This window comes from Chiloscyllium punctatum, chromosome 36 (assembly GCF_047496795.1).
Source record: "Chiloscyllium punctatum isolate Juve2018m chromosome 36, sChiPun1.3, whole genome shotgun sequence".
Lineage (NCBI taxonomy): Eukaryota > Metazoa > Chordata > Chondrichthyes > Orectolobiformes > Hemiscylliidae > Chiloscyllium > Chiloscyllium punctatum.
In genome coordinates, this window is record NC_092774.1 from 32798510 (window position 1) to 32870598 (window position 72089).

Consider the following 72089-nt stretch of genomic DNA (forward strand, 5'->3'; position numbering starts at 1 on the left):
TTCGACAAAGTAAAAACATGACAATGTAGAGACAAATAAAGAAGTTTGACAGCAATGAGGAGGTCACACGTCAGAGTTCAAGTTAATGGTCGTGACCAAAAGAAAAAGTACTCTGCAGATATTCGATATTGTAATTAAGCAAGTTTCTCGATGCTGTAGTTCGTTGAATACGATAATAAGAGATGAAATAACCAAAACCACTCATGTAATTTGATGTCGGTAACCATAAAGCAAGTGCATACTATTGATTGATATAGGCCAATTGCGTGCAAGTAGGCCATTCAGCCCATCGAGTCAACATTGACTGACCGTCCCACCCAGACCCAGTTCGTTACCCTATCCCTGTAACCCTGCATCTCCCATGGTCAATCTCCCCTCAACTGCACGTCCTTTGGACTGTGGGAGGAGGCCAGAGCACCACAGGAAGCCAACGCAGACAGAAGGGGAGAATGTGCAAACTCCACAATCTTTGAGATTGCTGTGCTGATCAAGACACCTTCATGCACTTTTCCAACCAACCACAGGGTGGTTAAGGATGGGTATAAATGCTGGCATTGCCAGCGATGCCCACACCCCATGCATGAACAAATACTTTCTGTTTAAAAGTTACATTCACGTTCCAAACCCTCTCATGTATGATTACTTACATGGAAAATTCCTGTCTGCTGGAATTCCATTTTAAAACATAGGAATGTGTCAACCATGTAGAAATATAACAAGAACAACAAATGGAGAATTTAACAGGTAATGAGCAGGACCAGAATGCTGAGTCAGCCTGACCCCCAAGGCTGAGAGAGTTCTCCCAGATGTTGAAGTTACACCAGTGCCTTTAACTCTTGCAGCTTCCCCAAAAGTTTGTCCCTGATGTAAGATCATTCAATGACCCCAAGTACGAATTGTTTTTATCTCGATAGCTGGTGCCAGACTTGCTGAGTAATTCCAGCCCTTCTGCTCTACTCTTTTATGGGATTTGAGCTTCCCTAAGTCAGTGTAATGAAGAACTGCAGATGATGGAGTTCTGAAACACAAAAATGCGTCAAATGCTGGAGAAACACAATAGGACTGGCAGCACATGCGGAGATAGAAGCAGAGTTAGCATTTCAAGTGCTGTGACCGTTCTTTACAACTGTTCTGGACTCAAGCCAGGATATTGTCTCTGTTTCTTTCTCTCTCTCTCCACCGGTCTTGCCAGACTGGCTGAGTTTCTCCAGCAATTTCTGTTATGACACGTTCACAAGGTTGATGTTTGTTATCCATCCCTAAGTGAAAGGTGTCTTGCTTGTGCCAATTCAGAGGGCAGTTTAAGAGTCAACCATATTGCTGTGGGTCTGGAGTCACACGTAAGACTGACCATGCAAGGATGGCAGTTTCCCTCCTGAAAGGACATTGGTGAACATGGGTTTTTATGACAATTGACGTAAGTGCCATCGATACCATACTGAGACTTACTTTGTGTTCCCCATTTATGATTTGAATTATTCTTATCTCACCTCTTGCTGTGGTGGGATTTGAACTCATGTTCCCTGGATTACTCATCCTGTGACATTATGACGACACTGTTGTTTCCCATTCTTTGCTATTTTGTGTGTGCTGTTCACGTCTTTGTCCTCTGATGTTTGGGAAATTGAACCTGTTTAAAAGATTGCCCTAAACTTGCCCCTTTGACCAACTATTTGGTCACCTGTCCTAATCTGTGCTCTGCAGTTGTGATTTTTAAAGGAATTCTCATTATGTTCATGTGAAGCACTTTGAAAGAGTTAACTGTACCACAGGTATTATTTGAACGCAGCTTGTGTCCCTATCTTAATATCTGAAAGTACAGGGTCATATTTTAAATGTAGAATACAAAAATGAGGAAGATTTCTTTTCTTCTGAGGGTTGTGTGTCTTCTTCAAAAGGAAGTGGATTCAAAATCTTTAAGGCAGAGGTAGATAGGTTCTTGATAACCAAGTGGATGAAAGATTGTCGGGGATGTGTTGGAATGTAGAGTTGAGGTTGAATTCACATCAGCCATGATCATGTTGAATGTTGCAGCAGGCTCGAAGTGCCGAGTGGCCTACTCACGCCCATTATATTTTTGTATCAAGCAGTCTGTGTCTCCCCTCTTATAGCTATGAACTGGGTAATTCCTTTCCAATATTGTCCCTTGTAGACAGTTAATTGAACACCAGATGGCCCCCTATTGGGACCAGGCACATTGTAGCAATTGCAGTATTTCTTGTGTTAATTTTGTTGCGTCTGACTCAGTGTTGCTGAGAATCTTCGAAATAAAAACCAAAACACTTCTATTATTATCGCACCAATGGAAGTGTTGGTTTGGATGTAACATTGTTGAATTAGCCATTCCCATCTTTTCCAGAATTCTGTGTTTAAAGCCCTCGAGTCTGGTTTCCACCCCTGAAACAGTTCTTATCAAGGTCATGTTTGACATCCTTTGTAACGGTGACAGGGATAAACATTCCCTCGTCGACCTGCGGACAGCCTTGATCAGGGTTAATGACCGTACTGACCCTCTCCAGCATCACTGTATCCCCTAGGAGGGTCTGCTTTTAGCGTCTTCCGTTTTTATTTGTTTTCCCGTAGCTGCTGGTGTTGGCATCTGTACTGATGATATCCATCTGTGCCTGAACACCACTTCTCTCCCGACTCCTCTGTCATTCATAATTTACCAATAATTTCATCTGAATGTCTGCCCAATTTCCAGCATTGGATAACCATAGACGTTCCCTTAGTTAAATATTGTGAAGTGTGAAGCCATTGTTTTAGTCCCCAAGTTCGACGTGTGCCTCCGTCCCCCCACCCCCAACCCCCGCCTCCCTCCCTAGTAACTCTGTTGACAGCCTTCATGTCACATTTAAAAGTCGGATCGATCGATTCGTGAAGAGTTGGGGGATGAACAGTTACAGGAAAAGGGCAGGAAAGTGAATGTGGGGAATGCTAGATCACCCAGAATCCTACTGAATGGAGAAACAGGCTCAAGGGGCTGATTGGCGTATTCCTGTTCCTACTTCTTCTGGTTCCCGAGCCCTTCCCTCTGATACAGGACACTGACTTCAGTGTGTGCCATTACTGAGACTGCTGATGTTCCCTTGTGTAATATCAACAACTTAGCAGCTGCTAAAACCTCCTGCTCCTCTGTTACCTCGAAACACAATATGCCAATGTGCTCAGGGGAGGCGATGGCCGACTTTATTGTCACCAGACTATTCACCCAGGTAATGTTCTGGGGACCTGGGTTCAAAACCTGCCACGGCAGATGGTGGAATCTGAATTCAATATAAATCTGGAATTCAGAGTCTACTGATGAAATCGTTGTCGTTTGTCATAGAAACTTATCTGGTTTCCGGCTATCCGACACTGACCAGATCTACATGTGATTCAGATCCACTGTCAGCTGGTTGAATTTTCACTGCCCTTTCAATCAAAACCTCCATGATAACCTCCCTACTTTTGTACTCCATTTAAAGGCCAATCTCCCTTTTGCCTTCCCTCTTCGCCACTGTGTTCCCAGATGCAGGATTGTGGATCAGTTTAAAGTAGGTCGGATATCTCTGATTACAGAGGTACACAAGGCAGTGAAGAAAGGTTTCAGCACACTGGCCTTCATCAGTTCGGGAATTGAGTATAGATGTTCGCAAGTTATGTTGTAGGTATACAAGACGTTGATGAAGCTGCACCTGGAATATTGTGATCAGGTTTGGTCCCCTTTGTGTTCTGACTTCTGACTTCTTCAACTCTGGGTTTGTGTTGAACTTGATGGGATACTTTGTCCAACTCAGCATGTTTAAACAGTATCGCTCAGAGGGATTCATCTGAAACTTTTCAGGAGGTGAGCTCAACAAGATTGAACTATTCAAAGTTACTTGGACTCTATTTGAAACTTACATAGGGATCAGTAGTCAGAGACACGTACAGCATGGAAACAGACCCTTCGGTCCAACTTGTCCATGCTGACCTGATATCCTAAACTAATCTAGTCCCATTTGACAACTCCTGACCCATATCCTGTGGCAGCTCATTTCATATAAGTACCACCCTCTGCATGAAGAAGTTGTCCCTTTAATATATTTCGCCTCTCACCCTAAACCTATGCCCTCTAGCTCTGGACTCTCCCATCCCTGGGAAAAGACCTTGTCTATTAACCTGTCCATGCCCTTCATGATTTTGTAACCTCTCTTAAGTCACTCCTCTGCCTCTGATGGTCCAGTGAAAATAGTCCCAGCCTATTCAGCCTCTCCCTGGAGCTCAAACCCTCCAACCCACAGCAACATTCCTGTAAATCGTTTCTCACAGAGAAGTCAACGTTTCAGTCATGAAGAAGGGTTAATACCCAAAACGCTGACTACTCCACATCCTGGTGCTGCCTGGCTTGCTGTATTCTCCCAACCTCCTGCTGGCCTACTTTGGGTTGCAACATGTAGTGGCTCAGTGTTTACCACTGCAGCCTCACCGTGCCGGGGACCCAGGTTTGATTCCAGCCTTGGGTGGCTGTCTGTGGGGAGTTTTCATATTCTCCCAGTGTCTGCGTGGGTTTTCTCTGGGTGATCCTGTTTCCTTCCATAGTCCAAAGATGTTCAGGTCATGTAGATGGGCAATGCTTGATTGCCCATAGAGTTAGGTACATTAGTCAGAGGGAAATGGGTCTGGATGGGTTACTCTTCGGAGGGTCGGTGTGGACTTGTTGGGACAAATGACCTGTTTCTACACTGTAGCTAATCTCATCTGAACTACTTTTGTCACTAACGATGGCTGAGTAGACACGATGGGCCGAATGGCCTAACTTCTGCTCCGATGGTCTTGCGGTCTTACGTTTCTCTGGATCATTTCACTTGGCAATGTGCAGTCAATGGCTCAATGAGCAGCAGTTTCCAATGAAAGCAAAGCTCACATGATGGTTGAACACCTTCAGCGTGGAAACAGGTCCTTCAGCCCAATACATCTGCACAGATTCTCCGAAGAGTAACCCACTCAGATCCATTTTCCTACCCTCCATAAATTGCACACAGACCCCCAAGGGTGGAAGTTTTCCTGGGTTCCTGGTGCCATGAGGCAGCAGTGCTAACCGTGAGCCACCATGAAGTTGTGGTTGTGGGGGGTGGGGGAGGCAATTGCCGTCTAGCAGAAAACACAAACAGCCCACCTACTCCCCCACTGCACCCACTGTCAGAACTGGCAGGATGTTCAGTCCTTGGGGGTGACTGAAGGCAGCGTCACTGGTGGGATCTGATTTCTGGGAGCGCTGATGCCCTCGGTGGTGCTTCCGCACGTTGCAGGAAAACATGAACCTCTTCCCACACTCGGGCCAGCAGAAGGGCCTCTCCCTGGTGTGGGCACACTGGTGCTTCAACAGTGTGGAGGAGCGGGTAAAACCCTTCCCACATTCGGGGAGGAGAATGGCATCTCCCCGGTGTGGACGGACTGGTGCATCAGCAGGGCTGAGGAATTGATGAAAGACTTCCTGCACTTAGGGCAACTGAACGACCTCTCCCCCATGTGGACCCACCAATGGGCCAGCAGGTCGGAAGAAAGAGCAAAGCCCTTCCTGCAATCGGGGCAGAAGAACGGCTTCTCCTCAATATGGACCCACTGGTGTCTCAGCAGGTGGGAAGAACTGCTGAAGGCCATCTCGCACTTGGGGCCGGAGAACATCCTTCCCCGGTGTGGACCAACTGGTGCATCAGCAGGGCAGAGGAATCACTGAAGGCCTTCCCACACTCAGGGCAGCAGAAGGGCCTCTTCCCCTCTATGGACCCATTGGTGCTTCAGAACCCTTTCAAATCTCACAATATCCGTCTGATAGGAGGGAGACCGGAATTGTACACAATATTCCAAAAGTGGACTAAAAAATGTCCTGTACAACCACAACATAACCTCCCAAATCCATTACTCAGTCGGAGGATTGCGAAAGCTTTCAAAACCCAAACAAAACAAACAGGAAAGAATGGAGGGTCAAACTGAATTTTTGAGAGTCACCTTGAAAGCATCAATGAGAAATCGGCGGAGGGGGTTTATTGGGGACGCGTTCTCCTTAAATACAGTATATACGTATTTCTCTTGTGCTCTTAGTAGTTTGTCTGTGCTGCAGTGTGTAGTGACTCGTTGAAATAATGTCCTGATGCAGCTTCGTTTGTTGGTGTTGGGATGATTGCTTCTGTGGTTAAGTATTTGGTTTGTGTGTGTTGTTTTTCTGTAGATGCCAGTTTGAAGTTCCCCATTGACTGTTCGCTCTACTGTGACATCAAAGAATGGCACTTTGTTGTTTTTCTCCTCCCCTTCAAACCAGGAGCCCCCCTTAGACCATAGTCTCACTACTTGGAACACCAATATACAGACTATTCAAAGGCCTCCAGTGAATGCTAAAACACAGAGTCGAAGATTCACTCCACTCCATTTACTCCATGCAAGAATTCCTGAACACCAAACACACTGAGATAGAAGAGAATGGAATAATGTTGTCCTTTGACATAACAGCCCTGATCACATCCATTCACATCAACGTGGCCAAAGAAAACTGAAGACACTACTCGAAGAACCAAAGACACAAACACAGCACCAACTTCATCAGCAAAGATAGCACTGTCAAGCTCGTGGAACTGTGCCTTATCACCCACTTCATATTCAGTAACAAGCCCTACAAACAAATCAACGAAATACGCGTGAAACCACCAGTATCAGGATTCCTAGCAGAAGCAATAATGCAGAGACTCGAACAAACAGCCCTTCCAACGATTCAACCCAAACTTTGAGTCCGCTACAGAGATGACACTTTTGTCATCAAAAAATGAAACAAATTGGAGGAAACATATCACACCATCAACAATATCCTTTCTGGCATAAAATTCACAAAAGAGGAGAACAACAACAAAGTGCCATTTCTAGATGTCACAGTGGAGCGAACAGTCAATGGTAAATTCAAAACAGCGTCTACAGGAAAACAATGCACGCGAACCAAGAACTTAACTACAGAAGCAATCATTACTACACATACAAACAAATCTGAATCAGGCCACGATTTCAACGAGCCACGAGCCACCGCAGCACCCAGAAACTACGAAGATCAATAAGCAACTGTACCGAGCATTGAAGAAGAACGGGTAGCCTACAAACACCTTGAAAACGGCTTCCCTGACCGGGAATCGAACCCAGGCCGCGGCGGTGAAAGCGCCGAATCCTAACCACTACACCACCAGGGAGATGCAAGCGCATTCTGATAACTCTACTGAAAATTTCTTCCCTGACCGGAATTCGAATCCGGGCCGTGGTCAATCGAAGGCTTTCACCAGTGTATCCAACAATGTCATTTCTTGTATCCATTGCTCCTGATGCGGTCTCCTCTACATTGGGGAGACTGGAGAGTCCTCGCAGAGTCAAGTCACAGCGCTTGAGGGAACATCTACAGGACACCCGCACCAATCAACCCCATCGCCCTATGGCCCAACATTTCAAACCCCCTCCCACACTGCCGAGGACATGCAGGTCCTGGGCCTCCTCCATCGCCGCTCCCTCCCCACTCGATGCCTGGACGATGAACGTCTCATCTTCCGCTTGGGGTCAATTCAACCCCAGGCCATCAATGTGGACTTCATCAGATTCCTCATTTTCCCTCCCTCCACCTGACCTCAATTCCAACCTTCCAGCTCAGCGCTGTCCTCATGACCTCGCCTACCTGCCAATCTCCCTTCCCACCTAGCCGCTCCATCCTCCTCTCTGACCTGTCACCTTCATCCCCAAATCCCATTCACCTATTGTACTTTTTGCTACCTTCGGTCCAGCACACCCCACCCCCAATTTATCTCTCCACCCTGGAAGGGTCCTGCCTCTATTCCTGATGAAGGGCTTTTGTCCGAAACGTCGATTTTCCTGCTCCTCGGAAGCTGTCTGTTCTGCTGTGGTTTTCCAGCACCATTCTGATCTAAACTCTCGTTTCCAGCATCTGCAGTCCTCATTTTTGCCTCCCAATAAACGCAGTGTGCCAATTTTACATCAACAAACTGACACAAGCAGACACAACGTCTGCAGAAACCCTAGCCACATTACTTTACATTAAAGACATCTGGGAAATGATGTCCGGACAACTCAACCCTCTCAGCATCATGGTCGCCCAGAAACCTACCAACACAACTTCAACAGCGGCTAATGAAACTGAAATACCTGATACAAACAACGAGAAAACGAATGTTATTTACAAAATACCATACAAGGAAATATATACATGAACACTGCCACACAGTTCTCTGTGGAAAGAAATGCTTGGATGAGATAAGGAAGATTTTTTTCAGCCAAAACGAATCGACACTGACTGCACAGCCATTTAAAATCAACGCTGTCAGCCCAGGATGGAAGATCCGAAAGGATGTACAGTTTTCTTATTTCTTGAAGAGTTACAAAGATGAGACTGGGTTTTGGTGCTTGTTCCCTTTCCACTCCCAAGAGCCACAGTGGTTGGGGCGGTGTGTGGGGGAAAGTGAAATGTGGCCATGAGCAGCGTGTGGGGCTATTTCAGCTTCCCCTCCTCTGACAGCGCTGTGACGGGACTCTGATGTTCTCAGGGACATTTACTGACGCGAGACAGTGAAAAGATTCTCATTCCTGCAGATTAGGAATTGTACCCATACGCCGGTTTCAGGACAATGCGAAAGATTAATTGGGATGTGTGAAGAAGCTGTGAGCTGCAGTTGAAACAAGTAGGTGGAGTCAGATGCGTCATCCATTGCCCCCATGGTCCTGAAGAAATGTTTGCTTTTGTCTGCTTGAGAGACTTTGGACACTGGTGTGGCAGGGAGAATACTGAGATACCGAGTGAGGGAGATTCAGTGCGCTGACTGTGAAAAGTGCTTCAAACCATTTTCTCAGATTGGGGAATTAAAATCACACCCCTCGCGGTGGGAAAGACTATGTCCCCGCTCTGTTTGTAATTTCAAACCCAGAGCAACACAAGGAAAGCTCCACCCAATGGGGAAACCGTGGAAATGTGGGGACTGTGGGAAAGGATTCCCTTCCCCATCCGTGCTGGCAACCCACAGACACATTCACAACGGGGTGAGGCCGTTCACCTGCTCAGTGTACAGGAAGGGGTTCAGTCAGAGAGAAGCCATTCACGTGCCTCATGTGCAGGGGAGAGTTCACTCAGTCAGCTGCACTGCTGACCCACCAGTGGGTCCACACTGGAGAGAGGCCATTTACCTGCTGTAAGTTCCAAAAGGGCTTCACCTGCTCCAACCACCTGAAGAGTCACCATCTAGTCCACGTGCCAGCACAAGGGGATTGAAGGAGCGACGGCCAAGTGCTCCCATCAACCCAGCACTGGGGCGTCCCAGGTTCGAATCCCACTGCGGTGGATGGCAGAATTGGAGTTCGGTCAGTAATCTGGACTTCATAATCTAAGGATGAAACCACTTTTAGGGGGAAAAAACACCATCTGATTCACTCATGCCCTCTTCAGTGAAGGAAACTGCCGTTGCGGGAAAGGGTTCACTCAGTCATCCCAGCTGCATGTTTTAACCGGCTGTCCCAGGGACCCAGTTACAAACGGACAACTCAGCTGACCAACAAAGAAAGTGGGGTGGGGAGAGTGGGTGCCTTTTGAGCTGGAGGTGTTTTCTTTAAAAACTACTTTCTGTATGCCTTTTTCCTGGGGAAATCTGAAGCTGTAACAAAATAGGGTCGTAGTAAAGGTTACCTGAACTTACCGCCCGGCTGAGACTCTGTGAGATCCAACAGGTTTTTGTTTTAAAGCTGCTCATTTCTTTCAGCCTCCAGCACTAAAGTCATGTCTCAGAAGGACCAGTGAATGAGTAGCTAATATTGTTAGACATTGCATATTTTTTCAGGACTTCAGGTTCATTGTTTCATTGGAATTGCAAAGTTTAATGGCAACAGTGGGAGCTGTGGGCTGTATTCACTGGAAACAAAGTTTTAAAATCTCACAAACACCAGGGTATATTCTAACAGGTTTATTTGGAAGCACGAGGTTTCGAAGTGCTGCTCCTTCTTCAGGTAGCTGTGGAGTAGGATCATAAGACACAGAATATATCGCAAAACGATTATAGTTTCATGCAACATAAGTGATGTATTGAAGAAACCTAGATTGCTGTTAAATCTTTCATCTTTTAAAATGGGCTGCAGATTTCGGTTCATTAATATGTACATTCCAGAACTTCTTTTAAGTCACGTTCTCCAGGAAACTTGAGGTTAAATAAAAGGAGGTAACACCTCACATCAAACAACGCATGAAAGCTGTGAGGTGAGAGTCTGTCTGTATCCCAATCTTGAGTCAGACTGTTTCTATTTCCAAATATATAATCCTGCAAATGCAAATTCACCCCAAATGTGTGAGTGCATGCATGAGAGAGAGAGTGTGTATGTGCGTGTGCATGCTGGGTAATGTGTGTCTGTGTGATGGAGTATAATCATGTGCGAAGATGTATGCGTGGGTGTGAGTGGAAGGGGGCGCATTAGTGTGTGTCTGAGAGAGAGCATGTCTATCGGAAAGGCTCTGCACGAGCGTGTGAGTGTGTAAGAGTGTGTGTGAGAGTGAGAGAGTGAGAGAGAGAGAGCGTAACAGTGAAGTGGGGTTACCTGTCATGTGACATGAACCCAAGTTCGCGGTTGAGGCCATCCTCCTGGTTTCCGAACTTGGCTATTAGCCTGTGCTGGGCCTCTAAAAGTGATTAAGCAGTTACACAACACACATTGGAGAGGGCAGGGTGGGACTTGTCTTTCGATTTGCAGAAGGTGGGTCGTTCTGATTGCTGGAAACGAAGGAATACACATACTGGAGGACACAGAGAGATGGAGCTGGAAGCCAGGCTGCAGACACGTTGGGGGATTCACTGTGGAAACAGGCCGTTTGGCCCACCAAGTCCACACTGACCCTCCGAAGAACATACCGCCACCCCCCGACCCACCCAATAACCCCACAGCGAATCCCTGAATGTAGAACGCCGAATCCACTCGAGCCTGCACATCTTTGGAAAATGTGAGAAAACCCGAGCACCCAGAGGAAACCGACGCGGACAGGGGGTGGGGGAGGGGTAGGAAAGTGCAAAATCCACACAGTCACTGTGAGGGTGGGATTGAACCCAGGTCCCTGGCGCTGTGAGGAATCCCCTCTCCAGCTCTCGGCAATCGATTGGCTTCTCCCCAATCCTGGTGACACGCCAATCAGTTTGAGGAATTCAATTTGCTTCCATAGAGTTTCCATGGGGCAGGGTTCGTTGTTACTCGGCAGATTCAACGATCCAATGAAGGCCTCGTCTATAGCGAGAACACTGGTCCACATTTCGCTGAAAAATTAAAGTGCTCTCCGCAATTTGAACCCTTGAGTACTCCCACGCAGGCTGCGTGTATTCACGGGGATTCTCAATGCATGTTGATATTTGAAATCATTTCCTGCAGACAAACATTTCCCCTCCTGGATTTAAACACTGCTGATATTCAGGCCCTGACTAAATTTCTTGTCCATGCCTGAAAGCCAAATCCTCCTCTGCGAATAACTTGAGAAAACAGATCACTGCTGTCGGTGCAGGGCAGAAAATAGGATGAGAGAATTTTGGTTTGCATAGAACAGCCTTTTCTTTCTTCTACCCGAAATCTCTGTCCCTCAATTCCTAAACCTTTCAATGTATTCCAACCCAAATTCATCCTTCATCCTCCTGCCTTTGCCCAGCTCCCCTCTCCTGAAAGTGCTGACCCTCTGTTCAGTTCCTCAGCCACATCTCGCCATCCTTAGTGGATAGCCCACATCTTTATTTAGTTTTTAAAATAGAAAGGCAGTGGTTTGCTGATGCCAGGATGTGAGGGTGACTGCACTCACACAGTGTTCCAGACTCGTCTCTCGTGTAATTCAGAAAAGTCTGCACTGCACATGTGCAGAGAAGGGGATGCTGGGAGTGGGTGGGATGCATTCTCACCTCCCCATCCAATCATCCCCATAGCGTCCCATGTCCATTCCCTCACCGCCACCCATAGCATCCCCTGTCCATTCTCTCTCTCTACCCTAACCTACCAGTCCCTTCTCTCTCTCTCCCACACATGCCACTCTCCCCACCCCGTCCATTCTATCTCTGCACCCTCTGCCCTCTGTCCAGTCCCTCGTCCACCCTCTGTCCCCATCCATTCCCTTTATTGCTCCACCCTCTGCCTTCCCCAATCCAGTCCCTTCCCTTACACTCATTTTCTCTCACCTCCCACACTCTGCCCTCATCCATTCCTTCTCTCCACCACCTTCTCCAGCCATTCATTGTTGCTCTCTTTCTCCACCCTCTACCCCGTCCATTCTCAGCTCAACCTTTGCCCCGTCCATTCTCTTCCCACCCACTGCTCCCCGTCCAATCTCTCCCCACCCATTGACCCCATCCATTCTCTCCCCACCTACTGCCCCGTCCATTCTCTCCCCACCCACTGCCCCGTCCATTCTCTCCCCACCCACTATCCCCGTCCATTATCTCCCCACCCATTGACCCCTGTCCATTCTATTCGCACCGACTGCCCCGTGTCCATTCTGTCCTGACCCACTGCTCCCCGTCCAATCTCTCCCCATCCACTGCCCCATGAATTCTCTCCCCACCCATTGCCCCCGTCCATTCTCTCCCCACCACAGGCCCCCATCCATTCTCTCCCCACCCACCGCCCCGTCCATTCTCTCTCCCCACCCTCTGCAACCAATTTCTTTCACTTCACACTTTCCAACTCCCCATTCTCTCTCTCCTCCCCAATCCTCTTCACCACATTCTCTCTCTCTGCTCCCACCCTGTGTACCCCCATGCATTCTCTACCCCCGATGCTCTGCTCTCCTGCCCATTTTCTCTCTTTCTCTTCCCACAGTCTCTGCGCCCCCGGTCAAATCTCACTCTGAGTACCCTCCCCCGTCCTTTCTCGTGCCTCGAGCCCTCTTTGATCGCTGTATCAAACCCTTCTAATGATAGAGAGAGAATGGATGGTGATGGCGACCTGGGGTGAGGGTGGGGAAAGGAAGTGTGAGAAATGGTTGACCTTTAACATTGAGAATAGCGAAAATGATATATTCAGAAACATCAGTAATGTCTGAAAGCACATTCAAATGTTTAAAAAAAGCTGCAGACATCTTTCTGAAACTTGCATTGAAATCTGCGCAATTAGGCCACAATTGAGGACAGCCGGTAAACTTGGAATGGCCTATTCCTTGTCTTGTGAAATTGGTTCAGAATATGTAGAAATGCAGTCAAAGAGTTGCAGAGAAGACAAACAAACCTTTCGGTCCACGCAGACAACATTTCCTAAATTAACCTCGTGATGCATTTGCCAGCATTTGGCCCATATCACTCTCAGACCTTCCTATTCATACCTCCATCCAGATGCCTTTTAAATGTTGTAATTCTACCAGCCTCGACCACTGCCTCTGGCAGCTTATTCCAAACGCATGCCACGCTCTGCGTGAAAAAGTTACCCCGTTTGGTCTCTTTTAAACCTTTTCCCTCTCAGCCTAAACACCTCTAGGTTTGGAATTCCTCCACCCTGGGGAATAGATATACAAAGGTTGAGCTGCCAGACAAAATCATAGAGTCACAGAGATGTCCAGCATGGAAACAGACCCTTTAGTCCAACCCATCCATGCCGACCAGATATCACAATCCAATCTAGTCCCACCTGCCGGCACCCAGCCCATATCCTTCCAAACCCTTCCTATTCATATAGCCATCCAAAAGCCTCTTAAATGTGGCAATTGTACCAGCCTCCACCGTTTCCTCTGGCAGCTCATTCCATACACGTACCACCCTCTGCGTGATTCAGTTGCTCCTTCGGTCTCATTTCTATCTTTCCCCTCTCACCCTAAACCTATGACCTCTCGTTCTGGACTCCCCGATCCCAAAGAAAAGCCTTTGCCTATTTAATCTATCCATGCCCCTCATAATTTTGTAAACCTCTGTAAGGTCACCCCTCAGCCTCTGATGCACCAGGGAAAACAGCCCCAGCCTGTTCAGCCTCTCCCTCTAACTCAGATCCTGCAACCTTCACAACATCCTTGTAAATCTTTTCTGAGCCCGTTCAAGTTTCACAACATCTTTCCGATAGGAAGGAGACCAGAATTGCATGCAATATTCCAACAGTGGCCTAACCAATGTCCTATACAGCCGCAACATGACCGCCCAAATGGGGTACTCAATACACTGACCAATAAAGGAAAGCATACCAAACGCATTCTTCACTATCCTATCTACCTGCGACTCCAATTTTAAGGAGCTATGAACCTGCACTCCAAGGTCTCTTTGTTCAGCAACACTCCCTAGGACCTTACTATTAATTGTATAAGTCCTGCTAAGATTTGCTTTCCCAAAATGCAGCACCTCACATTTATCTGAATTAAACTCCATCTGCCACTTCTTAGCCCCTTGGCCCATCTGTTCCAGATCCTGTTGTAATCTGAGGTAACCCTCTTTGCAGTCCACGACACCTCCAAATTTGGTGTCATCTGAAAACTGACGAACAGTCCCTTTTATGCTCGCATCCAAATCATTTATGTAAATGACAAAAAGTAGAGGGCCGAGCACTGATCCTTGTGGCACTCGACTGGTCACAGGCCTCCAGCCGGAAAAACAGCCCTCCACCACCACCCTCTGCCTTCTACCTTTGATCCAGTTCTGTATCCAAATGGCTAATTCTCCCTGAGATCTAATCTTGCTAATCAATCTCCCATGGGGAACCTTGTCAAACGCCTTACTGAAGTCCATATAGATCACACCTACTGCTCTGCCCTCATCAATCTTCTTTGTTACTTCTTCAAAAAACTCAATCAAGTTTCTGAGACATGAATTCCTATGCATAAAGCCATGTTGTCTATCCCGAATCAGTCCTTGCCCTTCCAAATACATGTACATCCTGCCCCTCAGGATTCCCTCCAACAACTTGGCCACCACCGTGGTCAGGCTCACCGGTCTATAGTTCCTGGACTGTCTTTACAGCCCTGCTTAAACAGTGGCACCACATTTGCCAACCTCCAGTCTTCCGGCACCTCACCTGTGACTATCGATGATACAAATAACTCAGCACGAGGCCCAGCAATCACTTCTCTAGATTCCCACAGAGTTCTTGGTTACACCTGATCAGGTCCTGGGGATTTATCCACCTTTAACCGTTTCAAGACATCCAGCACTTCTTCCTCTGTAATCTGGACATTTTGCAAGGTGTCACCATCTATTTCCCTTCAGTCTATATCTTCGAAATCCTTTTCCACAGTAAATACTGATGCAAAATATTCATTTAGTATCTCCCCCATTTTCTGTGGCTCCACACAAAGGCCGCCTTTCTGATCTTTGAGGGGCCCTATTCTCTGAGGAGAAAGTGAGGACTGCAGATGCTGGAGATCAGAGTTGAAAATGTGTTGCTGGAAAAGCGTAGCAGGTCAGGAAGCATCCAAGGAACAGAAAAATCGATGATTCGGGCATAAGCCCTTCTTCAGGATGCACAGTTGGGCCACAACCAAGGATAGGCTGTAAGAGTGAATGAGTGAATAAAAGACAAATCCCACCTCGCCCATGAGGTGAAAGTGAGAACTGCAGATGCTGGAGATCAGAGTCGAGAGTGTGGTGTTGAAAAAGCACAGCAGGTCAGGCAGCATCCAAGGAGCAGGAGAATCAACGTTTCAGACCTAAGCCCTTCACCTTGCCCTCTCCAGTGTGTGTTGTGAAACTGCTTAACTGCTTAATCATTTCTAGTGGCCGGGCTGATAACAAGTTTGGAACACACGAGAATGACTTCAGCTGAAACCTTGGATTCATGTCTCACTACAGGAGACCCAGCTACACAATACACACAAACCCTATCTCTCTCTCTGCCTCACACACACAAACATGCACACACACACACACACACACACACACACACACACACACACGGTCGTGCAAACCCTCTCTGATCGACAGGCTCTCTCTTAAAAACACATTGATAAACCCCTCACACTCACATCCATGCACACACCTTCTCACACAATTATACTCCATCACAAGCACACTTTACCCAGCATGCACACACACACACACACACACACAGACGTTCTGTCTCATGAATTCACTCACACATAGAAGTCTTTGGGGTGAATTGCATTTGCAGGATTATATGTTTGGAAATAGAAAAAGCCTGACTCAAGACTGGGATACAGACAGACTCTAATCTCACAGCTCTCATGCATTATCTGAACTCAGGTGTCACTCCCCTTTATAAAACATTAAGTTACCTGGAGAATGTTACTAAAAAGAAGTTCTGAGATATACAGATTAATGAACCGAAATCTGCAACCCATTTTAAAAGATGAAAAACTTAACAGGTGTCTTCAATATATCATTTATGTTGCACGACACTGTAATCTTTTGCTATATATTCTGTGTCTTACCATCCGACTCAACAGCTACCTGATGAAGGAACAGCGCTCCAAAACCGAGTGCTTCCAAATAAACCTGTTGGACTATACCCTGGTGATTGTGTCATTTTAAAACTGTTTCCAGTGAATACAGCCCACACCTCCCACTGTTGCCAGTAACCTTTGCAATGCCAATGAAACAATAAACCTGCAGTCCTAAAAAAATTACAATTTCGAACAATACCATCTACTCATTCACTGCTCCTTCTGAGACACGACATTGGAAACTCGGTGCTGGTGGCTGAAAGAAATGAGAAGCTGTTGGATCTCCCAGCTTTCAATGAGAGTTTAAGCCTGACGGTAAGTTCAGGTAACCATTACTGCGACCCAACTTTGTTGCAGCTTCAGATCTCCACATCACAAGGCGTACAAAAAGTTGCTTTTCTTAAAAAAAAACACCTCAAGCTCAAAGTGCACACACTCACCCCCACTCCTCCCACCACACTTTCTTTATTATTGGTCAGTTGAGTTGTTGTCCCTTTGTAACTGGATCCTTCGTACATCCGGGTAAAGCATGCAGCTGGGACGACTGAGTGAATCTTTTCCCGCAACAGCAGTTTCCATCACTGAAAAGGACATGAGTGAATCAGATTGGTTTTTGTCCTCTTAAAACAGTTTCATCCTTAGATTCTGAATTCCAGATTACTGACCGAATCCCAAATCTGCCATCTGCCGCGACGGGATTCGAACTTGGGACTCCCCAGAGCTGGGTTGTTAGTGGCGCTCGGCCATCGCTCCTTCCATCCCCCCTGCGATGGCACGTGAACGCGCTGGTGCTTCCACAGGTGGGAGGAGCAGGTGAAGTCCTTCCGGCACTGACAGCAGGTGAACGGCCTCTCTCCAGTGTGGACCCACTGGTGGGTCAACAGTGCAGCTGACTGAGTGAACCCCCTTCCGTACATGGGGCACGTGAATGGCTTCTCTCACTTGTGGATCCACTCGTGCCTCTCCAGATGACTGATCCGACTGAAGCCCTTCCTGCACACCGAGCAGGTGAATGGCCTCTCCCCGCTGTGAATACGTCTGTGGGTTTCCAACACGGATGGGAAAGCGAATCCTTTCCCTCAGTCCCCATATTTCCACAGTTTCCCCATTGGGGGAGCTTTCCATGTGTTGGTCTGGGTTTGAAACTACAATCAGAACGAGGACATAGTCTATCCCCACCGTGAGGGGTGAGACTTTGATTCTCCCAAGCTGAGTAAATGGTGTGAAGCACTTTTCACAGTCAGCGCACTGAATCTCCCTCACTCGGTGTCTCAGTATTCTTCCTGTCTCACCAGTGTCCAAAATCTCTCAAGCAAACAAAAGCAACCATGTCTTCTTGATTGGAATGGCTGCTGATATTCAAGTCCCAATGAATCAAGTGGCTCTGTCAGAAGTTGATGTATCATTTGTTTTCAGATTTCTTTCCGCACGTCTTCCTGCAAAAAAAGTCACAAAATAAGTGATCATTGTCAGTACACTAAAATGAACATAACATAGGTGGCAGTTCCTGTAGTTTTCCAGATGCCTGCTGATCACATGATACCTCGCACACAGAAACCTGAAATCCCTCATGCAGCCAGATAGGCTGAGGTGTGTTTAGAGGAAAACTTAATTCAAATCTAATCTAATCTTAAACTAAATACGTGTACATATATATATATCAATATGACAATCCTTTCAATGCGGCTCAGTTCCATGAGAAACTACACTTTTAATTGTGAACATGAGGGAAAAAGCAATCCTTTTCCAGGGTGCAAACTGCATAGCGCCAAACTGAGGGAATACACAAGGAAAAGACCTAAAAGGGAGATAGAAAGTATTTGAGCACCTTTGCAGAATCTGCTCCATCTCTGGATTCTCTCCAGTTGCTACAAGTAAACCTCCCTGGGGGTCAAGCAGCCCTGCATCGGGAAGCACTGGGATGGTCAACTACGACCAGTTTACATGGAGAACACATCTCCACATTAAACAGCCTCGAGGCAAACTTCCCTTCCTTCCACTTAAAGTTCAAGACCCCTCAAAGCGAAATTCCCCAGGTTCGTTTGGAAGAATTTCTTCCAGGTGTTCACTAATCATTTCTATGAGCACTTTGTTAAAGTTTGAATATTGTGAGTTTTGAAAATTAGTGATTCCGAGCGAAATCACAGTTCGAAAATCAGAATGTGGGAATTTAGACAGAGTTTATTTTTGCACATCGACGATATGTCTGCACAATAGCATATGACACGACAGCAGAGAAGATCTTTTGACGTCATTCTCAAACGTGCCTGCCACACGCCAGATGAAAAGCTGAATACTTCTCTGGAAAAACTGCTGAGCAATGCAGGAGAATGGCACAACGGGTGCGTGTTGGGACCATAACCCAAAAGGGAGACCATTCTCTCCTATTCATTCAAGGTCGTCTTTAGCAGCTTTCCCGGATAACGGCGCTCTGTTCTGCACCTTGCCTTCTCATCTGCTTCCCAAAAAAGCTTCGACATAAATATTTCACAATGATATACTGGCCCAATGTGCACAGTTGAGGTGACAACCTCTGAGGGGTCTCCTGTTCTCTGTATCCTATGTTGAGGAGGGCAATGCTTGTCACTGGTCACTCCGGTGTCAGAGAAAACTTTAGAAAGAAAACAGTTTAATTTGGTTGACGCGAGTGGTGCTGTGATTGAGGGATTTCAGCGATGAGGGTGGATTGGAAATTTGGGACAGCTCTCTTCGAAGAACAGAAGTTTGAAATCTGGCCCGATTGAAGCTTTTCAAGTCATGTGAAGTCTAGACAGAGAAAGTAATGTCGTCAAAATGTTCCCACGCCTGAAAGGATCGGCAACGATTCGGCAGAGTTTTAAAGTCATGAGGAAAAGAACCAAAAGTGACATTAGGAAGAATGCTTTCGTACAGGGAGTGGTTGGGGTCAGTGAATCCCTAACTGACACTGACAAAGAGGCAAATTCATTAGACGCAAACGGGAATTCGGTGGTCCTGTTTAAAGTAACAATGTGCAGAATTACATGGAGAAGGCAAGAGAATGATACGAATAGAGACCCACGTTTACTTACTGTGTCGACCCAGCAGAGCGAAGGTGGGCCGCATGGCGTCTATTCAGAGTGAAATCACAAGAGAATGTGCGAAGTTAGAAAAAGTTTATATTTACACAGCCTCCATACGTCTGTGCAACACCATATAAGATGACAGCAGTGAAGATCTTTGACATCAGTCTCGAACGTGCATGCCACGCGACAGACGAAAGGCTGACGGGACCTGTGGAAAACCAGACGGCGCGTTGGTGCCGATTGGCGCAGCGGGAGCGTGCTGGGCCGATAACCCCGCGGTCAATGGATCGAAACCATCCTTTGCTATTGCTCAGTGCCTCCTCGAGCGACTTTCACTTGTGAAGGTACTCTGCTCAGCATCTTGCCTTTCAAACGACTTCCTCAGTGTCTGAATGCCCCCTATCAGGCTGATACTGTCGCGAAACTCACACCGTTCAAGTTGCGTGCTTTTGGAGGTTTGAGTGGTCTTCTCCTGTTCTTCGTCGGTTTCCTATGAACTGAATCGCAAAACCACTTCTCTGAGATGCCAATGAGTTGATAAAATTGAAACGCATACCTTGTGGTTTCGTGCCTTCCCTGCAGTAGTTCGCCACGCCGGTTCCGACGTGAATGACAAGACGATCCGCATGTCAGAAACCGCATCCCGGGGACAGAATGACAAGCAGATGTTCTGGAAACTCTTTGCTGCTTGCAATTCTTGGAGCAAAGTGGAATGTATTTCACACTGAGCAAGTATAAGCTGGCTCAGAGTCTCCAGTGTACATTGCTCTCTTTCCCGCCAGCTCAGAGAGAGAACAATAGGAGGGACAAAGGAGTGAATAACGATCCGTGTGGGAGGGTGAATAATGTTAATGGAGACCGTTAGTGGCTAACAATAAGTAGTGTGTCATAGCAGACTATGTGATAACAAGGGCTCGTATGTGTGTGGTAGGGGTCAAGGACATGGGGGATTTCAGGCCCTAAAGTCATGGAACTCGATCTTGAAGACCGGAGGGCTGTAGGGTTTTGAAGTGGAATATGAGGCGTTGTTCTTCCATCTGGAGCTGAGCTTTGCTAGAACAATGCTGCAAGCCTGAGACAGAGATGTTGGCCAGGGAACATGGTGGCGTGTTAAAGTGGCAGGAAAGCAGAAGCTCAGGGCCTTTTTTGCGGGCAGAACCGAGATGTTCTGCGAAGCAGACACCCAGTTTATACTTCATGCTCCGTTGGGGAAACGCCACTGAGTTGATATTTGCTTGTCGGCGATATGTCTGCCGGTGCGTGATGGGAGCATAACCCAGAAGGGAAACCATCTTCCCTATTCACTCAATGTCGTCTTTAGCAGCTTTCCAGTAGAACGGCGCACTGTTGTGCACCTCGCCTTCTGATCTGCTTCCCAAAAAACCTCGACGTAAATATTTCACATTGATATACAGGCCCAGTATGCAGAGTTGAGATGACACACTCGTGGAGGTCTACGGGGTCTTCTTCTGTTCTCTGTACCCTATGTTGAGGAGGCCAATGCTTGTCACTGGTCACTCCGGTGTCAGACAAAAGTTGAGAAAGAAAACGGTTTAATTTTCTGCCAGTAGAGAGGGCCCGGTTCCTGGGGACGGGCAAACGGCAGCAGAGAGACAGAATGAGAAGCAGCTGTTCATACAGTCATAGAGATGTACAGCATGGAAACAGACCCTTTGGTCCAACCCGTCCATGCCGACCAGATATCCCACCCCAATCTAGTCCCACCTGCCAACACCCAGCCCATATATCTCCAAACCCTTCCTATTCATATATCCATCCAAACGCCTCTTAAATATTGCAATTGTACCAGTCTCTGCCACTTTCTCTGGCAGCTCATTCCATACACGCACCACCCCCTGCGTGAAAAAGTTGCCCCTTAGGTCTCTTTTATATCTTTCCCGTCTCACCCTAAACCTATGCCCTCGAGGTCTTGACTCCCCGACCCCAGGGAAAAGACTTTGCCTATTTATCCTATCCATGCCCCTCATACTTTTGTAAACCTCCATAAAGTCACCCTTCAACCTCCGACGTTCCAGAGAAAACAGCCCCAGCCTGTTCAATATCAACTGGTTCAAGAGGTAGGGCGGGGGCAGGGGCGCCAGCGCGCCAACCGGGGGGCTCGTTGGTCGAGCAGCATGATTCTCGCTTTGGGTCTTCGTCGACGCAGACGTGCGAGAGATCCTTGGTTCCACTCGCGGACGAGCCCGCTTTTCATGACTTGTGCGAAAGTGCCTATTTAATTTTCTCAAAAAGCACCTTCGCAAAACGAGGTTGGGCTCCCTGGTTGGGCATCCCTCTGGTCCCAATGTCGAAATCAATAATTCTAGGGCCTGAAATCCATAGTATCCTCGTCCCTTCCACACACACCAAGCCTTGTTATCACGTAGTCTGTCATGGCACACTACCTATTCTTAGCCACAAACAGTCTCCATTCACCCTCCCACGCACATCGTTGTCAACTCCCTTTCCTGTCCAACAGTTCTTCCCTCGCTTTGGGCTCTATCCTGATCTATCATTTACTGCATCCGCCTTCCTCCCACAATATCTCCTGCAGATAAACCAAAGTTTTCCCGATCACCATCAGTTCTGTGGAAGGGGCACCGGCAACTCCTGTTTTTTTTGTTTCTGATATACAGCATCCGCAATTCTTTCACCTTTTTATTGAGGTAGAGTTGGAAATTGTTTCGACAGACAGGAGGAGAGAGGGGAGAGACAGAACAGACATAAACTGTTGATCTCCGCTGTTACTCATAACGTAAAATCATTGTAGTGCGATCACTTTCCTTAAGCATGAACAGAAGCCCTGGGTCATCCGTGAGCTTGTGGCGCAAGGGTAGCGCGTCTGACTCCACATCAGAAGGTTACGTATTCCAATCACATCAGGTTCACTGACGTCGACTTCTTACATTTCAAATCAAGAAAGGAGCACGTTCATTCCGGATATCTGTTGAGGCAAATCTTCTTTATGCAAACTTTCAAACACATGTGAAGCTTTGCTGTCAGTTAGATTTGTGAACACTGTGTCAGGGAGGTGGTGTGCCCATTGTTTGGGTAAATGCTCAGCTCCCCCAGTTCATCACGGGATTTAAACACAGCCGTCTCCCTTTGGGCAGCCGCTTCGTTCAGTTGGTGACAGCGCGGTGTGAACAACATAATACCAATATTTTTACAACATAATCCAGAGACGCCAGCTTTATGTTTCAATCTATCAGGAGAGTGACAGCGAGTTCAGATAGAAATGTTTCCCACCAACAGCAAGTCCTTTCCTCTCACTGGACACAATTAAAATTATCTTTATTCAACAGAAGGAGCGGAAACTACAGTCTGACGGCCTCTCTCCACATTAACGGTGAGCCTGAATTTTATAAACAGTGTCAGTAAAATCCAGTGGCGGACACAAATTTGGCTCAATCGTTTTTTTTGCCAAGTGAAACTCACCGGGAGGATGCTGCTGTGTGAAACAGCGTGGGGAATTACTGCAGGGCCTCCTGCGCATGGAACACACCGCAACTGATGTGTTTCACCTTCACCAATTTATTCCTATCTCGGAGAAGAGAGGTTTGATGATTCGGATCATAGCAGCCAGACAGAGAACAGGAGAAGAGCACTCAGCCCTTCACAAGCTTATCACCAGAGCTGGGTCATCGTGGCCCGTGTATCAGTATGGGACAGTAATCTGCATCTACTAACTGGAAGCACAGCAAATTGGAGTGCTGGTGGGACTATCACACAGGAGAAAACGGCTTCGACCTATCAACTGGAGTGGCTCCCAATGCGTAACTCCGCTCACCTCAACTGCATAACTAAACAAATTACTCAGTGATTCAAAGGATTGCTCGGTTTTGAATCTGCATTGTGTCATGTACCTTCAATAATGTTGTCAAAACACCTTCATTGCTGTGATGGAGTATCCTGTTGGGCAGAATATATCCATTGTCAAATTTTCCACGTTCTGTTGGTCCAACTCTGATTTCACTCAGACTCACAAAATGTGTGACAGCGCAGACTGAGGCCATGTACCCCCCTGGGCTCTGCTGGCTCAACACAATATGTAAATAAGTATCTCATTCTGTCGCCTTCTCCCTGTAAATCTGCACATTGTTACATTGAACATGCCCACCGAATTCCCTTTTGTGTCCATTGAATCTAACTCTTGATCACTGTCATACAGGAACTTACTGACCCCACTCCCTGTGCTTAAACGGTCTTCCTAATGTCACTTTTGCTGATTTTCCTGATGACTTTCAATCTCTGCCAAATCGTTCTCGATCCTTTTCGGCCTGGGAGCATTTTCATTGCATTATTTCCTCTGTCTAAAACCCTCATAGAACATAGAACATAGAACAATACAGCACAGAACAGGCCCTTCGGCCCACGATGTTGTGCCGAACTTCTATCCTAGATTAAGCACCCATCCATGTACCTATCCAAATGCCGCTTAAAGGTCGCCAATGAATCTGACTCTACCACTCCCACGGGCAGCGCATTCCATGCCCCCACCACTCTCTGGGTAAAGAACCCACCCCTGACATCTCCCCTATACCTTCCACCCTTCACCTTAAATTTATGTCCCATTGTAACACTCTGTTGTACCCGGGGAAAAAGTTTCTGACTGTCTACTCTATCTATTCCTCTGATCATCTTATAAACCTCTATCAAGTCACCCCTCATTCTTCGCCGTTCCAACGAGAAAAGGCCGAGAACTCTCAACCTATCCTCGTACGACCTACTCTCCATTCCAGGCAACATCCTGGTAAATCTTCTCTGCACCCTCTCCAAAGCTTCCACATCTTTCCTGAAGTGAGGCGACCAGAACTGCACACAGTACTCCAAATGTGGCCTAACCAAAGTCCTGTACAGCTGCAACATCACTTCACGACTCTTGAATTCAATCCCTCTGCTAATGAACGATAATACTCCATAGGCCTTCTTACAAACTCTATCCACCTGAGTGGCAACCTTCAAAGATCTATGTATATAGACCCCAAGATCCCTCTGTTCTTCCACCTGACCAAGAACCCTACCATTAACCCTGTATTCCGCATTCTTATTTGTTCTTCGAAAATGGACAACCTCACACTTGGCAGGGTTGAACTCCATCTGCCACTCCTCAGCCCAGCTCTGCATCATATCTAAGTCCCTCTGCAGCCGACAACAGCCCTCCTCACTGTCCACAACTCCACCTATCTTTGTATCATCTGCAAATTTACTGACCCACCCTTCGACTCCCTCATCTAAGTCATTAATAAAAATTACAAACAGCAGTGGACCCAGAACTGATCCCTGCGGAACTCCACTTGTAACTGGACTCCATGCTGAATATTTACCATCTACCACCACTCTCTGACTTCGACCGGTTAGCCAGTTTTCTATCCAATTGGCCAAATTTCCCTCTATCCCATGCCTCCTGACTTTCCGCATAAGCCTACTATGGGGAACCTTATCAAATGCCTTACTAAAATCCATGTACACTACATTCACTGCTCTACCCTCATCCACATGCTTGGTCACCTCCTCGAAGAATTCGACTCATGACGTGGAAAATTCAATCAGACCAGCTTTCAGCCCTCTGTTCACCAAAGAGAGCTGCCCCAACTTTCCAATCTACCTTCATGACTGACATTCCTCATGCACGGCATCATTCATTTCAACCAATTCAGTGCTGTCTGCAATGACTTCACTTCCCCGCTTCCTGAAGTAACACCCTGAGGATTGAGCGTAATACAGGTAGAGGATTCATTCGAATTGCGCGGGCAAAAACTCTGCAATACTTGTTTTCACTTTGAGCAAGTGTTTCCCTTCGCCATGTTCACTGCAATGGTACCTCTGTCCCATTCCTCATTCAGGCAGTCCGATCTGATTTAACGAAGCGGCTTTTTGAGAAAACTGACCCGGCATTTTTGCTCAGGTCAATTTAAGAAATTAAGGTTCTCCTGGGATTGGAGCCCGGCACCTCCCACACTTCTGTATAAGCGAGAAAACCCAAAGCTCGCATCATACCCCGAGACCAACGAGCCAAATACCATGTGAGTGCTCGCCTCCAAAAGCAACTGGGAGTTGCTCAGTACGAAATACATTGTACATTGCTCCCAGAATTACAAGCAGCAAAGAGTTTCAAGACCATCCGCTTCTCTTTCTGTCTGTCTGTTTTCAGGAAGCTGCTGTTTGTCCCGTCCCAAGGAGCCAGGCTGTCTCCACTGGTGGATAATTGAACCATTTCGTTTCTACTTACAAGCTGTGCTGGTGGAAGGCAGAGCCCATTCACTCTTCTGCTCTCTCTCACTATTACGTGAATCAGGAGAAGTCAGTTATAGTCATGTGTAGGAAATGGCCAACTTTGAACTTGTTCCAAAGGTCCTGTTAACGGAGAGATAGAAAGATTCTGCGCTGTCGGGACAGAGAGAAATGGACACCGGAGACTCTTCCCTCAGGTAAATTGATATGAGTGCATTTTTGTGCAGCCTGTTTGGTGTTCAGAATTTGTCTTGACACAGCAATCCTGCAGAAAGTCTTTTGTTACACGGCTGTTGGTTTCTTTACTGCAGGAAATGGACAAAAACAGCAAGTCATGTGTTTCAACTTCACCGGTTCATTGCCATCTGAGAAGCTGCTCAAGGAGACACGTTCGAGACTGGTGTCAAAGACCTCCACTGCTGTCGTGTAATATGTTGTTTCACAGACGTATGGAGACGGTGTAAATATAAACTTTTTTCTCACTTCCCACATTCTGTTGGTCGAACTGTGATTTCACTCTGAATCACAGCATGTGTCACAGCGCAGACGGACGCCATGCGGCCCACCTTCACTCTGCTGGTTCGACAAAGTAAGTAAACGTGTGTCTCTATTCGTATCATTCACTTACCTTCTCTGTGTATTTCTGCATATTGTTACTTGAAATATGATCAGGCACCTCCACTAATTCTGCCCCCACATCGGCACGCCTTCCGATTTTGTAAAGTTGATCCTGCAACCCAAAACACTGCCAAATAAATTAACTGTTTGAATCAATCGAGGAACGGACTCCTCCAGATTGGCCAAGAACAAAAGGACGTCATCAGCATGATGTTAAAGATCAGCCATTTCAGAAAGTTATTTAAATGTAGAGCTTTTCTAAAAAGAGTTGTGAATTCTGTCTGTGTCCCAATATCGAGTCAGACTGGCATTGTTGTTCAAAAAGCTCTGCGTTTAAATGAAGTTCTTGAAGGTAATTTAAAACAAGTTCTGGGATTAATGTACCAAAGGACAGAAGCCCATTCTAAAATATGAAAGATTTAATCTAAAATTGTTTAGTGAAGGACAGCTCCATGACCGTGGACTCCTTTGGCTATAAATTCTGTGATCATGATCTTATTGTCCATGACCACCTGATGAAAGAGCAGTACTCTGAAATGGAGTGATCAGTAAAAATGTCTCATTTGGATTCCCTAAGGTTAGAAATGGAAGCATATCTCTCCAAGGTTACAGTTTGATTTGCCCTTTCAACACTCTTGAAATTTAAGGTGTTCCATTGTAGTGTTCAATTTTGATCCATTAAAATCAGTATCCAGTCTCATCTGAGTGCAGAACCCACTCAACTGACGGAACAAACAAAAACTTTTCGGTTTGCTTTTTAGATGTGACATCTTCTCTCCCTCCCTCTCTGGTGACCCAGCAGGACTACCAGAGCTGGAAGTACCACTCTCGAAATACGATTGCTGACCGACAGTTTTCTTGTGCTGCTGAACATAAGGATTTAAAAACTGCGATTTCCCCACGCAGGTGTGAAGCCTGCCGACTACAAAATGAGAAATGTCGTCAAAAAGAAAGGGAGACTGTTCCCCGGTTTCTTCTTTCAGATTCAAGTCAGTGGAGGGTGAAAGATATTTCACTCATGTTAGGACTGGTCGGGAATCTGCAACCCACTGCCTCTCAGGGTGGTACAAGCAGATATCCACAGAGCTGCTTTTGAGGCAGTGAGTCAAGTATTTGGAAATGAGACGAGAACAATGAGGGGCGTGAAGTCGTGATCGAAATGAAGCAGGCACCTGAGGACAAAGGTGTTTTTTTGCCAGTGAAAGATACTGCTTCACAAAGTTGTACTGTGGAAGGGAAGCAGTGACGGTGATTATCTTTGGCTGTTCACCTTGTGAATGTTCCCATTGCTGCGCATGTCCGTGTTAACATCAGAACTCTGCAGCATGGCGGTGTCAGGTCCGCACAGTGCCGGGGCCTCAATGGATGACGCATCTGACTCCAGCTACCTGTTTGAAATGCAGCTAACAGCTTCTTCACACACCCCAAATAATCTTTCTCATTGTCGTGAAGCGGGCATAAGGTTTGAATTCCCGATCTGCGGGAATGAGACTCTTTTCACTGTGTCGCGTCAGTGACTGTTCCTGAGAACATCAAAGTCAAGTCATAGCGTTGTCAGAGGAGGGGAAGCTGAAAGAGACCCACACGCTGCTCACGGGCACATTTCACTTTCCCCAACTCACCGCGCCAACCACTGCGGCTCCTGGGGGTGGAAAGCCAACAAACACCAAAACCCAGTCTCAGCCTTGTAAATCTTCAGGAAATAAGAAAAATGTTCATTCCTTCGGGTCTTCCATCCTGGGCTGACAGGGGTGATTTTAAATGGCTGTCCAGTCAGTGTCAATTCTTTTTGGCTGAAAATATCTTCCTTATCTCATCCCAGCATTTCTTGCCACAGAGACCCGTGCAGAAGAGTTCATGTATATATTTCCTTGCATGGTATTTTGTAATTAACATTCGTTTGCTGGTTGTTTGTATCGGGTATTTCAGGTTCATTAGCCGCTGTTCGAGTGTGTTGGTAGGTTTGTGGGCGACCATGATGCTGAGGGGTTTGAGTTGTCTGGACATCATTTAACAGATGTATTTAATGTAAGGTATTGCGGCTCGGGATTCTGCACACGTTGTGTCTGCTTGTGTCAATTTGTTGATGAGAAATCGGCATTCTGGGTTTATTGGGAAGGCAAAACTGAGGATTGGAGATGCTGGAAGCCAGAGTTTAGATCAGAGTGGTGCTGGAAAAGCACAACAGGTCAAGCAGCTTCCGAGGAGCAGGAAAATCGAAGTTTCGGGCAAAGGCCCTTCATCAGGAGTAGAGGTAGGACGCCTCCAGGTTGGGGAGATAAATTGGGGATGGGGGGTGTGCTGGGGCGAAGGTAGCAAAGAGTAAAATAGGTGAATGGTGGTGGGTATGGAGGTGATAGGTCAGAGAGGAGAGTGGAGCGGATAGGTGGGACGGGTGCTTGGCAAGCAGAACAGGTCATGATGTCAGTGTTGAGCTGGAAGTTTAAAACTGAAGTAAGGTGCGGGGAGAGGAAATGAGGAAACTGGTGAAGTCCACATTGATGCCCTGGGGTTGAAGTGTTCTGAGGCGGAAGATGAGGTGTACTTCCTCCAGGCGTCGGGTGGGGAGGGGGTGGCGGTGAAGCAGGCCCAGGACGTGTATGTCCTTGGCAGAGTGGGAGGGGGGGTTTGAAATGTTGGGCACAGGACGATGGGGTTGATTGGTGCCGGTGTCCCGGAGATGTGACTTGACTCTCCAGTCTCCCCAAAGTTGTAGAGATCGCATTGGGAGCAATGGATGCAAAAAATTACATTGGTGGATGTTCAGGTGAAAGACTTCTTACCATCGCGGCACGGGTTCGATTCCCGGGCAGAGAAGCAATTCTCAGTAGAGCTAGCGCAGAGCATGCATATATCCCTGGTGGTCTAGTGGTTAGGATTCGGCGCTCTCACCGCTGCGACCCGGGTTCGATTCCCGGTCAGGGAACCAATTTTTTGCGTGTCTGTTGGCTACTAATTCTTCTTAAATGCGCTGTACAGTTATTTATTGATCTTCATAGTTCCTGGGTGCTGCAGTGTGTAGTGGATCGTTGAAATAGCATCCTGATGCAGATTTGTTTGTATGTGTAGGGATGTTTGCTTCTGTAGTTAAGTTCTTGGTTCGCGTGCGTTGTTTTCCTGTAGAGGCTGTTTTGAATTTACCATTGACTGTTCGCTCTACTGTGACATCTAGAAATAGCACTTTCTTGTTGTTCTCCGCTTTTGTGAATTTTATGACAGTCAGGATATTATTGATGGTGTTGTACGTTTCCTCTAATTTGTTTCATTTTATGATGACAAAAGTATCATCGCTGGAGCGGACCCAAAGTTTGGATTGGATCGTTGGAAGGGCTGTTTGTTCGAGTCTCTGCATTATTGCTTCTGCTAGGAATCCTGATTCTGGTGGTTTCATGGGTGTTTCGTTGATTTGTTTGTAGGATTTGTTACTGAATATGAAGTGGATTGTAAGGCACAGCTCCACGAGCTTGATAATGTTATCTTTGCTGATGAAGTTGGTGCTGTTTGGTGTTTGTGTCTTTGGTTCTTCGAGTAGTGTCTTCATTTTTCTTTGGCCACGTTTATGTTAATGGATGTGAACATGGCTGTATGTCAAAGGACAACATTATTCCATCCTCTTCTACCTTGGTGTCTTTGGTGTTCAAGCGTTCTTGGATAGAGTAACTGGAATGGTGCGAATCTTCGACTTGGTGTGTTAGTCTTCAGTGGGGGTCTTTGATTAGTCTGTATATTGGTGTTCCAAGTGGCCTGAGGGGGGCTCCTGGTTTGAAGAGGAGGAGAACAGCAACAAAGTGCCATTCCTAGATGTTACAGTAGAGCGAACAGTCAATGGGGAACTTCAAACTAGCGTGGACAGAAAAATAACACACACAAACCAAGTCCTTAATCACAGAAGCAATCATCCCAACACCCACAAACGAACCTGCAGCAGGACATTATTTCAACGAGCCAGTACACACTGCAGGACAGAGAAACTACGAAGAGCAGAAGAGAAAGACGTATATAGTGTATTTAAGGAGAAAGGGTACCCAATAAACACATTCCGCCAATTTCTCATTGATGCTTCCAAGCTGACTCTCAAAAATTCGGTTTGTCCTTCCATTCTTTCCTATTTTATTTTGTGCGTTTTGAAAACTTTCCCAATCCTCTAACTGAGTGTTGGAGTTGGGAAGCTATGTTGTGGCTGTACAGGGCGTTGGAATATTGTGGAATAATTTTGGAATATTGTGTGCAATTCTCGTCTCCCTCCTATCAGAAGGATAATGTGAAATTTCAAAGGGTTCTGAAGCACCTATGGGTCAACAGAGGGGAGAGGCCCTTCTGCTGTCCTGAGTGCGGGAAGGCCTTTAGTGATTCCTCTGCAATGCTGACGGACCAGTTGGCCCACGCCAGGACGTAAGTTCTCTGGCCCCAAATGCAAGATGGCCTTCTGCAGTTCTTCCCACCTGCTGAGACACCAGTGGGTCCACACCGAGGAGGGGCCGTCCTTCTGCCCCGAGTGCAGGAAGGGTTTTGCTCTTTCCTCTGACCTGCTGGCCCACGAGTGGATCCACATGGGGGAGAGGTCGTTCAGTTGCCCTAAGTGAAGGAAGGCCTTCAGCAATTCCTCAGCCCTGCTTAACCACCAATCCGTCCACACTGGAGAGAAGCCATTTTCCTGCCCCGAGTGCGGGAAGGGCTTTACCCGCCCCTCCGCCCTGTTGAAGCACCAGTGTGTCCACAGCGGGGAGAGACCCTTCAGCTGGCACGAGTGTGGGAAGTGATTCATGTTCTCCTGCAACTTGTGGAAGCACCAGCGGGGGCACCAACGCTCTCAGCAATCAGATCCCACCGGTGTTCTGCCTTGGGTCACCCCATGGACTAAACCTCCTGCCACTTCTGACAGTGGGTGCAGTGGGAGTGTTGGTGAGCTGTTTTTGTTTTCTGCTGGACTGCAATTGCCTCCACCACCCCCCACAACCATAACCTCACTGTGACTCAGTGGCGTCACGGTGACTCAGTGCTTAGCACTGTTGCCTCATGGCACCAGGAACTCAGGATGAATTCCACCCTTGGGGGTCTGTGTGCAATTTGTGGAGGATAGGAAAATGGATCTGACTGGGTTACTCTTCGGAGGATCAGTGCAGATGTGTTGGGCTGAAGGACCTGTTTCCACACTGTAGGATTTCTACGATCCTTTGAGCTTTGCTTTGAGAGGACACTGCTGCTCATTGAGCTCGGGACTGCACATTGGCAATGAAATGATCCAGAGAAACCTAAGACCACAAGATCATCGGAGCAGAAGTTAGGCCATTCGGCCCTTCAACTCTACTCTGCCATTTGTTAGAGTAAAAAATTCAGATGAGATTCGCTACAGTGTGGAAACAGGCCATTTGTCCCGATAAGTCCAGAAGCGACCCTCTGAAGAGTAACGCACCCAGACCCATTTCTCTTTAACTAATGCACCTAACTCTATGGGCAATACAGCATGGCCAGTCCACATGACCTGCACATCTTTGGACAGGACCCCCTGAGAAAACCCACGCAGACACTGGGAGAATGTGCAAACTCCTCACAGACAGCCACCCAAGGCTGGAATCAAACCTGGGTCCCTTGTGCTGTGAGGCTGAGCCAGTACATGTTGCAACCCGAAGTAGGCAAGCAGGAGGTTGGGAGAATACAGCAAGCCAGGCAGCACCAGGATATGGAGTAGTCAGCGTTTTGGGTATTAACCATTCTTCAGGACTGAAACGTTGACTTTTCTATGAGAATCGATTTATGGAATGTTGCTGGGGGTTAGAGGGTTTGAGCTACAGGGAGAGTCTGAATAGGCTGGGGCTGTTTTCACTGGAGCATCGGAGGCAGAGGAGTGACCTAATAGAGGTAACAAAATCATGAGAGGCATGGACAGGGTAATAGACAAGGTATTTTCCCTGGGATGGGGGAGTCCAGAAATAGAGGGCATAGGTTTAGGGTGAGAGGCGAAATATATTAAAGGGACAACTTCTTCATGCAGAGGGTGGTACTTATATGAAATGACCTGCCACAGGATATGGGTCAGGAGCTGTCAAATGTGACCAGATAACTTTAGGATTTCAGGTCAGCATGGAAAAGTTGGACCAAAGGGTCTGTTTCCACGCTGTATGTGTCTCTGACTACTGGTCCTGATGTAAGTTTAAAATAAAGTCGAAGTAACTTTGAATAGTTCAATCTTGTGGCGCTCACCTCCTGAAAAGTTTCAGATGAATCCCTCTGAGAGATACTGTTTAAACATGCTGAGTTGGACAAAGTATCCCATCAAGTTCAACACAAACCCAGAGTTGGAGAAGTCAGAAGTCAGAACACCAAGGGGACCAAAACTGATCACAATATTCCAGGTGCATCCTCATGAATGTCCTGTATAACTACAATATAACTTCCCAACATCTATCGCAATTCCCTAACTGATGAAGATTAGTGTGCCTAAACCTTTCTTCACTGCCTTGTGCAGCGATGTTATCAGAGATATAGGACCTACTTTAAACTGATCCACAATCCAGCTGCTGGGTGCACCGAAGCAGAGTAGTACAGCATGAGTGTGCTGGGTAGATAACGAAGAAGTCGATAGGTCAAAACCATATGATGCTATTGCTCAATGTCTCCTTAAGCTGCTTTCCTTGGCAAAGGTGCTCTGTTCTGTATCTTGCCTTTGCATCTGCTTCCCAAAGCTTCTTAAGTAGAGGAGTGGTAGTGGCAGCTGGAGCCCAGGAGCTCAACAACCCCCTGGAGCTGGAGGAAGGTCCGAGCTCCAAAAAGCGGGGTGTAAGGCTGGAGGTTGGATTTGCTCAAGGCTTGTATCATATTAACTAATTTAAATGGTATCTATTGTAAGGGGCTATGGTTTACATTAAAACCAGAGGATCATGTCAGAGGGTTTGTTTATATTTAGCAGTTGTAGGTCGTAAAATACACTTCCTGGAGGAGCACCTTCTATGATGCTGCATTTCTTGCCTTCTGCTCTTCCCCCATTTCTTAACTCCCATCTTGATTTTATAGTTTTTTGGTAAAATTTGATTTCATATTTATCAGACTTGGTATTCAATGTGTGCTATTAATTTGTTTGTTCGAATATTGTAAGTCCAAGTGAATGGTGTAATTTCATTTCTGATATCAGAGTTTGACATTGAATGTGCAGGTGTGAATACCAGTAAGTTGTGAAAATAAATCAATAACATGTGATTTAAGAGCAAAAAGAGCAGTTCACCGCAATCAATGGCATTGTCTCATTTGAAGGTGATGTGTTGAGCCTGACCAACAAACCGTTTCATGCAGTCACCCAATTTAATTAAAATTTTCTTTAACTTAATTGAAGATAATGACTCTGGCATGCTAAAATTTATAGAATTTGTGTATAAGATTTATTTATATATCAATTGCTCTGCCACATTGGGGAGACTGGATGCCAACTTGCAGAACATTTCAGGGAACAGCTCTAGGTCTCCACAACTGAACGACCCCACCGCCCTGTGGCTGAACACTTTAACTCCCCCTCCCAATCCGTCAAGGGTATGCAAGTACTTGGCCGCATCCCCCTCCAAGCTCTAGCAACCTGACGCTTGTAGGAAGAACACTTCATCTTCCGCCTTGGAACCCACCAACTACATGGGATCAATGTCGATTTCACCAGCTTCCAAATTTCCCCTCACCCTCACTCCCACACCACGCGCCTTGTCCCAGATCCAACCTTCCAGCTCGGCATTGGCCTCTTGAGCTGTCCTATCTTTTCATCTTGCTTCCCACCTATTCGCTCCACCATCCTGTCTTACCTCTCATGATCTCTCCCCACCTCCATCGACCTATTTCACTCACAGCTACCTCCCCTCCATCCCCATCTCCTTCCCAATTATCTCTCGGCCTCCTTGGACCAACCTTCATTCCTGATGAAGAACTTATGCTCTAAACAAAGACTGTGGTGAAGGAACATCCTGAATAAGAAAGAGCTCCCAATTCAGATGTGTTCTCCATTTGTTTCCCCATTCTTCTCGAAATAAGAAATGTCTTTTTCTTCCACGAGAAAGTGGTCTTATACTTTGCGGTGTCTGAAGTGTTATACCACTCCACGTCTTTGCCCAGCTTTTAAGAATCCTTTCAACCTGTCTTTCAGACAATGGTGGCGGTGACCAAAAGCAATGCCCCATTTCTCCTCCTATGAACCACTTTGAGATGTTGTCTGAGTGTACTTGGTTTTCAAAATGTAATTTAGCCATTGAAGTGAACTGGGAAAATCTTTATTGATCACGAGCTTTGTTTGCACTAACTGTAATTATCCACCAATTTGCTGTTTTTTGTTCCACCAAAGCTGGAAACAATGATCTGTATTTATGTTGCACTCAGGTGTGAACAATCAACCCAAGAATTGTCATATTATTATAGTTGACTCAAGCTATAAAAGGAGGCATTCTGTGGCAGTTTAAGACTAAAAATGTGGCTGGAAAGAATTTAGATTGATGAGGAAAGTCAAAAAGCAGAATCTTTGGCTACAATCTATCAGTCTGGCTTGATAAAGTGGTGGGTCTTCAAAAGCGCCTTCCAAGCCATCACCTCAACCACCAAGAGCAGGTAAGTGTGAACACAGCATTCCAACTGTGAAATACATCGCATTGCTTCTTTGTTATTGATCAAAAGCCTGGAATTCGCTCCTGAACATTATTGCACACCAAATCATAATTGTGAAGCAATTTAAGAGGCAGCTCAGCACCATGTTGTCAAGGACAGTTTGGGAAGGGTTGTTGGCAGAGCCAATGATAGTCACATCTCATGAAATAATAAGCAAAGAGGCATGGACAGAGGATTGGCTAACCGATGATACAATTGGGATAAGGGGCATGTTCACGATAGCAAATTGTAACTAGTAGTGTGCCACAGGGATCAGCGCCGGGGCCAAAATTATTTACAAAATCTATCTGAATTCCTTGGATAAGTAAAGTGAATGCACTATTGCCAAGACTGCGGAAGAGACGGTTGATGGGAAGGCAGGTGGTAAGAATGACATGAAATATCTGGAGAGGGATATAGACAGGTTAATCAAATGAGCAAACCTTTGGCAGACGGAATAGAATGTGGGGAAATGATGTTGTGCACTTTGCCAGGAGGAAAAGTGTTGAATGTCAAATGGAGAAAGCTGTTGCATAGAGGGATTTGGAAGCCCATATCCATGCATCTCTTCAGCCAAATTCAGTGAGTAATAGGGAAGGCAAATGGGAGGTTGGCCTTTAAATAGAGTATAAAAGTAGGGAGGTTATAGTGAACCTATGTCAGGCATCAGTCAAGTCAGAACTGAACACTGGGAGGGTCCTTTACCTAAGGAAAAATATACTGGCATTGGAGGCAGCCCAGAGAAGGTTGACCAGGATGATATCAGGGATGGAAAGAATATCATATGAAGAGAAGTGAATAGGTTGGGCCTGTACTTATTCGAAGTTAGAAGATTTAGAGGTAACCTTATTTTCACATAAAAGATTCTAAGGATACTTGACGGGCTTGATGTGGAAAAGTTTAGCTTTGTGGGTGAGTCTAGCACCAGAGGGAATAACCTGCAAATGAGGGATTGCATGTTGAAGACAGATAGGAATTGTTACTGAAGGCAGTAAATCTGTGGAACATGTTACGAAAGAGTGTTGTTGAGCCTGGGTCGTTTAGTACATTCAAGGCTGTCAGATTTTTTTTTAACCAGTGAGGGAATTGAGGATTATGGGGAAATGGCAGGAAAGTGGAGTTGATGTTTACCAGAACAAACGTGATCTGAATAAACGGCAGAATTTATTCAATGCGCTGAATTGAATAGTAAGTAATAAAGGGGAAAAGGATACAACTGGCAACTACAGGCCGGTCAGTGTTGGAAAATTAGAGATTGCACGGAGTTGGTGGCATTTTGCCATTGTTACTGGATTTAACATCCGGAGTTTCAAATTGATGCTGCTATGTCTCCGGTGAGCTTTGAAATCAATTAATATATCTGGAATATAAAACTTATCGCTGCTTTGGTGATCTTAGCAATTGATCTAAGGGCCTATCTTGTTCGGGAAGAAATCTTTAGTCCATACCCAGCTAGGCGATTGTGTCACTCTTGATCCACGGTAACGTGATTTACTCGTAACTGCCCTCTGAAATGGCACTTGGTTTTTCTGGGAGATCAAGTGCCACATGCCATGAATGAATAAAGGAAAATATTCAGCAGAAAATTGTCACTGAAGTGACGATTGTGATATCGTGATAATGGTTGAGTAACCCAGAGATCTATGTCTTCTGAGAACAAAAATTCAAATCCCATCATGGCAGCCAGTGGAATTTATGTTCAACTAATAAAAAGATCTGGAAGTGAGAGTTTGTCTCAGTACTGGCCACCAGGAAACCATTATTGATGAAAACAATGAACTGCAGATGTTGGAGATCGGAAACAAAGGGCACCATTGCTGGGGCATCGCAGCAGGTCTGGCAGCATCTGTGGAGAGAAAACAGTTAGTGTTTTGAATCCAGTCACTTTTGAAGGGCCACTGGACAAGAAACATTAACACTAATCTCTTTATAGAAGCTGCCAGAACTGTTCGGGGTCTCCAACCATTATTGTTTGATTGTTGTGAAATGATTCCTTTGTGGAGGAAAATCTACCATTCATCAATCCTGTGTGTTCACAGCGACCATGTGATTCCAGATCTACTACAGTGTGGGGTTGACTCTCAGCTACCTTCCAGCATGCAGTGAATTACTCGGTCCAAGGGACATGAGGGACGGTGAGAAAATGTTGCACATGCTTGCAACAATCACATGCCACAATTTTTTTTTTACAAGAAAAGCATCGGTTAATGAAGGACAACCAAGACAAATTGCTATGGGAATGTCATGCCCAACTGATTTGATTTCCTTGTAGTAATACCATAAAATTTTAAGTATTTTTCAAAATTGTCTTCAGAGGTTACATCACTGTAGGAATACTGCATGCAATTCTGACTATTTGCTCGGCGAAGGATGTTGTGAAATTAGAAAAGGTTCAGAAAAGATTTACAAGGACGCTGCCAGGGTTGGAGAGTTTGAGCGCGATGAAAAGGCTGAACAGACTGGGGGGGGGGGGGTATTTTCCCTGGAGCTTTGGAGGCTGAGGGGTGACTTTATAGAACTTCACAAAATTATGAGGGGCATGGAAAAGGAGAAATAGGAAAGGTCTTTTCCCCGGGGTGGTGGTGGGGAGTCAAAAACTAGAGTGCATAGATTTAAGTTTTTTAGCAAATGGAGTTTAATCGAGATAACCATAAGGCCTCACAGTTTGGATAGTCAAATCAAGGTAGGAGTTTCATGGTGAATGGTTGGACCTGAAGTGGAACAGAGGGATCTCGGAGTAGGTTCACAGTTCACTGAAAGTGGAATCATAGGTAATAGTATTTCGGCACACTAGTCTTCATCAGTTAGAGCTTTCAGTATAGAAGCTGGGAATTTATGTTTCAGTTATACAGAATGTTGGTGAGGCTGCACTTGGAGTATAAAATAGATTCAGTGCTATATTGAAGTCAGGAAAGAATAACAAACATATACTGATTAGAGAGACATAAATAATGTATCTAAATAAGATAGTGAATTAGAGTATGGATAAGTGCCAAATGATAATGTTCTTCCGACAAGCACCGAATTTGTATCATTTGCAGTATTTCGAACCAAGAAATCTCGGGGTGCATGTTCATAGTTCCAACAAAGTCGAGTTACATGTTGACAGGGTGGTGAAGAAGCCTTTCAGCCTGCTTCCAATCATCAGTCTAAGTATTGAGCATAGGAGTTGGGACGTCTTGTTGCAGCTGTCACACATGCCACACAACACAAGGTATGACCCTGCCCTTCTCTGACTGACCATCCCTTTGAATATCAGGGGGAAGACACCCCTTTAATTGTGATGTTCAGGAAACATGCCTTACTTCAACAAAAATGTGCTGTCCTCACAGATGTTTGGACAGAGAAAGGAAGTTGCAGTCAGGGGTGAAGCTCAATCTTCATTCAGAAAGAGAGGAACGGCAGTAGCTTCAGAAGCTCATGGTCCAACTTGGACATTCAGAAAATAGAGGGGCTTTGATTGGCAAGAGGACCCAGTTAATTCTGGTCCTTCAGGGCTCCCCATTGGTCAATCTCCAATCACAGCACTGCCTGGACTGGGTGACGTGAGCGATGGGAGACAGTCAGCCTGGAAATGCAGGAATGTCACTATCAACCACCGCAAATCTAATTGGCTACCTACGGTTTGCGCGCGCGCATACACACACAAACACACACACACACACACACACACACACACACACACACACACACACAATTAATATTTCCCCCTTTCCATTCCTCATCCTGGGAGGGCGAGAGAGGGGGGAGGCGCAGTTCACTTGCAGCAACTAGAGGCAGAGAGGATGAAGCCAAACGGGGAGCAGACTCTGCAAATGTCGGTTTCAGTCGGCTTCTTCTGGAATATTGTGTGCAATTCTGGTCTCCCTCCAGTAGGAAGAATATTGTGAAACTTGAAAGAATTCAGAAAAGATTCATAAGGATGTCACCAGGGTAAGAGGGTTTGAACCACAGGGAGAGGGTTTGAATCACAGGGCGAGGTTGAATAGGATCGGGCTGTTTTCCCTGGAGCATCGCAGGCTGAGTGATTTTTTTAATGAAAGAGGTTTATAAAAGCTTGGGGGCGTGGATGGGGTGAATATACAAGGTCTTGTCCCTGGGATAGGGGGAGTGCAGAACTAGAGGGCATAGGTTGAGGGTGAGAGGGGAAAAATTAAAAGGGACCTTGCAGTCAACCTTTTCATGCAGAGGGTTATGCATGCATGGAATGAGCTGCCAGAGGAAGTGGTGGAGGCTGGTGGAGGCATCTGGATGGGTATATGAATAGAAAGGATTTAGAGGTATATGGGCCAAGTGCTGGCAAATGGGACAAGATTAATTTTGGATATCTTGTCGGCTTGGACAATTTAGATTGAAGAGTCTGTTTCTGTGCTTTACATCTCTGACTCTGAATGGTAAAAAGTATTGGCATTCGTTGAAACATTTATGCAACAGGAAATTGCAAGAGGGTAAACATAAGCCTCATGTCATTGATCCATGAATCCTGGTGCAGTATGGATGGATTTCCCGTAATAGAGTCAGTATGACATGGAAGGAGTCCAAAACGATGGCTTCTTTTCCAAAATTTCCCACATAAATCCGAGTCTTCTGGGAATCTAAGATAACCGTGCCTTAATATAAGATAGATAAGTCTGGGGTATCTGGTACATATTCGATGGAATGTTTGTGGCTCTAAAAGCCTGGTTTGCAGTTGTTTCTGGGCTCATAATATTGTACTGCAGCATATTGTATATCTTCAATAAGAACGTCAATACCGAAATAGATGTCCATTCAGCAACTTGAGTCCATGTGAACTCTTCATGGAGCATGCAATCCACCACATGACCCAGCTGGTATACATTTACATATAGATCAGCACAAAGATCTTGGGTATGAAGAGAGGAAAGAATGTTTAGGGTGGAGGTTTGCTCGCTGAGCTGTAGGTTTGATATCCAGGTAAGAATTTTCCACAAAAACTAGAATTATTTGTTCTGATTATCTAATGTGGACTGACAGCGATGACCTTTGCAATCTCTTTTTACAGGAATATTATAAGAGAAGAATTTGAAGGTAGAAATCTCAGACCAAACATCACATCAAAGTCTGACAGTCACTTGACTCACCAGGACTTGGATATTAATGGCCATGAAACAAGGATGAGGCGGTATGTCTGCTTAGTAAGGTTGGAAACGTCAGGGTGACTGGAAACTCAGAGTCTCACATACCCACACACCAGAGTAGTGACTGGAACATGCTTTACAGACTGAATGAGTGTTCCAATTATCAGAGTGTTCATCAGTAACATCATACACATGGCGTAAGTGTGAGCGAGTTTTCACCTGATCGTTGAACCTGGAGAAAAACGAGGACACCTGCACCATGGAGAAAACGTGGAAATGCAGGGAGTGTAAGGACAGTTTCCCTTCCCCGCCTGCACTGAACATTCATCAGCATTTGCACACTGGGCAGCGGCCGTGCACCTGCCCTCAGCGCGGGATAGGATTCACTCAGTCGCATCACCTCCTGGTCCACACCGGGGAGAAACCGTTCATTTGCCCCATATGCTGAAGCAGATGAAGGACATTTTTTGAAAAATCCTGGATGGAGCATACTGCAGGTATACCTGAAATAGATACATTTGTCTCTGTCCCACTGAGTCTCCAGCACAGGCCCAGGCCGGGCAGCTCAATTGGTCTCTGTCAGTGTTTATTCTCCACCTGAGCCTCCATCCACACACCCCTCTTCATTGACTCTCATCTCCCCTCCATCAGCATAAAGGTATCCCCCACCTTTCGAAAATTAACTTTACACTACTTGACCTTTACGAAAGACCTACATTAATAATTGTTTTCACAAACCAAAAGAAATCCGAAGAGGATTTTCGCTTTTACAAAGAAAGGCATAATCTAAATTTGTTCATGGTAATTGCTTCTTCGCTTTACTCCATGTCAGCTTACGAAAGGATTCATAGGAATGCTCTACTTTCAGATAGTGGGGGGAACCTGTAGTGGGGCGGCACGGTGGCTGAGTGGTGAGCACTGCTGCCTCACAGCACCAGGGATCCAGGTTCGATTTCTGTGGAGTTTGCGCATTCTCCCCGTGTTTACGTGGGGTCCCTCCCACAATCCAAAGATGTGCAGATTAGATGAATTGGTCATGCTAAATTGCCCATAGTATTAGGTGCATTAGTCAGGGGTAAATATAGAATAGGGGAATGGGTCTGGCTGGGTTACTCTTTCGAGGGTTGGTGTAGATTTGCCTGGCCGAAGAGCTTGTTTCCATACTGTAGGGAATCTAATACACTGAACCTGCTCTTTATTGCCCAGGTATGGTCTCTGTTCTTCTGTTCACCTCCCGTTCATGTGTCTATCAAGATATACCTTAAACGTTGTTAAGGAGCCTGCCTCCACTAACTGCACTGACAGGGCGTTCCAGGAACCCCGCCCCCCACCACCCCTCTGTGTGAATCCCCACCACCACAACCTCTCCCCAGACAGTCCCCTCTCGTCTCGAACCTGTGCCCTCTTTTATGTGACCTTTCCAGCCTGGAGGGAAAAATGCCTCTGACTATCATAGAATCCCTCCAGGGTGGAAAAAGACGATTCAGCCAAACAGGTCAACAGCGACCCTCCAAAGATTAACCTACATGGACTCATTCCCCTACCCCATTACTCTATATTTACCCCTGACTAATGCACCTGACATACACATCCCTGAACACTGAGGCAATTTACACACAGACAATCCAACTTAACCTGCCTATCAGTGGACACTATGGGTAATTTAGCATGGCTCATCCACCCTAACCGACACATTTTTGGAATGTAGGAGGAAGCCCATGCAGACATGAGGTGCAGGGAGAATGTGCAAACTGCACACAGACAGTCAGCTAAGACTGAAATCGAACTCGGGTCTCTGGCACTGTGAGGCATCAATGCAAACCAGTGAGCTACCCTGCCACCCCTGTCCAGCCAATCTGTGTCTCATCATTTTGTTGAGGTCTCCCCTCAGCCTCTGTCTTTCCAGAGAAACAATCCAGGTTTATGCCACATCTCCTCATAATAAGAGCCCTTCAGACCTGACAATGTCCTGGTGAACCTTGTCTGCACCCTCTGCCAGATCATCCACACCCTTCCGGTAGTTTGGCGACCAGAACTGCACGTAGTCTTCCGAATGTGACCAGAATAAATAGCTGTAACATAACTCGCCAACTCTTACACTTAAGGAAGCGTGCTGTGTTTCTTCTTGACCACCGTACCCACCTGCATTACCACTTCCACGGATCTATATGCCCAAATCCTTCTGTATGCTAGTGCTGCTATGAGTTCTGCCATTTATCATACAAATCTTATATTTCCTTCGTCTCTATCCAGCTTCACCCTATTTTTTTTCTCTTCATCTCCCCCCACCCCTATCCCCAAACCCTCCACACATCAGCATATCATAAGATCATAGGATGTTCTTCATATGTTTGATCTTTCATTCCTGGGCCATTCTCAAGAACCTTCTCTGAACATGTTCAAGGGCTATCCTTCCTGAAATATTTACGGCAAAACTGCATTCAGTACTCCAATTGTGGCCTGACCGGAGCCTTACAGAGCCTCAGAAGTACATCCCTGCTTCTATATTCAAGTCTAATCAAAATAAATGTCATCATTGCATTTGCCTCCCCAACTAGTGACTCCACCTGCAAGTTTACCTTGAGAGAATCCTGGAGTAGAACTCCATAGTTCCTTTGCACATCAGATTTCTGAATTTTCTCCCCATAATCCTTCTGTTCCAGAGCAGCAGCAGAGATTTCCAGACACATTGATTGTTTTCAGGGATACCAAGGGATCTTGGGAATTACCAATATCCCAGGAGGAGGCAGAGAGAAATGTGGTGCGGTCCTGTAAACTCCAGAACTTTCCAAACTGCCTGAGTCAGCAATAACTCTTTCTGGACCAAGAAACAAAAGGGCCACTGAGAAACTGTTACATCATAAGACCTCAGAAACAGAAATTAGGCCATTCAGCCCATTGAGTCTGGTCCACCATACAATCATTCAAAAGTATCAAGGGTTACGGGGAGTTTGGGTTAATAAACTTATCAGCCATGATTGAATAATGGAGCAGACTCAATGGGCTAAATGACCTAATTTCTGCTAGTTAACCATCCCGGGGAAGAAGGACGCAAAACAACGAGCTGCGATAAGTATTTAATAACCTCATGAAAAAGGACAATTAAGAAGACCCTAACATAATGGAGTTTACTGCAGGACAGGCTGTTTCAAACAAACCGCTAAACCTCGAGGATAAGACCTGAGATCTCCAGAAGTGTGGGGAGGTGGTATTAGAATCTGAAGAATTGTCACACCACAGATTTGAAAGTGAGGAATCTCCACCAGAATTTAACTCCAGAAAGATGCAGCAGCAGTACTTGGAAGAACAACACTGCAGTGAATCCCTGGACACTTCCAGAGACAGATGTGTCGGTGGAAACTCAGTAAAATTCTGCCATCGATTGGGTGATAGTCAAGTTGAGGGTGAGGTTGAACTTGGTTACTTGAGAGGTTTTATTTTTGTTTGCTACATACAATAAAGTGTAAATCATTGTTTCAGCAGTTGATTCTATGTGCAGTTTCTGAGTCAGGAGCCAAATTAAGGCAATTCACCCACAACCACAGCTAGAGGCTGGGATTAATATTGACTCCATTGCATTCAGCAGGACATCACGTCAATACTCTTATAAAGCAAAGGCTGACACCACTATCCTAGATCTCAAACCGAAACACCCAGAGGAGCGCATCGCCCTATAATCTGTAAAATTAGCATGATAAGTAATATCGCCTGCTCTAGTGATAAAAATAAATCCCCAACACGTTAAAATCAACAATCAGCAATTTATTTATCCAAGTCTCAGGGTGAACAAATGAACAAAACTATTGACAAACTGGATACAGGCCAGGAGCAGATGGGTGGCACTAGTTTAGTTGGGGATCATGGACTGGTTGGTCTGAAGGGTCTGTTTCCAGGCTGCATGACTCCATAGCAGTGAATGAATGGGGATCCTTCCCAAAGATGATAAAGGTTTCAAGCACCACCTGAGGCAAATGTGTGGACTCCCTCCAGATAACTGAGGGCAGTGGGTCCCTGTGAGGCTCGGTCGATCAGACAGTCAGTCAGCAAGTTCTCTCTGGGAGACTTGTCTCAAGAAAGTAAGTGGTTTCCTGTCCTCCCAGCCAGATTATCCAGTTTGGATTAGGTCCTATATTTCCAACAAAACAGGGAGACAGGGCAGTGAAGCAGGCTATAAGCACACTGGCCTTCATCAGTCAGGGCATTGAGGAGAGACGTTGGCAAGTTATGTTGCAGTTGATCCGGATTTTGATGAGGCTGCATTTGGAGTATTGTCATCAATTTTGATCACCTTGTTATGACAAAAATGTTACTAAACTTGGAATAGTGCTGAAGACATATACAAAGATACATACTCAGGACTCAAGGGTCTGAGTAAAAGGGAGAGGTTGGACAAGCTAAGACGTTTTTATTTCGAGCATTAGAGATTGAGGGGGGATGGGGCCTTATCGAAGTGAAGAGATCATGAGAGACATGGAGAGGGTGAATGCACTCAATCTCCCAGGGGTTGGGCAATTGAGGGCTCGAGGGCTTCAGTTTAAGGTGAGAGGAGAAAGAATAAAAGGGAATGTGAGGGGCAACTTTTTAACGCAGATGGTGGTACACATATGGAATGAACTGCCAGCAGAAGTGGTTGAGGTGGGTACATTAACAACATTTAAAAGGCTTTTGGACAAATACGTGGATAGGAAAGGTATGGAAGGAAATGGGCCAAGTGCAGGGAAATGGGCTTAGTGTTGATGGACAGTTTGGTCAGCGTGGACCATGTTGGGACGAAGGGCCTGTCTCCTGCTGTAGGACTCTATGATTCACGTCTCTTTGTCGGTCCAACACTTAGAGTTTCCAAATGAACATCTCACTAAATCAGGCCGAATAAAATCCAATCTCATTCGTCAACTCTAATGCAGAGGTGCTGGTGTTGAATTGGGGTGGATAAGGTCAGAAGTCACATGGCACCAGATGAAGTGATGAAGGAGCAGCACTCATGAAAGAGCAATGCTCCTAAAGCTTGTGATTTCAAGTAAATTTGTTGCACTGTAACATGGTGTCGTGTGACTTCCGACTTCTTCAACTCTGGTTTTCTCTCAAATTTGATGGGATACTTTGTCCAACTCGGCATATTTAAACTGTATCGCTACGAGGATTTTTTTTTCTCGATTAGATTAGATTCCCTACAGCATGGAAACAGGTCCTTTGGTCTAACAAGTCCACACTGGCCCTCCGCAGAGTAACCCAGCCAGACCCATTTCCCTATCCCTATTCCTCTACATTTAAACCCTGACTAATGCACCATACCTACACACCCCTCAACACTATGGGACAATTTCGATGAGCCAATCCATCCTAAACTGCACATCTTTAGACTGTGGGAGGAAACCAGAGCACTCGGAGGTAACCCATACAGACGTGGGGGTGTATCGTGCAAGCTACACACAGACTGTCAATCACAGGGTAGAAATGAACCAGGTCAGCACAGTGGGGTAGTGGTGCTAACCACTGAATCACCGTGCCATCGCTGAGCCACCATAGGGTGGGCTGGGGTTGGGGTGGGTGTGGGTGGTTGAATCCAGCACAAAATAAAAAACGACCACTGACTCTCAGTCAGAATGGGCAGGAGGTTCAGCCCTGGGGGTGACCCACTGCAGCGTCACTGGTGGAATATGATTGATGGGTGCGCTGGTGCCCCTGTTGATGCCTCCACAAATTGCAGGACAATGTGAACCTCCACCCGCAGGCGGGGCAGGCAAACGGCCTCTCCCGGTGTGGACCCATTGGTGGGCCAGCAGTTTGGAGAAGCGACTGTACCCCTTCCCGCACTCGGGGCAGTTGAATGGCCTTTCCCTGGTGTGGACCCGCCGGTTGGACAACAGATCAGAAGAATTGCTGTAAGCTTTCCCGCATTATGGGCAGCTGAAGGGCTTCTTCCCCTTTGTGGAACTGCTGATGGGCCAGCAGCCTGGAGGAATCGCTGAAGACCTTCCCACACTCTGGGCGGCTGAATGGCCTCTCCCCCATGTGGACTCGCTGGTGATTCAGCAGCTCTGAGGAATTGCTGAAAGCCTTCCCGCACTCATGGCAACTGAAGAACCTCTCTCCTGTGTAGAATCGTTGGTGGGTCGGGAAGTTGTTCACCCAAGTGAACACTTTCCCACATACGGAGCAGTAAAACGTCCTCTCACCAGTGTGTATATGCTGGTGGGCCAGCAGGACACAGGAGCAAGTAAAGCCCTTCGCCCGCCCGGGACTGGAGAACGGCCTCTTCCCAGTGTGATTGCACTGATGAGCCGCCAGGACAGATGGGACATGGAAACCCTTCCCGCAGTCGCCACATTTCCATGGTTTCTCAGCGGGGCGGGATTCCTCGGGTTTCTCCATGGCCGAAGCTTCAGCTGCACACAAACGTGTGTACAGCCCCTCCCCGCTGTGAATTCCTCTTTCCAGTCCGTAGCACTTTTTCAGGCTCCACACTCTGTGCTCTGCAACAGTCGGGTCTCTCAATCAGTCCCACTGATGCTGAAACTCATATTCAAACAGGAACCAAAAAGAAAGCTTTGCTCCTTCCATAGAATCATAGTTGAAAGTTGTGTGGAATCTTCTTGAGTTGAAGGAGCAGAAATTGCGCCCCACTGAGCTTGATGAGATTTGAACGCACAACGTTGTAAGTAGTAGATAGACGCGCTCCCGTTGCGTCACAAGCCCACACTACGCAGGTTTGAGGGAAGTGATCGTACTGCAATGATTTTATGTTATGATTGAGAACGGAGGCCAACGGTTCATGGCTGTTCTGTCTCACTCACTCTCTCACTCTGTCTCTCAAACAAATTTGCAACTCTTTCTGAATAAAAACTGCGGATGCTGTATATCAGAAACAAAAAGAGTAGTTGCTGGAAAAGCTCAGCATGTCTGGCAGCTTCTGTGAAGCAGAATCCGGTGACCCTTCCACAGAGCTGGTGATGATTAGGAAAATGTCGGTTAATATGCAGATGGAAGGGTGGGAGGAAGGCGGGCGGAGTAAATGATAGATAGGGATAGAGCCCAAAGTGAGACAAGATTGGTTGGACAGACAAAGGAGTTGTTAGCGATCTGTCTGGGAGCTGTTAAAGAAAACTGTTAGTGGCTAATAATCGGTGGTGTGCAATGGCAGACTACGTGATAACAAGGCCTTGTGTGCGTGGTCGGGGCTAAGATGTGGGGAAGTTCAGGCTCTAAAATTATTGAATTCAATATTGAGGACGACTGTAGTGCCCCAAGTGTAAAATTGTTCTGCTGGAACACTGCAACAAGCCTGAGACAGAGATGCTGGACAGGGAAAAGGGTGGTGTGCTGAAGTGGCAGGCAACTGGAAGCTCAGGGCCTTTTTGCGGGCAGAACCGAGATGTTCTGCGAAGCAGTCATCCAGTTTCCGCTTCGTTTCTCCAGTGTTGACGAGACCACATTGTGAGCAGCGAATGCAGTAGTCTTGGCTGTAGAATGTGCAGGTAAACTGTTGCTTCACGTCGAAGGTATGTTCGGGCCCTTGAATACTGAGGAGGGTGGGGGAAACAGGCAGGTGTTCCGATTTCGGCCGTTGCAGGACAAAGTAAAATGGGGCGATGGGCGGGTGATGGGAGTGAAGGAAGAGTGAACCCCAGGTGTAACTCTTGCCCATTTACCTCATCCCTCAAATAAATCCCTGGACACGGAATAACATCCGTTTGAATGATTCACTACCACGTGACCCACGGCTAATTCATATTCATGTTCCATGGGCCTGCATCATTATTGTGTCACAATAGCTGCAGGCCGTCATCGTGCATGCCAAATGACATGCGGCTGGAATGCTTGGACACAGTTTATCAAAGAAACCTCCTTGAGGGTCAGGCAGCCCTGCATTGGGAAACATTGAGATGGCTAATTCTTTCTGTGGGCACTGTGTTTACGTTTGAAATTGGTGATTTTTGAAAGTGTGTAGTTCTGAGAGAAATCACAGTTCGAAAAGCAGAATGTTATAATTTAGACAACGTTAATATTTGCACAACAGCGATACATCTTCGCAACAGCATATTTCATGAGAGTAGTGAAGATCTTTTGGCATCAATCTCGAACGTGCATGTCATACGCCAGATGAAAAGCTGAAAACTTGTCTGAAAGGCTGTAGTGTAGCATAGCAGAGTGCTGCAGCGGGACCGTGTTGGGCCCAGAACCGGAGGTTGATGGGTAGAAGCCATCCTCTGCTATCCGCTCAGTATCATCTTTTGCAGCTTTCCCTCCTCACCCGCTACCCCAACAAATGTTTGAAGATGTGAACTAAATATCATCACAATGATACACTGGCCCAACGTGGAAAGTTGAGGTTACACACTTGTGGAGTTTAGGGTGGTGTTCTTCTGATCTCTGTCCCCTTTGTTGAGGAAGGTAATGCTTGTCCCTGGCCACTCGGGTGTTCGAGCCAAACTTAAAAACAGAATGGTGTAATTATCCGCCAGTGGAGACCCGCCCGGGTCCTGGGAGACAGAATGAGAAGCAGATGTTCTGAAAACTATTTTTTGGATTCAGCACCACGTGACCCATGCCGAATACATATTCATGTTCCTGGGGCCAGCATCATTATTGCGTCACAATAGCTGCAGGCCATCACTGCGCATGTCCGATGACGTCGTGTTGCGGGTGGAATTTCTGGTGAGAGTTTTTTAAAGAGGGTCAGGCAGCCCCTGCATCGGGGCTTCCCTTCCTTCCACTTAAGTTCAAGGCCTATCAAACCGAAATTCCTCAGGTATGTCTGGAAGCACTTTTTCCCGATGTTGGCTAATGATTTCTGCAGACATTTGGTAAAGTTTGAACACGGTGAGAGCCATCGGCTTCCAAACCACGTTCCCGAATTACTCGACCAATAATTAAAGAGGTGATAGTGCTATAAAACCATCGTATGATTACGGCTGAGAAAGACTGCATTCCGCTCAGTCAGTTCGTGTTTCTAAAGAGAGACAAAAGTGACAATGCAAGTGAAACGAACGAAATTGCAGACAGGCTGCCATACCACTCTGTTTGTATCCCCACACAGGGGTGGTTTCTGTGACATGGGTGTGTCTGCAGTGTCTGTGGTCAGACCGTTTACAATGAATGTCCCAGCCTTTATTTTGTTAAAGTCACACTTGTAAAGGACAATTGCTATTTCTGTAATTGTAGTCTGAAGCTGGAATTCGCTAACACTCGGGTTTCGTGATCTTACTGATTTTTTACATCTCAGACTCTTTGGTGCATTTAGTCAGCAAGTCCGGCTGTTCACCAAAATAGTTGTAAGTCGAAATGGAGCAAAATTGTAGAATTAGGGCCAGACTTTTCAGGGTACATGTTCAGAAGCACTTCTACACATTGAGTTTGTCAGATGTTTGGAAATATCCTACATAAATGGCAGTGGGTACAGGATCATTTGTCAGCTTTAAATCCGACACAGATTTTTTTTGTTCAGGAAAGGTATTAAGGGACATGGGCCAAAGACAGATAAATGGAGTCAGGCCTCTGATCAGCCATGATTTCTTTGAACGTTGGAACACACTTGAGGGGCTAAATGGCCTACTCATATTCCTATGTTCCTATAATCTTAACTGTTTCCTTGTTGCACATTTCCGGCCTGTTATCGGGGGCACAATCTGCAAGAAAATATTCTCCAATTATTTGTTCTTGAAATATCGAACACAGACACACCCAGGAATCTTATACCAATATTCGGACAAACACAGTCACAGAACAGTTAACTGATTGAATTCCTGCACTTGAATCTTTAGAAACGTAATGTTCTTGGTTTCCCGATAATGATTCTCTTTCCTCAGTCCCAGATGGAACGACACAAGAAAAAATAGAAAAGCAGCAATGTTCTGGTCCTATAATCTCCAATCTTCTGCTGCCAGTGAAAAACAACAACGCAACTTAAGTCGGGGTCGACTGCAACCCGGGCCTAATCTCCCAATGAACCAAGCACAGGCTCAGCAAAACTGAGGGAGATTATGTCCTGATCACGAAACCTGCGAGCAGCGTTGGCAAAGGCCCAAGCGAGTCACCCATAAAAGTCAGTCATCTACTTTCTAAACGTACTCAACTGCTTAGTTCCTTTATTTTATTGACCTTTGCAAATCTGAAAGTGAGAATTGGGGATATGTGGTAGCGAATGGCTGTTTGTGTGTCAGATTTGCCTGTCAGTTTTGTTGATATTGAAGCGAATTTGCTTTCAAAAAAAGGCAAAAAAAAAGACAAACAACTTTACATTCAAGAAGAGAAACTGAAGAAACTGGATGTTAGCGTTGAGAAAGAAGCAAAAAGGAAGTGGAATCTTAATGATTTTCCTGAGTTTTGAGCAGAAAGCATTGGAGCTGTGGACTTCTGCTGATCAATATATTTGTTTTCGTAAAGTTTAAGAAGTTATTTTGCCTTGATAAAAGAACTGGTCACACCCTGACTATATGTTCGAATACCTCAGGAGGAGAACAAAAGATTTTTATTCTGAGGTCGTGAGTTTGACATCCATATTGTGCAATGTTCCCGTTAAACTTTGTTTTTTGTGCGGAAAATTCGCTCTTTCTTCAACTGGCAATCGAATCATATTCAAACTGAGTTTTACTCCCGTTCGTTTTCTTCCTGTCCCCGTTGGTCGGTTATGAGGGAAAGCTGAGAGTGAACGGGAGACAAGTTTGTAGTTGTGGCTTAACGGTGGCACTTGAAAATTGACAGGTTCTACTCATGTCTCGAGGCCAATAAATGGCTCAATCACAGAATTAGAACGGTCAAGTGCTATGGGAATTAATACCTTTCCATATTAACGTACACTGACATGAGTAAGATGGGATTCATTTCGAGGAAAGTAATTAGGAAACTTTGTCACCCAGATTATCTCAGAGCAATCGTTGCCATGGTACGTTTTGTGTTACTTTCAAAGCTCATGGAACCACTGGATTGTGACTTGATCTGGTACTCAGGATTTACTAAGTAATTTTTACGCATTTTGTTACAGAGTTGCGACATAGGCTGGGGAGCAATTCCTGTACATGGAGATGAGGAGGGTCGAATCAATTAAACAAGAGGGCGATGCGATAACGAGGACTGTTACCAAATACATTTACCAATCTACGTTCATCCTATCGATTGTATTAGCATCATCAACACTTCTCATCAAAATAACTCGAGAGACTTTCATCACAATTTTCTGTGAACAGTTCTACATTAGCTTTGCTGAATGAACCCCAAATTTCTTGAAGTGGCTCCTTATTTTCGGCCCTGATTATTAATCTCTCTCCGCATGGGAATGGATCCTTCCCACCCGCTCTATCTCTCATCAATGTGTGTAGTTCAATTCGATCTCACATCAGCCTCCTCTGTCCTGATCAAATCCAGGGGAACAGGAAACGTTGGGGCTATGGCGCGGACAGGACAATCCCAATACTCACCTTTCCTGTTAGAAGAATTACATGAGAAAGTTTAGAGCACAACTTTGGGCGTGTAGTTGTGGCCGAAAACTTAAGGTGTTGGCGTAGAGATCCTTTGGGGCTCCCCCGCCCAGGGTGGTAACCTGTTGGCTGTGCATTCTTGGCTGGTGATTTTAAATGACTTCCGTATGGTTGCATTATCGCTCAAACTTCACAAAACCCGTCTCAATAAAGACCCGTTTTCTCATGTCTGGGAATTGATTGCCATGCAGGAAACTCGGGTTCTGAACAAACAACGTACCAGACTCACAACGTCAGCTCTGTTCCCCTTTCCACAGATGCTGCTCGACCTGTTGGCTTTCTGCAGTATTCTCTGTCTTTATTAGGCACAAGTGCTGCTTTTCATTCAAGAACTTCAATCCCTGTCCTCTGGTAACTGACTCTGGTCAGTGGCAATTGGTTCTTCTGATCATTAAACTGCCCATTCCCACCGCTTCTTCTCCCATCATGACCAACAGCCCCAGGAAATCTCCAGTTATCCTTCTTTGCTCCAAAGCGAACATTCTCCACCTGGGGAATGTCTCCCCAGAATGGAAATTCCTCATCCCTGGACATGAGGCAAGGGAAGAGAATTTGGCAAAATATTGTCAGTTAGGAAATGGAAAAAATGTGCAAATGTTCATGAAGCAAAACAGAAATCCCAGTATCCAGCTTTGTGATCCTTTAGAAACGATTTGGGAAGCGGATTTAGAGGAGAATGAAAGATGACCGGTCCGATTGAGCAGAGACAGTCCAGACACCGTCCCCTTGTTGAAGAGGCCGGGAGGTTGACTCTGATGTTCTCGGCACATGAACTGATCTGAGACATTGAAAGAATTGTCGTTCCTGCACATCAGGAATTCAAACCCCTTCTCCCCTGCGAGCCAAGGAGAGAACTCGGGAACAGGCAAAACACTGAAAGGCTGGAAGGGCGGCGGCCCCGGTGTAAGAGAGCTAGTTCCTCGTGACATGGATGTGTCTGCAGACTGTCCCCGGTATCTCCACAAGAGATCTCCCAGGCTTGATTATGGAAAAGCAAAACAGATCGACCACAATTGTAATTCCTGGCGGGGAGGCTGAATTATAAAATCACTAAACGATGGTGCCGCCCGAGTCTGCGACTGTCTCTGTGGCGCAATTGGTCAGCGCGTTCGGCTGTTAACCGAAAGGTTGCTGGTTCGAGCCCACCCAGGGGCGGGGTGTTCGCAGCCCTTCTTTGGCTTCGAAGCTGTGCGCTTTTGATGGGGTCAGGAAAATGTTCCCCAAACGGAAATCTTCTCCACAAAGGGGTTTCTGAATTGAATTGAATTAATGTCTAACGGAAGGGATTGCGTCTGCTGAGAAGACGAGACCAAAAGAGAAACACGGCAGGTTTGACAGTACCTGTCGGAGAAAACAGAATTTTGAAATGTTGCCTCTGATTCTCTTTCCACAGATGTTGCCTGACCTGCTGAGTTCCTCCTGCAATTTCTAACTGAATGTTCATTTCATCTTTTGGGGTGAAACACCTAAATATCTGCAAACACCATGTGCCGATATTTAACCCTTTCGAATCACTGTGAAGTGATTGGATTCAAACAAACTCTGCGATGATTCACTCTTTCTCAGCTCCACAGGCAGACAGACCTGGGAAGTCAAGCTGTCAGTGTGGTTATGTATTCGTGGGCCGAGTGGTTAATGCGATGGACTTGAAATCCATTGCGGGTTCCCCACGCAGGTGTGAACCCTGCCGAGTACAAAATGAGAAATGTCGTCGAAAAGAAAGGGAGTTTCCTCCCCGGCTTCTTTTTTAAATTCATTTCGGTGGAGAGGGAAAAATATTTCACTCAAATTGGGACTGGTGGGAATCTGCAACCCACTGCCTGTTCGGGTGGAACAAGCAGATGCCCGCAGAGCTTCTTTTGAGGCTATGAGCAAAGTGTTTGGAAATGAGACTAGAACAGTGAGGTGCTTGAAATCGTGATCGAAATGAAGCAGGCACCTGAGGACAAGGGTGTTTCCTTTGCCAGTGAAAGATACTGCTTCACAAAGTTGGGCCTGTGGAAGGGAATCAGTGACGGTGATTATCTTTGGTTGTTCACATTGTGAATGTTCCCATTGCTGCGCATGTCCGTGTTAACGTCAGAACTCTGCAGCATGGTGGCGTAAGATACGTACAGGGCCGGGGCGCAATGGATGATGCATCTGACTCCACCTACCTGTTTGAAATGCAGCTCTCAGCTTCTTCACACACCCCAATTAATCTTCTCATTGTCCTGAAGCCGGAATACGGTTTGAATTCCCGATCTGCAGGAATGAGAATCCTTTCACTGTCTCGCGTCAGTAAATGTCCCTGAGAACATCTGAGTCAACTCACAGCGCAGTCATATGAGGGGAAGCTGAAATAGCCCCACATGCTGCTCACGGGCACATTTTATTCTTCACAACTCAACGCCTCAACCACTGCGGCTCCTGGCAGTGGAAAAGAAACAATCACCAAAACCCAGTCTAAGCTCTGTGAATCTTCAGAAAATGAGCAAGCGTTCATCCCTTCGGATTTTCTACCCTGGGCTGACAGGGATGGGTTTTGTCACTCTCTTGCAAGTGGATGTTTTGCAGAAAAGCACCACAATGGAATCTGATTAATGAGGACCTGGATGTTTTCGGTCTTTGAATGTAAGTGTTGTGCTCCAGAACTTTGCTGTTCACAGTTTATAATACTTATCTTCCCAGTCCCCTGTATCACTTGTCGACAATGTTTAATTTGTGTCTTGTAATCCTTTCACTGTCTGCTAATGAGGACAGCGTTTCCGTGTTTTACCTAAATTATCTTGACCTTGCATAGCTCAAGCCTCAAGCTAATTTCACGAGAAACCTTCTCCAGTTCAAAAGCCAACTGTTAATGATGGCTCTGTTTCTTGTCACGTGTCCAATTTCGGATCCCTTATACTCCTTCAGATCCAGGTTTCGCTCACAGAAACAGAACTGTCACCAAATACATTTACCAATCTACGTTCATCCTATCGATTGTATTAGCATCATCAACACTTCTCATCAAAATAACTCGAGAGACTTTCATCACAATTTTCTGTGAACAGTTCTACATTAGCTTTGCTGAATGAACCCCAAATTTCTTGAAGTGGCTCCTTATTTTCGGCCCTGATTATTAATCTCTCTACTCATGGGAATGGATCCTTCCCACCCGCTCTATCTCTCATCAATGTGTTTAGTTCAATTCGATCTCCCATCAGCCTCCTCTGTCCTGATCAAATCCAGGGGAACAGGAAACGTTGGGGCTATGGCGCCGACAGGACAAGCCCAATACTCACCTTTCCTGTTAGAACTATTCCATGAGAAAGTTTAGAGCACAACTTTGGGCGTGTAGTTGTGGCCGAACACTTAAGGTGTTGGCGTAGAGATCCTTTGGGGCACCCCCCGCCCAGGGTGGTAACCTGCTGGCTATGCATTCTTCGCTGGCGATTTTAAATGACTTCCTGTTGGTTTCATTATCGCTCAAACTTCACAAAACCCGTCTCAATAAAGTCCCGTTTTCTCATGTCTGGGAATTGATTGCCAAACAGGAAACTCGTTTTCTGAACAAACAACGTACCAGACTCACAACGTCAGCTCTGTTTCCCTTTCCACAGATGCTGCTCGACCTGTTGGCTTTCTGCAGTATTCTCTGTGTTTATTAGGCACAAGTGCTGCTTTTCATTCAAGAACTTCAATCCCTGTCCTCTGGTAACTGACTCTGGTCAGTGGCAATTGGTTCTTCTGATCATTAATCTGCCCATTCCCACCGCTTCTTCTCCCATCATGACCAACAATCTCAGGAAATCTCCAGTTAACCTTCTTTGCTTCCCTTCCCCGCCCCCACCCCAGGTCGCCATCACCATCCATTCTCTCTCTATCATTAGAAGGGTTTGATACAGAGATCAAAGAGGGTTTGATGCACGAGAAAGGACGGGGAGGGTACTCAGAGTGACATTGGACGGGGGGGGGGGCGCAGAGACTGGGGGAAGACAAAGAGAGAAAATGGGCAGGAGAGCAGAGCATCGGCGGTAGAAAACGCATGGGGGTTCACAGGGTGGGAGCAGAGTGAGAGAATGTGGTGAAGAGGATTGGGGAGGAGAGAGAGAATGGGGAGTTGCAAAGTGTGAAGTGAAAGAAATTGGTTGCAGAGTGTGGGGAGAGAGAATGGACGGGGCAGGGGGTGGGGAGAGAATGGACGGGGCAGTAGGTGGGGAGAGAATGGACGGGGCAGTGGGTGGGGAGAGAATTCATGGGGGCAGTGGGTGGGGAGAGAGTAGACGGGGCAGTGGGTGGGGAGAGAATCGACGGGGCAGTGGGTGGGGAGAGAATGGACAGGTGTCAATGGGTGGGGAGATAATGGACGGGGATAGTAGGTGGGGAGAGAATGGACGGGGCAGTGGGTGGGGAGAGAATGGACGGGGGCAGTGGATCAGGACAGAATGGACGGGGGCAGTGGGTGGCGAGAGAATGGACGGGGCAGTGGGTGGGGAGAGAATGGACGGGAATAGTGGGTGGGGAGAGAATCGACAGGTGTCAATGGGTGGGGAGATAATGGACGGGGGCAGCGGGTGGGGAGAGAATGGACGGGGGCAGTGGATCAGGACAGAATGGACACGGGACTGTCGGTGGGAAGAGAATGGACAGGTGTCAATGGGTGGGGAGATAATGGACGGGGATATGGGTGGGGAGAGAATGGACGGGGTCAATGGTTGGGGAGAGAATGGACGGGGTAGAGAAAGAGAGCAACAACGAATGGCGGGAGAAGGTGGGGGAGAAAAGGAATGGATGGGGGCAGCGTGTGGGAGGTGAGAGAAAATGAGTGTAAGGGTAGGGACTGGATTGGGGAAGGCAGAGGGTGGAGCGATAAAGGGAATGGATGGGGACAGAGGGTGGATGAGGGACTGGACAGAGGGCAGAGGGTGCAGAGATAGAATGGACGGGGTGGGGAGAGTGGCATGTGTGGGAGAGAGAGAGAAGGGACTGGTAGGTTAGGGTAGAGAGAGAGAATGGACAGGGGATGCTATGGGGATGTTTCAATGGGGAGCTGGTGAATGCATCCCACCCACTCCCAGCATACCCTTCTCTGCACATGTGCAATGCAGACTTTTCTGAATTACACAAGAGACGAGTCTGGAACACTGTGTGAGTGCAGTCACCCTCACATCCTGGCATCAGCAAACCACTGCCTTTCTGTTTTAAAAACTAAATAAAGATGTGGGCTATATGCTAAGGATGGCGAGATGTGGCTGAGAAACTGAACAGAGGGTCAGCACTTTCAGGAGAGGGGAGCTGGGGAAAGGCAGGAGGATGGAAGGATGAATTTGGGTAGGAATCTATTGAAAGGTGGAGGAATTGAGAGACAGAGATTTCGGGTAGAAGATAGAGAAGGCTGTTCTGTGCAAACCAAAATTCTTTCATCCTATTTTCTGCCCTGCGCTGATAGCAGTGATCTGTTTTCGCAAGGTATTAGAAGAGGAGGGTTTGCTTTTCAGCCAGGGACAAGAAATGTAGTCAGGGCCTGAATATCAGCAGTGTTTGAATCCAGTGTTTGTCTGCAGGAAATGATTTCAAATATCAACATGCATTGAGAATCCCCGTGAATACACGCAGCCTGCGTGGAAGTGCGTAAGGTTTCTAATTGCGCAGAGAACTTTAATTTTTCAGCGAAATGTGGACCAGTATTCTCGCTATAGACGAGCCCTTCATTGGATCGTTGAATCTGCCGAGTAACAACGACACCTGCCCCGTGGAAACTCTATGGAAGCAGATTGAATTCCTCAAACTGATTGGAGTGTCACCAGGATTGGGGAGAAGCCAAGAGCTGGAGAGGGGATTCCTCGCAGCGCCAGGGACCTGGGTTCAATCCCACCCTCACAGAGACTGTGTGGATTTTGCACTTTCCTACCCCTCCCCCACCCCCTGTCCACGTCGGTTTCCTCTGGGTGCTCGGGTTTTCTCCCATGTTCCAAAGATGTGCAGGCTAGAGTGGATTGGGCGTTCTAAATTCAGGGATTAGCTGTGGGGATTATCGGGTGTGTCGGGGGGGGGGGACTACATTCTTCGGAGGGTCAGTGTGGACTTGGTGGGTCAAACAGCCTGTTTCCACAGTGAATCCCCCATCGTGTCTGCAGCCTGGCTTCCAGCTCCATCTCTCTGTGCCGAAGGTCCTCCAGTATGTGTATTCCTTCATTTCCAGCACCCAGAACGTCCCACCTTCTGCAAATCGAAAGACAAGTCCCACCCTGCCCTCTCCAATGTGTGTTGTGTAACTGCTTAATCACTTTTAGAGGCCCAGCAAAGGTTGATAGCCAAGTTCAGAAACCAGGAGGATGGCCTCTACCGCGAACTTGGGTTCATGTCACATGACAGGTAACCCCACTTCACTGTTACGCTCTCTCTCTCTCTGTCTCTCCCTCACTCTCATACATACTCTTACATACTCACACGCTCGTGCAGAGCCTTTCCGATAGACATGCTCTCTCTCAGACACACAATAATACGCCCCCCCACTCACACCCACGCATACATCTTCGCACATGACGACACTCCATCACACACACACTTTACCCAGCATGCACACGCACATACACACACTCTCTCTCATGCATGCACTCACACATTTGGGGTGAATTTGCATTTACAGGATTATATATTTGGAAATAGAACCAGTCTGACTCAAGATTGGGATACAGACAGACTCACCTCACAGCTTTCATGCGTTGTTTGATGTGAGGTGTTACCTCCTTTTATAAAACATCAAGTTTCCTGGAGAACGTGACTTAAAAGAAGTTCTGGAATGTACATATTAATGAACCGAAATCTGCAGCCCATTTGAAAAGATGAAAGATTAACAGCAATCTAGGTTTCTTCAATACATCACTTATGTTGCATGACACTATAATCTTTTTGCGATATATTCTGTGTCTTATGATCCTACTCCACAGCTACCTGAAGAAGGAGCAGCACTTCGAAACCTCGTGCTTCAAAATAAACCTGTTTGAATATATCCTGGTGTTTGTGAGATTTTAAAACTTTGTTTCCAGTGAATACAGCCCACACCTCCCACTGTTGCCAGTAAACTTTGCAATTCCAATGAAACAATGAACCTGAAGTCCTGAAAAAATATGCAATGTCTAACAATATTAGCTACTCATTCACTGGTCCTTCTGAGACATGACTTTCGTGCTGGAGGCAGAAAGAAATGAGCAGCTTTAAAACAAAAACCTGTTGGACCTCACAGAGTCTAAGCCGGGCGGTAAATTCAGGTAACCTTTACGACGACCCTATTTTGTTACAGCTTCAGATTTCCCCAGGAAAAAGGCATACAAAAAGTAGTTTTTAAAGAAAACACCTCCAGCTCAAAAGGCACCCACTCTCCCCACACCACTTTCTTTGTTGGTCAGCTGAGTTATCCGTTTGTAACTGGATCCCTGGTACAGCCGGGGAAAACATGCAGCTGGGATGACTGAGTGAACCCTTTCCCGCAACGGCAGTTTCCTTCACTAAAGAGGGCATGAGTGAATCAGATAGTGTTTTTTTCCCCCTAAAAGTGGTTTCATCCTTAGATTATGAAGTCCAGATTACTGACCGAACTCCAATTCTGCAATCTACCGCAGTGGGATTCGAACCTGGGACGCCCCAGTGCTGGATTGATGGGAGCACTTGGCCGTCGCTCCTTCAATCCCCTTGCGCTGGCACGTGAACTCGATAGTGCCTCCTCAGCTGGGAGGAGCAGGTGAAGCCCTTTTGGAACTTACAGCAGGTGAATGGCCTCTCTCCAGTGTGGACCCACTGGTGGGTCAGCAGTGCAGCTGACTGAGTGAACTCTCCCCTGCACATGAGGCACGTGAATGGCTTCTCTCTGACTGAACCCCTTCCTGCCCACAAAGCAGGTGAACGGCCTCACCCCGCTGTGAATGCGTCTGTGGGTTGCCAGCACTGACAGGGACGGGAATCCTTTCCCACAGTCCCCACATTTCCACGGTTTACCCATTGGGTGGAGCTTTCCTTGTGTTGCTCTGGGTTTGAAATTACAAACAGAACGGGGACATAGTCTTTCCCACCGCGAGGGGTGTGATTTTAATTCCCCAATCTGAGTAAATGGTTTGAAGCACTTTTCACAGTCAGCGCACTGAATCTCCCTCACTCGGTATCTCAGTATTCTTCCTGCCACACCAGTGTCCAAAGTCTCTCAAGCAGACAAAAGCAAACATTTCTTCAGGACCATGGGGGCAATGGATGACGTATCTGACTCCACCTACTTGTTTCAACTGCAGCTCACAGCTTCTTCACACATCCCAATTAATCTTTCTCATTGTCATGAAACCGGCGTATGGGTACAATTCCTAATCTGCAGGAATGAGAATCTTTTCACTGTCTCGCGACAGTAAATGTCCCTGAGAACATCAGAGTCCCGTCACAGCGCTGTCAGAGGAAGCGAAGCTGAAATAGCCCCACACGCTGCTCACGGGCACATTTCACTTTCCCCAACACACCGCCCCAACCACTGCGGCTCTTGGGAGTGGAAAGGGAACAAACACCAACACCCAGTCTCAGCTTTGTAAATCTTCAAGAAATAAGAAAACTGTTCATCCCTTCGGGTCTTCCATCGTGGGCTGACAGCGTTGATTTTAAATGGCTGTCCAGTCAGTGTCGATTCGTTTTGGCTGAAAACATCTTGCCTTATCTCATCCCAGCATTTCTTTCCACAGAGAACTGTGCGGCAGAGTTCATGTCTATATTTCCTTGTATGGTATTTTGTAAATAACATTCGTTTTCTCGTTGTTTGTATAGGGTATTTCAGGTTCATTAGCCGCTGTTTAAGTGTGTTGGTAAATGTGTGGGCTACCATAATGCTGAGGGGGTTGAGTTGTCCGGACATCATTTCCCAGATGTCTTTAATGTAAAGTAATGCGGCTAGGGTTTCTGCAGACGTTGTGTCTGCTTGTGTCAGTTTGTTGATGTAAAATTGGCACACTGGGTTTATTGGGAGGCAAAAGTGAGGACTGCAGATGCTGGAAACCAGAGTTTAGATCAGAGTGGTGCTGGAAAACCACAGCAGATCAGACAGCTTCCGAGGAGCAGGAAAATCGACGTTTCGGGCAAAGGCCCTTAATCAGGAATAGAGGCAGGACCCCTCCAGGGTGGAGAGATAAATTGGGGGTGGGGTGTGCTGGGCCGAAGGTAGCAAAAAGTACAATAGGTGAATGGGATTTGGGGATGAAGGTGACAGGTCAGGGAGGAGGGTGGTGCGGATAGGTGGGGAGGGAGATTGGCAGGTAGGCGAGGTCATGAGGACAGCGCTGAGCTGGAAGGTTGGAATTGAGGTCAGGTGGAGGGAGGGAAAATGAGGAATCTGATGAAGTCCACATTGATGGCCTGGGGTTGAATTTACCCCAAGCGGAAGATGAGGCGTTCATCCTCCAGGCATCGGGTGGGGAGGGAGCGGCGATGGAGGAGGCCCAGGACCTGCATGTCCTCGGCAGAGTGGGAGGGGGTTTGAAATATTGGGCCAGAGGGCGATGGGGTTGATTGGTGCGGGTGTCCTGTAGATGTTCCCTCAAGCGCTGTGACCTGACTCTGCGAGGAGTCTCCAGTCTCCCCAATGTAGAGGAGACCGCATCAGGAGCAATGGATACACGAAATGACATTGTTGGATACACTGGTTGACCTTCGATTGACCACGGCCCGGATGCGAATTCGGGTCAGGGAAGAAATTTTCAGTAGACCTATCAGGATGTGCTTTCATTTCCCTGGTGGTCTAGTGGTTAGGATTCGGCGCTTTTACCGCCGCGGCCCGAGTTCGATTCCCGGTCAGGGAAACCGTTTTCAGGGTGTTTACAGGCTCCCCGTTCTTCTGAAATGCTCTGTCCAGTTGCTTATTGATCTTCGTAGTTCCTGGGTGCTGCAGTGATTCGTGGCTCGTTGCAATCGTGTCCTGATTCAGTTTTGTTTGTATGTGTCGTGGTGATTGCTTCTGTAGTTAAGTTCTTGGTTCGCGTGCATTGTTTTCCTGTAGACGCTGTTTTGAATTTACCATTGACTGTTCGCTCTACTGTGACATCGAGAAATGGCACTTTGTCGTTCTCCTCTTTTGTGATTTTTATGCCAGTAAGGATATTGTTGATGGTGTTATAGGTTTCCTCTAATTTGTTTCATTTTTTGATGACAAAAGTGTCATCTCTGTAGCGGACTCAAAGTTTGGGTTGGATCGTTGGAAGGGCTGTTTGTTCGAGTCTCTGCATTATTGCTTCTGCTAGGAATCCTGATGCTGGAGGTTTCGTGCGTATTTCGTTGATTTGTTTGTAAGGCTTGTTACTGAATATGAAGTTGGTGGTAAGGCACAGTTCCACGAGCTTGACAGTGCTATGTTTGCTGATGAAGTTGGTGCTGTGTTTCTGTCTTTGGTTGTTCGAGTAGTGTCTTCAGTTTTCTTTGGCCACGTTGATGTTAATGGATGTGATCAGGGCTGTTATGTCAAAGGACAACATTATTACATCCTCTTCTATCTCAGTGTGTTTGGTGTTCAGGAATTCTTGCATGGAGTAAATGGAGTGGAGTGAATCTTCGACTCGGTGTTTTAGCCTTCACTGGAGGCCTTTGAATAGTCTGTATACTGGTGTTCCAAGTAGTGAGACTATGGTCTAAGGGGGGCTCCTGGTTTGAAGGGGAGGAGAAAAACAACAACGTGGCATTCCTTGATGTCATAGTAGAGCGAACAGTCAATGGGGAACTTCAGACTGGCATCTACAGAAAAACAACACACTCAAACCAAATACTTAACTGCAGAAGCAATCATCCCAACACCCACAAACGAAGCTGCATCAGGAGATTGTTTCAACGAGCCACTACACACTGCAGCACAGAGAAACTACGAAGAGCACAAGAGAAATACGTACATACTGTATTGAAGGAGAACGGGTCCCCAATAAACCCCCTCCGCCGATTTCCCATTGATGCTTTCAAGGTGACTCTCAAAAATTCGGTTTGACTGTCCATTCTTTCCTGTTTGTTTTTTGTGGGTTTTGAAAGCTTTCGCAATCCTCCGACTGAGTATTGGAGTTGGGAGGTTATGTTGTGGTTGTACAGGACATTCTTTCGACCACTTTTGGAATATTGTGTACAATTCCGGTCTCCCTCCTATCAGAAGGATATTGTGAAATTTGGAAGGGTTCTGACGCACCAATGGGTCCACAGAGATGAAGAGGCCCTTCTGCTGCCCTGAGTGTGGGAAGGCCTTCAGTGATTCCTCTGCCCTGCTGATGCACCAGTTGGCCCACACCAGGGAAGGCTGTTCTCCAGCCCCAAGTGCGAGATGGCCCTCAGCAGTTCTTCCCACCTGCTGAGACACCAGTGGGTCCATATTGAGGAGAAGCCGTTCTTCTGCCCCGAGTGCAGGAAGGGCTTTGCTCTTTCTTCCGAGCTGCTGGCCCATTGGTGAGTCCACATGGGGGAGAGGTCGTTCAGTTGCCCTAAGTGCAGGAAGTCTTTCATCAATTCCTCAGCCCTGCTGATGCACCAGTCCATCCACACCGGGGAGAAGCCATTCTCCTGCCCGAATGTGGGAAGGGTTTTACCCGCTCCTCCACACTGTTGAAGCACCAGTGTGCCCACACCAGGGAGAGGCCCTTCTGCTGGCCCGAGTGTGGGAAGAGGTTCATGTTTTCCTGCAACTTGCGGAAGCACCACCGGGGGCACCAGCGCTCCCAGCAATCAGATCCCACCGGTGACGATGCCTTTAGTCACCCCCCAGGACTGAACCTCGTGCCAGTTCTGACAGTGAGTGCAGTGGGAGAGTAGGTGGGCTGTTTGTGTTTTCTGCTAGACGGCAATTGCCTCCCCCACCCCCCACAACCACAACTTCATGGTGGCTCAGGGTTAGCACTGCTGCCTCATGGCACCAGGAACCCAGGAATACTTCCACCCTTGGGGCTCTGTGTGCAATTTATGGAGGGTAGGAAAATGGATCTGAGTGGGTTACTCTTCGGAGAATTAGTGCAGATGTGTTGGGCTGAAGGACCTGTTTACACGCTGTAGGTGTTCAACCATCATATGAGCTTTGATTTCATTGGAAACTGCTGCTCATTGAGCCATTGACTGAACATTGCCAAATGAAATGATCCAGAGAAACGTAAGACCGCAAGACCATCGGAGCAAAAGTTAGGCCATTCGGCCCATCGTGTCTACTCAGCCATTCGTTAGTGACAAAAGTAGTGCAGATGAGATTAGCTACAGTGAAGAAACAGGTCATTTGTCCCAACAAGTCCACACCGACCCTCCGAAGAGTAACCCATCCAGACCCATTTCCCTCTGACTAATGAACCTAACTCTATGGGCAATTAAGCATCGCCAATCCACATGACCTGAACATCTTTGGACTATGGAAGGAAACAGGATCACCCAGAGAAAACCCACGCAGACACTGGGAGAATATGAAAACTCCCCACAGACAGCCACCCAAGGCTGGAATCAAACCTGGGTCCCCGGCACTGTGAGGCTGCAGTGGTAAACACTGAGCCACTACATGTTGCAACCCAAAGTAGGCCAGCAGGAGGTTGGGAGAATACAGCAAGCCAGGCAAGCACCAGGATGTGGAGTAGTCAGCGTTTAGGGTATTAACCCTTCTTCATGACTGAAACGTTGACTTCTCTGTGAGAAACGATTTACAGGAATGTTGCTGTGGGTTGGAAGGTTTGAGCTCCAGGGAGAGGCTGAATAGGCTGGGACTGTTTTCACTGGAGCATCAGAGGCAGAGGAGTGTCTTAATAGAGGTTACAAAATCATGAAGGGCATGGACAGGGTAATAGACAATGTCGTTTCCCAGGGATGGGAGAGTCCAGAGCTAGAGGGCATAGGTTTAGGGTGAGAGGCGAAATATATTACATGGACAACTTCTTCATGCAGAGGGTGGTACTTATATGAAATGAGCTGCCACAGGATATGGGTCAGGTGTTGTCAAATGGGACTAGATTAGTTTAGGATATCAGGTCAGCATGGACAAGTTGGACCGAAGGGTCTGTTTCCATCTTGTACGTGTCTCTGACTACTGGTCCCTATGTAAGTTTCAAATAGAGTCCAAGTAACTTTGAATAGTTCAATCTTGTTGAGCTCACCTCCTGAAAAGTTTCAAATGAATCCCTCTGAGAGATACTGTTTAAACATGCTGAGTTGGACAAAGTATCCCATCAAGTTCAACACAAACCCAGAGTTGAAGAAGTCAGAAGTCAGAACACAAAGGGGACCAAACCTGATCACAATATTCCAGGTGCAGCTTCATCAACGTCCTGTATACCTACAACATAACTTGCCAACATCTATACTCAATTCCCGAACTGATGAAGGTTAGTGTGCCTAAACCTTTCTTCACTCCCTTGTTTACTGATGTAATCAGAGATATAGGACCTACTTAAAACTGATCCACAATCCTGCTTCTGGGAACACAGTGACTAATAGGGAAGGCAAAAGGGAGATTGACCTTTAAATGGAGTATAAAAGTAGGGAGGTTATCATGGAGGTTTTGATTGAAAGGGCAGTTAAGATTCAACCAGCTGACAGTGGATCTGAATCACATGTAGATCAGGCCAGTTTCGGACAGCCGGAAACCAGATAAGTTTCTAGAACAAACGACAACGATTTCATCAGTAGACTCTGAATTCCAGATTTATATTGAATTCAGATTCCACCATCTGCCGTGGCAGGTTTTGAACCCAGGTCCTCAGAACATTACCTGGGTGAATAGTCTGGTGACAATAAAGTCGGCCATCGCCTCCCCTGAACACATTGGCATATTGTGTTTCGAGGTAACAGAGGAGCAGGAGGTTTTAGCAGCTGCTAAGTTGTTGATATTACACAAGGGAACATCAGCACTCTCAGTAATGTCACACACTGAAGTCAGTGTCCTGTATCAGAGGGAAGGGCTCGGGAACCAGAAGAAGTAGGAACAGGAATACGCCATTCAGCCCCTTGAGCCTGTTTCTCCATTCAGTAGGATTCTGGGTGATCTGGCATTCCCCACATTCACTTTCCTGCCCTTTTCCTGCAACTGTTCATCCCCGACTCTTCATGAATCTATCGATCCTAGTTTTAAAGTGACGTGAAGGCTGTCAACAGAGTTACTTGCGTGGTGGGCCGGGTGGGGGGGGGGGGGGTGCAACTGGGGCTCAGGTCGAACTTGGGGACTAAAACAATGGCTTCACACTTCACAATATTTAACTAAGGGAATGTTTATGGTTATCCAATGCTGGAAATTCGGCAGGCATTCAGATGAAATTATTGGTAAATTATGAATGATAGAGGAGTCGGGAGAGAAGTGGTCTTCAGGCACAGTTGGATATCATCAGTACAGATGCCAACACCATCAGCTACGGTAAAACAAATAAGAACGGAAGACTCTAAAAGCAGACCCTCCCAGGGGATAGAGTGATGCTGGAGAGGGTCAGTACTGTCATTAACCCTGATCAAGGCTGTCCGCAGGTCGACGAGGGAATGTTTATCCCTGTCACCGTTACAAAGGATGTCAAACATGACCTTGATAAGAACTGTTTCAGGGGTGGAAACCAGACTCGAGGGCTTTAAACACAGAATTCTGGAAAAGATGGGAATAGCTAATTCAACAATGTTACATCCAAACCAACACTTCCATTGGTGCGATAATAATAGAAGTATTTTGGTTTTTATTTCGAAGATTCTCAGCATCACTGAGTAAGAAGTAACAAAATTAACACAATAAATACTGCAATTGCTACAATGTGCCTGGTCCCAATAGGGGGCCATCTGGTGTTCAATTAACTGTCTACAAGGGACAATATTGGAAAGGAATTACCCAGTTCATAGCTATAAGAGGGGAGACACAGACTGCTTGATACAAACATATAATGGGCGGGAGTAGGCCACTCGGCACTTCGAGCCTGCTGCAACATTCAATATGATCATGGCTGATGTGAATTCAACCTCAACTCTACATTCCAACACGTCCCCGACAATCTTTCATCCACTTGGTTATCAAGAACCTATCTACCTCTGCCTTAATGATTTTGAATCCACTGCCTTTTGAAGAAGACACACAACCCTCAGAAGAAAAGAAATCATCCTCATTTTTGTCTTCTACATTTAAAATATGACCCTGTACTTTCAGATATTAAGATAGGGACACAAGCTGCATTCAAATAATACCTGTGGTACAGTTAACTATCTCAAAGTGCTTCACATGAACATTATGAGAATTCCTTTAAAAATCACAACTGCGGAGCACAGATTAGGACAGGTGACCAAAGACTTGGTCAAAGGGACAAGTTTAGGGCAATCTTTTAAACAGGTTCAATTTCCCAAACATCAGAGGACAAAGACGTGAACAGCACACACAAAATAGAAAAGAATGGGAAACAACAGTGTCGTCATAATGTCACAGGATGAGTAATCCAGGCAACATGAGTTCAAATCCCACCTGAGCAAGAGGTAAGATGTGAATAATTCAAATCATAAATGGTGAACACAAAGTTAGTCTCAGTATGGTCTCGATGGCACTGACGTCAATTGTCCTAAAAACCCATGTTCACCAACGTCCTTTCAGGAGGGAAACTGCCATCCTTGCATGGTCTGACTTACATGTGACTCCAGACCCACAGCAATGTGGTTGACTCTTAAACTGCCCTCTGAATTGGCACAAGCAAGACACCTTTCACTTAGGGATGGATAACAAACATCAACCTTGTGAACGTGTCATAACAAATTGCTGGAGAAACTCAGCCAGTCTGGCAACACCAGTGGAGAGAGAGAGAAAGAAACAGAGACAATATCCTGGCTTGAGTCCAGAACAGTTGTGAAGAAGGGTCACAGCACTTGAAATGCTAACTCTGCTCTTCTCTCCACATGTGCTGCCAGTGCTATTGAGTTTCTCCAGCATTTGACGCATTTTTGTGTTTCAGAACTCCATCATCTGCAGTTCTTCATTACACTGACTTAGGGAATCTCAAATCCCATAAAAGGGTAGAGCAGAAGGGCTGGAATTACTCAGCAAGTCTGGCACCAGCTATCGAGATAAAAACAGATCGTACTTCGGCTCATTGAATGATCTTACATCAGGGACAAACTTTTGGGGAAGCTGCAAGAGTAAAAGGCACCAGTGTAACTTCAACATCTGGGAGAACTCTCTCAGCCTTGGGGGGTCAGGCTGACTCAGCATTCTGGTCCTGCTCATTACCTGTTAAATTCTCCATTTGTTGTTCTTGTTATATTTCTACATGGTTGACACATTCCTATGTTTTAAAATGAAATTACAAACAGACAACAATTTTCCATGTAAGTAATCATACATTCGAGGGTTTGGAACGTGAATGTAACTTTTAAACAGAAAGTATTTGTTCATGCATGGGGTGTGGGCTTCGCTGGCAATGCCAGCATTTATACCCATCCTTAACCACCCTGTGGTTGCTTGGAAAAGTGCATGAACGTGTCTGAGATTGTCTTGATCAGCACAGCAATCTCAAAGATGGGTGTGCTCAGGTAGAAGTCCCCTCCACTCCCACAGCCAAGTCTGCATTCACTTCAATTATAGATGCCATCTAAACCTCCCAGGACAAGGACAGCATGGGATGACAATCAGAATAAAGCTTCCTCTACTCTTCAGTTGCAAGTGAAGCTACCTCAACACTGTCCCCAACAAACACTGCCAAGACAGAGACTGCATTGCGTTAGATACATAGTAAAACTTCCTCTCCACTTCCCCATTCATACAGTCCCAGGAGAAGGACAGCAAAGGATTAAAAAAGCAGTAGAGCTTCTTCGATTATGACTGACACTTAGTCCGTTCTACACCAATCCTCAAGGAAAATTCAGAACTGAGACTATTATCTGGTACTGAATTCACACATCCTAATGGGAATTACAGCAACAGAAAATCATGTAGTGACACACAGATAAAACACACACAATGTACAACAAAACTGGACTGTTCTTGGGATCAAAGACATTTAAATGACAAGAGACATAGTCCCTGAAGTGATCCGAAGGTGAGCTGAACAAATTTCACACTTGAACAATATTCTCTGGGAATGCAATGTCCACCTCACTGCTGTCTATTCAGTTCCTCTGCTCTCGTTCAGGGTTGAGTTGTGGCTGACCACATTGTGGCGTGGGGGTCAACAGGTTGGACAGTTAAGGTCAACTTGGATTGAGGGCATCCTTTGTCATGCCAGTGAGGTCGAGGGTCGCTCATTTACTCAACTTATAATCGGGGACAAGGGGATGTCAGGCTGGGCTTGTATCAGTTTGAGTTTAGAAGAAACAGATGATCCGATGGAGCTGTATAACATCTGGAGAGGACTTAATGTAAATGTAATGTCAACTCAATTCTAGCCAGAGACTAGTCTCTCATTTAAGACAGGAGAGTTTTGTTTTTCTCACAAGGGTGCTCGAGTCTTTGAAATTCACTTCTTTAGAGAGCAGCATGTGGTGGTGACACGGTGGTTAGCACTGCTGCCTCACGGCATCAGTGACCTGGATTTGATCCCACCCTCGGGCCGACTGTCTGAGTGGAGTTTGCACATTCTCCCCTTCTGTCTGCGTTGGCTTCCTGTGGTGCTCTGGCCTCCTCCCACAGTCCAAAGGACGTGCAGTTGAGGGGAGATTGACCATGGGAGATGCAGGGTTACAGGGATAGGGTAACGAACTGGGTATGGGTGGGACGGTCAGTCAATGTTGACTCGTTGGGCTGAATGGCCTACTTGCACGCAATTGGCCTAAATCAATCAATAGTATGCACTTGCTTTATGGTTACCGACATCAAATTACATGAGTGGTTTTGGTTATTTCATCTCTTATTATCGTATTCAACCAACGACAGCATCGAGAAACTTGCTTAATTACAATATTCAATATCTGCAGAGTACTTTTTCTTTTGGTCACGACCATTATCTTAAACTCTGACGTGTGACCTCCTCATTGCTGTCAAACTTCTTTATTTGTCTCTACATTGTCATGTTTTTACTTTGTCGAATGTCTTCCTGGCATTTGCAGTTAAGACCCGATATTCTGCCCTCGTCAACATTTCCCCTTACAAATCTCTACTGAGGATTTCATGAAAAATCTCAGAGTGTGGTGAGACTGTGGAACTCACTATCATAGTGAATAGTTGGGGTGGAAGACACTACAACTAAGGGTAAGCAACCCAATACAAATGAATGTCACTGTCACCAGATTCACAACACAGTGAAATTTAAACATGCAATGTCCCTCAATTTCTCAACTGTTCCGAACCAGACTTGATGAAGAACAGATCTTGCACATCAACATTATAATTTAAACAAAAACCAACAATTATAAATATGGCAAATTTTCTAGGGCAAAGTTAAAGAAGATAATCTAATTAATAGCAATTATTTAAACCCTTTGATCAAGTCCCCCACCATCTCAGAGACAGAGACTTATGCGGCAAATTAAGAAAGATTTTTTTAAAACTTACCAATTCAAGCAAACAGTTTCCAACAATGGATTGCCAAGCGTTTGTGCAATCTTTGGACTATGACTGTTTCACAGACACGTAACTGTAAATCTAATTTAAAAATCACTGCTGAATGTGAATACACACCCCAGTATTCAGCCATTTCTTACAGTCTGGGACTCATTCCCAGAAAGAGCCAACAATTCTTTAACTGGACAGTAGAATCTAAAGAGAACAGCTCCTGGTCTCAACGAGCAGCAGTGCCCACTGGAAGCAAAGTTGCAGGGGTGGGGGAGCACGACGGCATAAAACAAAAAAAAAACCGACCGACTCTCCCACTATAAGCACTGTCAGAATGTGCAGGGGTTCAGTCCTCTCAGTGACCCACAGGGGCTTCACCAGCAGAATCAGATTGTTGGGAGCATTGGTGGGCCCGCTGGCGCTTCTGCAAGGTGCAGAATGATGAGAACCTCCGCTTCCACTCGGGGCAGGTGAACGGCCTTTCCCCGGTATGGGCCCACCTGTGCCTCAGCAGTTGGGAGGAATTGCTGAAGGCCGTCCCACACTCTGGGCAGGGGAAGGGCCTGTCTCCCGGTATGGACCCGAAGGTGGGATGCCTGGGTAAAGCCCTTCCCACACTTGAGACAGGAGAACGGGCTCTCCCCGGTGTGGACCCGCTGTTGACTCAGCAGGGCAGATGTATCGCTGAAGGCATTCCCGTACTTGGAGCAGCTGAAGGGCTTCTCTAATATGTGGACCCGGCGGTGGGTCAGTAGGACGGAGGAATAGCTGATGGCCTTCCCGAATTCGGGGCAGGAGAATGGCCTCTCTCCTGTGTGGACCCCCTGGTGACTCTGCAGTACAGAGGAATTGCTGAAGGTCTTCCCGCACTCAGGGCTGGAGAACAGTCTCATCCCGGTGTGACTGCGCCCATGAGTCTCCAGGTCAGATGGGAAACGGAAGCCTTTCCCACAGTTGACTCTTTTCGTGGTTTCTCCACGGGACGGGATTCCTTGGGTTTCTCCATGACCGAAGCTTCAGCTGCACACAAACGCGTGTACAGCACCTCCCTGCGGTGAATTCCTCTTCCCAGTCTGTATAACTTTTACTGGCTCCACAATCAGAGTGCTGCAACAGTCAGGTCTCTCTTCCAGTCTCACTGATGCTGAAAACGTACTGAAAGAGGAACCAAAAAGCTTGGTTCCTTCTCACAGAATCATAGTCGAAAATTGTTATAGTCCCGATGGATTCAGTGACTGCCAGACATTGACGTGAAATTGAGGACTGCAAATGTTGGAGAGTCAGAGTCAAAGCACAGCAGATCAGGCAGCATCTGAGGAGCAGCAGAGTCAATGTTTCAGGCAAAGCTCTTCATCTATTGATATTGAAACGTCCGTCTTCAGATCTTCAAATAATCTGTAAAAAGAGATTACAAAAGTCAATTACTGTCAGTCCAGGTTAGAAATTCCAAACAAGCAATTCTACTTTCTGCAGAACATTCTTTTCTTTTTCTACAAAATTGAAAGCACCATCCCACCCCCTCTCACCCCTCTATTCTCACTCCGCTCAAACTAACCCTCCCGACGGTACTGATACAGTATCTTACAGAGACCGAAAAGTGAAAACATCAAGATAGACACCTCTGAATTTTGGATACCTCCACCTGAAAGTGAGGATCTTTCACGATATGTAGGAGTGAGTAAGTCTGATTTTGGGAATCAAAAAAAAGTGTCAATTCAGGATGAACCTTCAATGCAGCTTCTTGAGAACCAACCAAACACGAAGTGGTTAACATCTGGGGAGGTGGAAGTGGGGAGATGGAGGAAATGAGATATCAAGGCATTTTCACCGACACCAGACAGAAACTGAACACATTGCGGGCAAGCCAGAGTCACAGAGATACACAGCACAGAGACAGGTCCTTCAGTCCAACTCATCCGTGCTAACCAGATAGCCTAAATTAATCTCGTCTCACTTACCAGCAGTTGGCCCATATCCCTCTGAACTCTTCCTATTCATATACCCGTCCAGATGCCTTTTAAATGTTATAATTGGACATACATCCATCACTTCCTCCGGCAGATCATTCCTTACACTTGCCTCCCTCACCTCAAACATATTATCCTCCTGTTCTGGACATCTCCCATCCCAGGGAAATGACCTTGTCTAGTTACCCTAGCCATGCCTCTCATGATTGTATAAACGTCTGTAAGATCACCCCTCACC

General features: G+C 46.4%; 4 non-coding genes across 4 annotated transcripts; 3 read left to right on the forward strand and 1 right to left on the reverse strand.

Moving 5' to 3' along the window:
- Window positions 1–7121: 7121 nt before the first annotated feature.
- Window positions 7122–7193, reverse strand: trnae-uuc (transfer RNA glutamic acid (anticodon UUC)). Its single transcript has one exon. It is a non-coding gene; the product is annotated as a tRNA-Glu (tRNA).
- Window positions 7194–29128: 21935 nt separating this feature from the next.
- Window positions 29129–29200, forward strand: trnae-cuc (transfer RNA glutamic acid (anticodon CUC)). Its single transcript has one exon. It is a non-coding gene; the product is annotated as a tRNA-Glu (tRNA).
- Window positions 29201–52538: 23338 nt separating this feature from the next.
- Window positions 52539–52612, forward strand: trnan-guu (transfer RNA asparagine (anticodon GUU)). Its single transcript has one exon. It is a non-coding gene; the product is annotated as a tRNA-Asn (tRNA).
- Window positions 52613–61176: 8564 nt separating this feature from the next.
- On the forward strand, window positions 61177–61248 carry trnak-uuu (transfer RNA lysine (anticodon UUU)). Its single transcript has one exon. It is a non-coding gene; the product is annotated as a tRNA-Lys (tRNA).
- Window positions 61249–72089: the final 10841 nt, after the last annotated feature.